At 32.0% G+C, this 61,186-nt stretch overlaps 1 protein-coding gene across 2 annotated transcripts; it reads left to right on the top strand.

Annotated features, from left to right (window-relative positions):
- The first annotated feature begins 4,648 nt into the window (after positions 1-4,648).
- LOC134715273 (MFS-type transporter SLC18B1-like) lies at positions 4,649-36,276 on the top strand. 2 transcript variants are annotated; one of them, XM_063577354.1, is made up of 14 exons: positions 4,649-4,765; positions 13,643-13,868; positions 14,834-14,929; positions 20,555-20,628; positions 21,334-21,481; positions 22,341-22,409; positions 23,765-23,855; positions 24,439-24,575; positions 27,609-27,707; positions 28,628-28,722; positions 29,247-29,342; positions 30,941-31,015; positions 32,586-32,679; positions 33,091-36,276. In XM_063577354.1, exons 2-14 carry the CDS (start codon positions 13,656-13,658, stop codon positions 33,238-33,240), a joined length of 1,437 nt encoding a protein of 478 aa, XP_063433424.1. In that variant the 5' UTR covers positions 4,649-4,765; positions 13,643-13,655; the 3' UTR covers positions 33,241-36,276. The 2 variants fall into 2 exon arrangements, with proteins under 2 accessions (XP_063433424.1, XP_063433423.1); XM_063577353.1 differs by lacking the exon at positions 4,649-4,765 and adding an exon at positions 4,937-5,008.
- Positions 36,277-61,186: the final 24,910 nt, after the last annotated feature.

The raw sequence follows: 61,186 nt of genomic DNA, 5'->3' as shown, positions 1-61,186 counted from the left end.
TTAGGGTTAGGGTTAAAGACAGAATAAGGGATAGAGTTATATACTTCATAAGGGTTAGGATTACAGACAGCTTAAGGGTTAGGTTAACAAACAGCATTAGGGTTAGGTTTACAAACATTATTAGGGTTAGGGTTAATCATATCATTATGGTTAGGTTTATAGACATCATTATGGTTAGAGTTACATACATCATTAGGGTTAGGGTTTCAGACAGCATTATGGTTAGGGTTATAGACAGCATAAGGGATATGTATACACACATTATTAGGGCAAGAATTACAGAGAACATTAGGGTTAGGGTAACAGAGATCATTAGGGTTAGGGTTAGAGAGAACATTATGATTAGGGTTACAAAGAACATAAGGGTTAGGTTTACAAACAACATATATAATGCTTAGGTTTACAGACAGCATAAGGGTAAGGGTTATAGACAGCATTAGGGTAAGGGTTACATAATGCATTAGGGTTAGGGTTACAGAGAAGATAAGGGTTAGGGTCACAGAGAACATAACGGTTAGGGTTACAGAGAACATAAGGGTTAGAGTTACTGACAGAATTATGGTTAGGGTTACAGAGAGCATTAGGGTTAGGGTTACAGAGAGCGTTAGGGTTAGGGTTACTGACAAAATTATGGTTAGGGTTACAGAGAGCATTAGGGTTAGGGTTACAGAGAGCATTAGGGTTAGGGTTACAGACAGCATTATGGTTAGGGTTACAGACAGCATTAGGGATAGGGTTATCCCTGCTGGTGGACGTTTCGTCCCCGAAGGTATCACCAGCCCAGTAGTCAGCACTTCGGTGTTGACATGGATATCAATTATATGGTCATTTTTATAAATTTTCTGTTTACAAAACTTTGAATTATTCGAAAAACTAAGGATTTTCTTACCCCAGGAGTAGATTACCTTAGCCGTATTTGGCACAACTTTTTGGAATTTTGGGTCCTCAATGCTCTTCAACTTTGTATTTGTTTGGCATTAAACTATTTTGATCTGAGCGTCACTGATGAGTCTTATGTAGACGAAACGCGCGTCTGGCGTATAAAATTATAATCCTGGTACTTTTGATAACTATTATAGACTTCATAATGGTTATCGTAACAGACAGGATTAGGGTATGGGTTACATACATCATTAGGGTTAGGGTTGTATAAATCATTAGGGTTAGGATTGAAGACAGCATTAGGGTTAGGGTTATAAACAGTATAAGTTAAAGGATTATAGACTCCATTATGGTTAGGGATACAGACAGCTTTTGTGTTACATAGTAGTACATCATAAGGGTTAGGGTAACATACATCATTAGGGTTAGGGTTGCAGACAGCATTAGGGTTAGAGTTACACACAACATTAGGGTTTAGATTACAGAGATCAATAGGGTTACGGTTACAGACATCATTAGGGTTAGAGTTACAGACAGCAACAGCAACAGGATAGGGTTAAAGACAGCATTAGGAACAAGGTTACAGACAACGTTATGATTTTGATTACAAACGTCTTTAGAGTTAGGGTTACAGACATAAAAAGGGTCAGGGTTGCATACATCATTAGGGTTACGGTTACATACATCATTAGGGATAGGATTACAAATAACACTAGGGTTAGGGTTACACACATCTTTAGGGATAGGTTTACAGACAACATTATGGTAAGGGTTACGTACATCATTAGGTTTAGGGTTACAGACAACATTAAGGTTCGGGTTATAGACAACATTAGGGTTAGGGATACAGAAAAAATTAAGGTTATGGTTATAGACAGCATTAGGGTTAGGGTTACATACAGCATATGGGTTAGGGTTATAGACAAAATTATGGTTAGGGTTACAGATAGCATTAGGGTTAGGGTTACATACGTCATTAGGGTTAGGGAGACATAAAACATTAGGCTATTTCTAAATTTGCTTGATGTTCATATTGCATTCCCAGTTTCCGGCATCCAGCAAGAGGACCATTATGATGAGTTTGTATTTACAGTGAGCTTGTTTAGAATAATGTTTTGATAAGATTTGTTCATTTTCGTCTACGCATAAGAACCACAAATAGGATTGTTAAGTTGATTATCCAAAGATCTTGCATTATGTTTTAAAAGCTTACTCTTTAAGTTTTCATACGACGGCAAAATACAAATTGATAATGAAAATGGGGAATATGTCCAAAATTTGTTTTCTAGTAATACTATCATGTCACTGTTGTTGTCAGAAGACACATTTGGTTTCCAGGCACTAACTTAAGTATAAGTGAATGGATCTCTATGACAATGTATGAAATTGTACAAGAAGGTTAAAAACACAAAAGGAAGGCTTGAATTGATTTTGGGGGTTATGCTACCAACAGTTTAGGAGTCAGTGGTCAAAAAGAACATTTTTTAGTTTATTCCATACTTTTGTTTTTTTTCTAAAAACAATCACCTTTTTACATTGATTATTCCTACATAAATGCAAATAATACTGAAATGGCACGTCTCTCCTGTATGCAAAAAAAAGGCAAAAAATACTAGCCTGAAAACTACCGCCCTATATCTCTCACATGCATTTGTTCCAAACTTTTAGAACACATAGTAGTTAAATTAAACACATCATGAAATATACAGATAACCACCACATCTAATATCCCATACAGCATGGATTTCGCAGAGGTCAACCTGCGAAACACAACGACTTGAATTTATAAATAATGTCTCACTTAACATGGAAAACGGTAAACAAACAGATATTTTGTTTATGGATATAGGGGAATTAAATTACTGGATACAAAATTTTCTAAGCAATCGTAAATGTTATGTCTAATTGAAACTGACAATACAAACTATTAAAGTTACAACGAATTGTTATCAAATGAACTGTAATCTCTAAAGTGATGAAAACCATATGGCACCGCCTATACCGTTATACCTACCACAGTTGTCGCGATATATAATATGTAACTTGCTTGATTATTTTAGTGTAGAATAAAATGCTAATCTAAACAGATGCCTTCTACCTCAATGTTATACTTAGTAATACATAACAGTAAACAAGCAAAAGTTCTAGAAGGGGTGAAAATCTGAGTATGTTACAGTATGTTGCAGTTAAGTCAGGGGTTCCACATGTGTTAGTTCTTGGACCAAGTGCCTTCCAATATTACATAAACGACACTCCAGCAAATTTAACATCTACAGTACGTTCATTTGCAGACAACACAAAAGTTTATTTGGCAATGAAATATAATAATGAATCAGATGCATCCACATTGCAACTAGATCTTGAGAAATTTGCATCATGGGAAACAACGTGGAAAATAGCATTCCACCCGGATAAGTGTAGTGTAATTTCAGTCACCAGAATCAAATTAAACTATTAACACATTACACAATCACTCTTTAGAACATATAACAACATCAAAATGTCTGGGGTTAACCATCAACTCAAATCTTAAATGGGATATACACATTAATAGCATATGCAAGATAGCCAATAGCACCCTATTATTTCTAAGAAGGAACCTGAATATCTGCTCAGCATCCATTAAAGAACAAGCATACATTTTCGTTCATAGTGTCAGCTATGAAATATTCCAACATAAAATTATGAAACATTCCAACTCAGAAAAAATAACGGCCTAATTTGTAACAAAGCAATTTTTGAAAAACAAATTTGACACTGACATGAACCAATGACAATCATTGAACTATACAGGCTCCTGACTTTGGAGAGGAAAATACATGTTGTCGCGGTATTTCTTAAGGCGCAACCACACTCCTTACCTGGAACAGTTGTGTTCAAGTTGCAGTACAACCTCACTGGTGTTAAATCCCAACATGGCGGAGCAGAAAACAAGAAAACGCTACAAACTAAAAAGAGAAATTAACCAATAGACAAGGAAAAATAGTTTCGTTAATCATATATTCTTTTCCCGTATTAAAAGCTTTATATAAAGTCACTGTCAGTCGGCAGGAAACGTATCTCTTTAGTATAACGGCATACTGAACTGATTCGTCATTATTGAAAGCTATAATGTCTCATCCAAATATCTTAAAGTTTTATTAATTTGTTTAATCAAATGTTCTATCGATGGGTCTTTGTTGATTTTAGTCAGAAATTGCAACTTATAGCAAATACAGAAACAGATCCGTAATGAGTGGTGCACAGTTAAATTAGTCCCCATTGGAATTCCGATAATTCCCGATAGCGAACACAAATGTTATTTAGTAAAAAAAAAATTGGCAGTTATAGTATCAAAGCAGGTCTTTTGTTTGTTGTTACTTAAAAATGACCTAACAGAGTATATATTTGTATTCTGACTTTTATAAATGCCCATGTTCAGTAATGAGGTGTGTGAATTTATTCTTAATACTGAAGATGATGAGGCAAAGTGGTATTAATTTACAAATCAGAACTTTAAACTTATTCCAAATCACCAATATAAGGATGCAATTCATCATGTACCTCCAACGAATATTTTACACTCCAGTCCAATAGTATAATTAATTTTCATGATTTTCAAAAGCCTAGCTTATTTAATATTTAAACAATTTAATACCAAGGTTTTTTTTTTATTGCAGTTGGGTGTACTACTGAATGTACTAGTAAGAACTTCTTAACCTATTTTTTTTTAAAACCTGATGTGAATTGAAATATGGGAAGGACGATGTGTGTTGCACAACATAATGTAAGTTTAGGCTAGTGACCTATATAATTATACAAAAACAATGTTACTTCGTAACAAGGATTATTATAGAGAGATCATTGTTCGTAAACGGTAAACATGATCGATACTAAATTTGAGGTAAGTCATAGTTTTAAAACGTCTTACTCTAATTGTTTTTTACAAGAATTAAAGATTTGAGGATATCATAGAGTCAGACATAATACATTGTAATATAGATAACTGATTCGCGTATTCCTACAGAGTTGTTCCGCAATTGATTCAGTAATTTATTTTAACAGGGAGGATAACTCTTTTTGCAGCCGGTAATTGCGTGCAAAACTATATTTATCTGCAGGATGCTACCTTTTATCGAAATAGCAGGTAACTGTTCTTAGCACACTCATTAGCGTTTTGAATTGTGCAAATGTTGACTTCCTCGCTAAGGGATTCCACACTCCTTCTTCACACACGTTCTAATTTGGCTCCCTCACAATCCCGTATCAATCCCCATCATTTAGGTCTATTCAGAATTATTTTGGCTAACTACCTCACTTCAAATTGGTGCCTCTTACAACTACAGCACATTTCCATACACATCAAGCAGGTAAGGATTGCATTGAATTTGACTGTTTCAATAATTATGATGTCTTGTATGACTATTTAAGGGGGAAGAAGAGGGGGTACTTGTAGGTAGGAGGGGTCCTGATCCCGAAATACCAGGCTTAAAAACGTGAAATCAATTTCAATCCTGACATCCAGTAATTCTAAAAAAGAATTCCCTATGAAAAATTAGAAAATTTGACTATTTTCAAGGCTACTAACTTTTTTAAAACCCATAATAAAAATATTCGTCTTTGGTTGGAAGTTGTTTCACTTTCTATAAATTTGTGCCATTTTTAGAAAATTTAGTTTTTAGCGCTATGAAAGGATTACTTGTTTAATGTTTAATTTCTGCTTATAAAATACATGTAACTCAGCCCCTGTCAACAATGGTTAATGTAATTAAAGAAAAAGTGGATAATTAATTGGTTTCATTGATTGGTTGATTGTTTAACATCACTTTTGGGTTAAGTCATGGCAGCCATATTTTATTGGTGGAGGAAGCTGGAGTGCCAGGAGAAAATCACAACCTTGGACAGGAAAACTGCCAGTCCAATTGTGAATTGAGATTGGAGTCTAGGGCATCCACATGGAGGGGATCATTATTTACATGATTTAGTTCCCCTTGATAGTAGATGTTGTTGTGTCCTGTTAAATTGTTATACGATGATGACTGATGTTCCCATATTTTGACTATTTTATTGATTGTGACTGTTTATTTAACGCATCATGTAAATGTAACGGAATTTGATGAGACTGTTATTAAAGTGAGAGGGTTAGCGCTATAGAACCAGGTTTAATCCACCATTTTCTACATTTGAAAATGCCTGTACCAAGTCAGGAATATGACAGTTCTTGTCCATTCGTTTTTGATGCGTTTTGTTTTTTGATTTTGCCATGTGATTATGGACTTTCCAAATTGAATTTCCTCTGAGTTCAGTATTTGTGTAATTTTACTTTTTGATAGCTTAAGGCCACAGACCACAATTAATTCCTCTATTAGTTCTTTATAACTTTTTGTCACATTAAAAAATTTGCACCATGCACTTTTGTCCAATCTTTTGTGTGTGTAATGTATAGTACCTGTCCAAAAGTATATCCAAAATTCAGAAAGATTGAAGCAATCACTTTTACAAAATTAGCCAATACACATCCCTACCCCTATTGACAAGTCAAGAGATGTTCCGAAAACTGTAAATATCACCTTTTTGCACTTAACCACTCTTTCCATATCAAAATAAGTTAAAATACAACAACCAAAAGTTTATTTCACCTATCTTTTTTCATTTCCAACCCATAAAAACTAAATAATCAATGAGAAAGGCAAAGAAAAAAAATAAAGAAAGAATACACCTTAATTAAAGGGAACTATATTCGTGAACAACGAAAAGTAGGGTCATTAATTGTGGTCTTGGGCCTATTAGACCCTTATTCTTCAATTAAATGCCAAAAAAATTAGCATGCATTAAGTTTATAAATTCTATATCGAACCAGCATACAAAATTTCAAATCAATCCGACAAGTTTTATGGTAGTCCTGATTCTTTTAATAACACTACCCTCATGTTAAAATTTACAGGAATTTTATGGCAGGAAATTTACAAAACATGTATCTACTAGAAAAAGTTAAAGTTTAATAACTTTCTTGTTAAACAAGATATTTTAAAAAAGTAAGGTGTCTGTAGCAGCTAAATGGCTAAATTTCAAGAATTTGAAAGAAAATTTTAAAAAAATCATGTTTTTTAAAATAAAAATTGGTTTTTTTCAAAAATTCTTGTATTTTTAGCTAAATTAAATTAAATAAAATTCCTTTAAAAATACTTAAATGCAAAACTCACTTTCAAAACTTATCTTAAAAATAAGCTTATCTTATCTTTAATAAGTAAAATATAACTCAAACAATAATTAGATAAAAAATTCACAGGTACTTGACTTGTTTACCTGCGGTACCAATATTCATGTGAAACACCAGGTCATGTTACATGTAATAAAAATTTCAAACTAGTGTAATTTCTTTATTCCTTGAAATATCACATTCAAATAAACTTTTTATTGAAGTTTAACTATTTGTTTATTTTTATCAATAAAGAGATTTAAATATTTTAAAAGATTTTTGTAAGAATTTTTTTTTATTAAAAAATACATCCACATGATCAAATTTGACAACAAAAATTATTTAAAAAGTTAATTGAAAACATCCAATATGCTTTCTTGTTAAATTGATTACTTAATAAATTATTAAGAAACATATTTTCATAGATTTGATCAAACAATCTTAATCTGGACCCCTGAAAATGAAATAATTGGCTCAACTGGATACTGTTAAGAAAACACTTAATTTAGAGTTGCCTCAGAAGGTGGTCTCTGTAACACCATACCACATATTGCATCAAAGAACAAATATGTACATCAAAGCAGATATTGTACATCACTTTATTATAAATATCAGGGTGTCCAAATTTTATGCCATTAGTCCAAGTTGGGTTATAACTGATCCAGTTTAATTTTTCAAAATGTTCACTAAAGGTCATACCAAGAAATGGTCAAAGAAAGACAACTCTCCAAGAAATCCTGGATGCTTCCAAGCAGGCAAACCCAGTGGTAGAAGCAGAACCCAGACGTCAATACAGATCCCTGAATCAGCTAGTGCAAGTACTTCCTATGTGCGGCAAACTTTTAAATCGTCTGACTGCAAAATGGAGACGACTGGTAACATCTGTACACTTCGACCGCTCGATAATGCTGACCTAAAAAGAGAAGAAAATAAAGAATTACATTCTGGCATGAGGTGTATAGACAGTCAACTAAATATAAGCTTGATCAACACTAATATTTATAAGCACCAAGTGGACTCACCATCCTGTCCTATGTTTATTGCTGACTATTATGAACAGAAAAAGTGGGGAACTTGCTGGCAGTTTACCTTAAAATGCATAGCCTGTGGTTTTATTGGAGACAGAATGAAGATGTACAAGGAAATAGCAAATGGCAAACCAGGACCTAACCCAGGACAACCAAATGTAGCCCTAGCATCTGCTTTGCAGGACTGTCCAATTGGAAATACAACAGTGCAGCAACTACTTGCAGGAATAGACACACCACCACCATGTAGAAGCAGTATGCAACGCACATCCAGCAGAGTAGCAGCTGAAATGGTCAAGCTGAACAAAACAGACATGGCACAGAAACTGGAACTTGTAAAAGAAGTGAATAGGAGGTGAGGTGTCCCAGAAAATGAAATTGACATAACTGTGGATGCACGATACAACAGCAACACAATAGTTAGTAAAAAGAAGCCTGGTCAGAATGCGACTCAAGTTTTTGCATTGGGAATAGAAACAATAACAGATAGAAAGTTTATTGTAGCTGCTGTTGTACAGAATAAGATGTGTTGGAAAGGGGCATGGCTTAGAGGGAAAGGCTTTCCAATAGAATGTCCTGGTCATGAAGAATGTACAGCAAATTTATACAGAGCTGCTGCCCTGTCAGAGTATGAGCTGGGAAAAGAGATGGGGAAACCAGATAGGACTCCAGAAATGTCTGGTACGGTATGTGACCACAGATGGAGATGGACGTTCAGCTAAAGGTATTGAAGAAGCCCTTGGGTGCTATAATCAGTTTCGTATAAAAAACTAGGGGTTATTCCCTGACTAAAAATAACCATGGAGGGAAACCCCCTGTTTATTAACTCAATTGGTGCAAAAGTATCATGTTTTTTGTGTTTGATTGTAAAAAATAGTTAATTAGCTTTCAATTAAAACAGGTTGAATGATTGAAATATTTTTAAAAATTAAATTAACTTTACATGTTTTGAGGGGAGACAACTTTGTTAACATCCTGTTTTTTTGGCAGTGAAAATTGAAAACTTATTTGCAGCCACTGTAGCTCTTTTCGGAGCAGGAAACCGTACCCTGAAACAAGATTTTTTTGAAAGGCCAGGTAAAAACCTACAAATTTCATACAGTTTTGATTATGAAAAATGTGCATGGATCATGTCTTCATGTCTGTGCACATGACCTGGTTTCAAGTTTTTTCTGTCAAAATTAGAGCTTTTTTCCCCCATGTTCATTGGATGGAATGTTTTTAATATATTAAAAGTACACATTATTTTTATTTCATTATAAACTAGAGAACATTCTGATTCCAGTGATATCAAGTTTTATACAAGTATCTTTATTAATCAGTCCACCACTAAGGGTCACTTATGCATGGTCCCTAAAAATGTGACGTCATAGAAAAAAACTGTTGATTGCACCCTTAAAGGGACAAATATATATTATAGTGATGTTTTAGCATAGAAAAGTGCATGCGAATGGAGTAAAATAATTCTGAAAAATATTGTACGGCATGTATACTTTAATTTAAAAGCATCAGTTTGGTTTATTTAATGCAAATATTACAGATTTGTACATAGCAACCAGAAATAAGAAAACCAGACTCTGCGCGAATATTGAAGTTTTTTGCATCATTTTGCGACGTCATGATATTTTATTTAATCTCTCATATATTTGAAACCATAGGTTGCACATTTAAAGTGTAGATATTTTCTACTTTGACCTTTACTACTGATCAGTGTGACATAAATCTTAATTCATTATATTATATATTTGTTACTTTTTATAGTCTTAAAGGTACATGTGCCATTCCTAAGAAAAACACTTTTTCCATATTTTTCTCAACTCAGCTATAACTTAGTTCACATAATACTAGGGACAAAATATATTTCAAGTAACTTTAGTCATGCTTATTTCATAGTTTTTATTCTATTTATTCAAAAGAAACCCTATTTTATGAATTATTTTCTTTGTAAAACTGATGAAAATGAGATACAGGAAATGTTTGGAATTAGCTGGTTTAACTGTTTGCCACTGGCCAATATGTCAGTACTAGGCGACATGAGAAAAGAGCTGTATTATCACTATTCGTGGTCACAATCCTTAAAGTAAGACATCATTTTAATCGGTATAGTGTACAGATTCAGAAAAGCTAAGAAATTTTAACATATTGAATATAAAGTTTTGCCTTAAGGGTGCTATAATCAGTTTCGTATAAAAAACTAGGGGTTATTCCCTGACTAAAAATAACCATGGAGGGAAACCCCCTGTTTATTAACTCAATTGGTGCAAAAGTATCATGTTTTTTGTGTTTGATTGTAAAAAATAGTTAATTAGCTTTCAATTAAAACAGGTTGAATGATTGAAATATTTTTAAAAATTAAATTAACTTTACATGTTTTGAGGGGAGACAACTTTGTTAACATCCTGTTTTTTTGGCAGTGAAAATTGAAAACTTATTTGCAGCCACTGTAGCTCTTTTCGGAGCAGGAAACCGTACCCTGAAACAAGATTTTTTTGAAAGGCCAGGTAAAAACCTACAAATTTCATACAGTTTTGATTATGAAAAATGTGCATGGATCATGTCTTCATGTCTGTGCACATGACCTGGTTTCAAGTTTTTTCTGTCAAAATTAGAGCTTTTTTCCCCCATGTTCATTGGATGGAATGTTTTTAATATATTAAAAGTACACATTATTTTTATTTCATTATAAACTAGAGAACATTCTGATTCCAGTGATATCAAGTTTTATACAAGTATCTTTATTAATCAGTCCACCACTAAGGGTCACTTATGCATGGTCCCTAAAAATGTGACGTCATAGAAAAAAACTGTTGATTGCACCCCTTGCAGCTGTGGAACCAATGTGGAAAGTAGAAAGACTGGCAGACCATGTACATTTGGGACAGTCTCAATTCAGGGCCTCTTTGCGAGCTCAATACAGCCCGGGAATGTTCCATGGTAAAACCAAAGAGGAAAATAAACAACTTAAGACGGTGTTTAGCAAAGATCTAAAGTGCAGATGCTCCATGATACTAAAGAAGCTGATGGAGAAATATGACAAAAACATTAATGAAATAAGCAAAGACTTACCAAAAGTGCTCGATGCTACCCTCCGCTGCTATGATGGTGATTGCACCCAGTGTCCTGAATATTCCATTGTCTGCAAAGGTGATGATGCACTCAACTGGTGGAGTCGTTCACATTACTTGTCAACATACCAGATCACTGCCCTGCAAATGGATAAAACACATAAATTTTTACTTCAAGAAATCCTGAAAATGAAATTAACTACAGCAGCTGTTGAAAGCATGAAACTTTATGACAATACCAACAAAAATGAAGGAGTTCATAGAGCACTGAGTGTAAATTTGCCCAAAAATGTTATTTACTCCAAAAATATGGAAGGACGACTTGCTTCAGGAGTACATAGAAACAACAACATGCCGGGAACCTCAACACAACTTAAATGTACGAATCTAGGAGTAGAACTTTCAGAACGAAGTAAACGTTACCTCAAGAAAATGGACACTGACTTTACATATAACCAAGATTATATACTAAGACCAGAAGTTCAAAAAAGGAGATTGCAGCAGAATGCAGAAAGGCTTGCAGAGCACAAGACATGGAGAGAACTGAATAAAAAGCATGACTATTACTGCAAAGGTCAACTAGATCCACAGCCTGCCTTACAGTTCCAGGACCATGACAGCTACTGCAAACCAAAACTTCCAAGACCTGCTGCAGACTGAGATACCAGAGCCACCAGCCAACAGAATCATAAAAGGTCCTTTTAAGGGCCACCCAAATATTAAAAAAAGAATCTAAAGTTGTTGTACAGTAGTTTCCAAATTTCTTTTCCTTTTTTCCTCCCATTCTGATAACAAAATATATTTTTTTTGCCCGCCCCAGAAAAAAAAAAGAAGTAAAATTAAAAATATAGAAGTACCCGATAATCATTTTACCCAAATTATTATTGTCCATTTTCAACTCCACTCTGCATGGAGGGAGGGGATCTGGGTGGCCCAAGCAGGAACTGGTTGAAACGCATGACTGCCGGCTGTTGTTGAAACCATGAGGTTCCAACGACAGATGTTCGACAGCAATGCATTTCGAATTGTGGCACAGGTGCGAAACATCATCAGTTTTATCAATAATGATATTCTGATGATGCACCATGTAGGCAAGCCTGTGCACATGCATTTGTCTCCACCCCCTGGCATCTGGAAATTTACAATTAATGACTCCATATTTGCCATTAGGTGTACATAAACCTGTCCAAATTTGACACTGCCCATTATAGCCAGGGGCAGAGCTTTCTGTTAATTTCTGACTATATTTCAAATAAAATGCATCCATTTTGAAGATGTGATGTTTTGTAAGACAATAGAGTAGTAATATATTATTAAAATATAACAAGGGTCCAACATTATTGACAGAAAGGGCTGAACCTGGGGTCAAAGGGCTTTCAGTGCATCAAAATGGCCAAAAATGCCTTAAATTGCATAATATTGCCAGTTTAAAAATTAAAATTGATTAAAATTACAATAAAACAATAATATTTATCATTTGAAGTGACTTTCTGCCAAAAAAGTTGGCCCTTTCTTCATTTTCAAGAATTTGGGTATCAGCCTCTTAGGCCACAGACCACAATTAATTCCTCTATTAGTTCTTTATAACTTTTTGTCACATTAAAAAATTTGCACCATGCACTTTTGTCCAATCTTTTGTGTGTGTAATGTATAGTACCTGTCCAAAAGTATATCCAAAATTCAGAAAGATTGAAGCAATCACTTTTACAAAATTAGCCAATACACATCCCTACCCCTATTGACAAGTCAAGAGATGTTCCGAAAACTGTAAATATCACCTTTTTGCACTTAACCTAATCACTCTTTCCATATCAAAATAAGTTAAAATACAACAACCAAAAGTTTATTTCACCTATCTTTTTTCATTTCCAACCCATAAAAACTAAATAATCAATGAGAAAGGCAAAGAAAAAAAATAAAGAAAGAATACACCTTAATTAAAGGGAACTATATTCGTGAACAACGAAAAGTAGGGTCATTAATTGTGGTCTTGGGCCTTAAGGGTCAACAAACATGCTATAATTAACATCTATTTCTTCAGGCTAGCTGCCTAAGGACTAAGAAAATTAATTTAGGTTTCAATAGAAGTTAACATAAATAATCTGAGTTATTTCCCTTGTCATGCTTGTGTACCTTTTTTTTTTCGTGTGGAAAAGGGGGGGGGGGGCAATAATTGATTTTCCCTTGTGACTTACAAATGAAACATGAGGTACAATGTACTGACAAGTTTTGAAACAAGCAAGTTTAAAATAAATTAGAATTATTCAGAAAATAACTTTTTCTTAAGTCTAGTGCTTAGTATAACATTTAGTTGAATTTGGCTGATTTATGTGCAGCTTCGAATTAAACTTTCGTAGGACAAATAAAACCATAATACATTTTATTATTATTTGTGCTTCCCCTAATACAAGTACATGTTTGTACATGTATATCATGTATATATAGGTCTTTATTGGTCTTTATTTGTAATATATGCTTCTTTTTTTCAGAAAAAATAACAAAATGACAGATTCATCAGAAAAGACTCCTTTAATTAACTCTGATAGAGTTCTTCAAGATGCTGAAGAAAAAGAAAAATCAATTGATACTAACAAAGAAGAATTTTCATTTTCCAGAATCACACGTCGAGAAAAATTGCTGCTTTTATCTATGGGACTTATGAACTTTTTTGCGTGCACATGTTTTTCACTTTTAGCACCATTTTTCCCTGCTGAGGTTAGTTTCGTAGTTAATTTTTTTGTTTAAAGTGTAAAATGTTAAATAAATTTTGGTGAAAACGTGTTCATTTTGTACATTTGTACATAGTATACAATGTATATTTTCACTGTCTTCTAAAGTTTTGATATAGGCATAAATGGGATATTACATGCACATGACAATGCGCTTTGTACAATACTAGTCTAGTATTATATATTTGTGATTATTTTTATTTAAATGCAAAACTATTGAAAAACATTATACTGCTGTGCTGATTGCTGAAATTAATATTACATTAGTTTAACATAACAGAACACATTGTGATTAACATGATTAAAAGGACATTAACATACATGTAGATTAAGACAAATGAATTTTGATGTTTCAAACATTTATAAAAGAAGAAAGACAGGCTTATGTTCAAGACAGTAGTGACTGTACTTTGACCTTTATTGGTTTACTTTTACAAATTGTGACTTGGGTGGAGAGTTGTATCATTGGCACTCATACTACATCTTCTTAAATCTATTTGTACAAACCCATTGATAAGTATCCGAAATGATGTTTGTAAACACCATAAAAGATACAGCAAAAGTGAAATGATCGAGTTGTTTAACATTAACCGAAATTTTAATTTGATAAATTGATAAAAAGATTACCGGTATATACTACTACCATATAAAAAAAGAAGATATGGTATGATTGCCAATGAGACAACTATCCACAAAAGACCAAAATGACACAAACATTAACAACTATAGGTCACTGTACGGCCTTCAACAATGAGCAAAGTCCATACCACATACTCAGCTATAAAAGGCCCCGATAAAAAATGTAAAACATGTCTACTATGAGGATACTGTGGATACATAATGACCTTGACTGAATGTGGAGCCCTTGTATATACAGGATATATAATACAATTTATATTTGATTACTTGAACACAATATCCAATCAAATGTTCTTATTTCTACATTTTTAGGCTGCAAGGAAAGGAGTATCAACAACAGTAACAGGATTCATATTTGGTGTGTTTGAATTTGTTATTTTTATATCATCACCAATATTTGGTAATTATGTAAGTATGATGTCAGATTTTAATGTTTCTTATTTTTAGCTCACAGGGCCTGAAGGGCCAAGTGAGCTTTTCTCATCACTTTGCGTCCGTCGTCCAGCGTTAACTTTTACAAAAATCTTCTCTTCTGAAACAACCGGGCCAAATTTAACCAAACTTGGCCACAATCATCATTGATGTATCTAGTTTAAAATTTGTGTTTTTTGACCCGGCCAACCAACCAAGATGGCTGCCACGGCTAAAAATGGAACATGGAGGTTAAATGCAGTTTTTGGTTATTACTCAAAAACCAAAGCATTTAGAGCAAATCTGACAAGGGGTAAAATTGTTTATCTGGTCAAGATCTATCTGCCCTGAAATTTTTAGATGAATCTGACAACTAGTTGTTAGGTTGCTGCCCCTAAATTGGTAATTTTAAGGAAATTTTGCTGTTTTGGGTTATTATCTTGACTATTATTATATATAGAGATAAACTGTTAACAGCAATAATGTACAGCAATTTAAGACTCAAAAATAAGTCAAAGTGACCAAAATGGTCAATTGACCCCCTAAGAAGTTATTGTCCTTTATAATCAATTTTTAACAATTTTCATAAAATTTGTAAATTTTTACTAACATTTTTCACTGAAACTACACGGACAAGTTCATTACAGATAGAGATAATTGTAGCAAGAATGTTCAGTAAAATAAGATGTACAAACACATCATAATCACCTAAACACAATTTTGTCATGAACTGTCCGCTTCCCTTGTTTAATTCACATATACCAAGGTGAGCGACATAGGCTCTTTAGAGCCTCTAGTTTTGTTTGTTTGCATTTTAGACTTCACTCCATAAGGAATTTTTTGTTTGTTTGCATTTTAGACTTCTGTTCATAAGGCATTGTGTGTGTTTGCCATTTAGACTTCTCTCCATAAGGAATTTTTATACGACCGCAAATTTTGAAAAAATTTGCGTTGTATATTGCTATCACGTTTGCGTCGTTGTCGTCGTCGTCGTCCGAATACTTTTAGTTTTCGCACTCTAACTTTAGTAAAAGTGAATAGAAATCTATGAAATTTTAACACAAGGTTTATGACCATAAAAGGAAGGCTGGTATTGATTTTGGGAGTTTTGGTCCCAACATTTTAGGAATAAGGGGCCAAAAAGGCCCAAATAAGCATTTTCTTGGTTTTCGCACTATAACTTTAGTTTAAGTTAATAGAAATCTATGAAATTTTGACACAAGGTTTATGACCACAAAAGAAAGGTTGGGATTGATTTTGGGAGTTTTGGTTTCAACAGTTTAGGAATTAGGGGCCAAAAAAGGGCCCAAATAAGCATTATTCTTGGTTTTCGCACAATAACTTTAGTTAAAGTAAATAGAAATCAATGAAATTTAAACACAATGTTTATGACCACAAAAGGAAGGTTGGTATTGATTTTGGGGCTTTCGGTCCCAACAGTTTAGGAATTAGGGGCCAAAAAGGGACCCAAATAAGCATTTTTCTTGGTTTTCGCACCATAGCGTTAGTATAAGTAAATAGAAATCTATGAAATTTAAACACAAGGTTTATGACTATTAAAGGAAGGTTGGTATTGATTTTGGGAGTTTTGGTCCCAACAGTTAAGGAAAAAGGGGCCCAAAGGGTCCAAAATTAAATTTTGTTTGATTTCATCAAAATTGAATAATTGGGGTTCTTTAATATGCCGAATCTAACTGTGTATGTAGATTCTTAAATTTTTGGTCCTGCTTTCAAATTGGTCTACATTAAGGTCCAAAGGGTCCAAAATTAAACTTAGTTTGATTTTAACAAAAATTGAAACCTTTGGGTTCTCTGATATGCTGAATCTAAAAATGTACTTAGATTTTCGATAATGGCCCAGTTTTCAAGTTGGCCCAAATCGAGGTCCAAAATTAAACATTGTTTGATTTCATCAAAAATTGAATAATTGGGGTTCTTTGATATGCCAAATCTAACTGTGTATGTAGATTCTTAATTTTTGGTCCAGTTTTAAAATTGGTCTAAATTAAAGTGCAAAGGGGCCAAAATTAAACTAAGTTTGATTTTAACAAAAATTAAATTCTTGGGCCTCTTTGATATGCTGAATCTAAACATGTACTTAGATTTTTGATTATGGGCCCAGTTTTCAAGTTGGTCCAAATCAGGATCTAAAATTATTATATTAAGTATTGTGCAATAGCAAGTCTTTTCAATTGCACAGTATTGTGCAATGGCAAGAAATATCTAATTTCACAATATTGTGAAATAGCAATTTTTTTTTAATTAAGAGTTTTCTTTCTTTGTCCAGTATAGTAAGCAAGAAATATCTGCAATAAATTTTTTTTAATTGGAGTTATCTTTCTTTGTCCAGAATCAACTTAAATCTTTGTTTTTACTACCAACTGATAAATTTAAATAATCTTTACCATTCAGTGATAACAAGCAGTTTTTTTTACATCTTAATATTTTATGATGTATTTAAATGAGTAGTAATTGTTGCAAACTCCATTAGAATATTTTAATTGAAATTAGTTTTGGAATAAGGGAAAGGGGGATGTGATTAAAAAATTGGGTTCAATTTTTCTCATTTGAAATTTCATAAATAAAAAGAAAATTTCTTCAAACATTTTTTTGAGAGGATTAATATTCAACAGCATAGTGAATTGCTCTAAGAGAAAACAAAAATTTTAAGTTCATTTGAATACATTCATTCTGTGTCAGAAACCTATGCTGTGTCAACTATTTAATCACAATCCAAATTTAGAGCGGAATCCAGCTTGAATGTTGTGTCCATACTTGCCGCAACCGTTCAGGGTTCAACCTCTGCGGTCGTATAAAGCTACGCCCTGCGGAGCATCTGGTTTGTATTTGCATTTTAGACTTCTCTTCATAAGGCACCTGTATCTTGTATTGTTAACTGCCATAGTTGTCTCAGGGGTGCATGTTTTTGGGTTGATCCTAGTCAAGGTCAAACCAATCACTTGAAAATTGGTATTTGAAGCATTAGAGCATTGTCTGGTCTTCTCCTGGTAAAAAAAGTTACTACATGCCTCTCCCTCTGAAAACTGGTTCTTCCCTCATACAGAAATTTCCAAGATGCTTTGTATTCAAAACAATGGTCATTTAAACTTATAAAAACTTGCCACCCTTTTAAACTGGATACTGGCTTTTGGTTAATCAAAATCAGTTAAATTTTGTCTCATAAGACGACTTGACCTTGGTAACTTAAATCACCTATCAGTATATAATTGTTTAAATAAACAAAGAAGATAATTCCGTTCAATCACACACCTGCATGTGACTGACCACTTTTTACCTGACAAAACTAACTCAAACTGTATGAACAAGCTGGGAATAGTATATCAAACAGGAAATCTGATATGTTTCTCGGTATGAAATGACAAATCTTTTAACTTAATACATAGATTGATTTTGGATAGGTTTGACTGAAAAACCTTTGAAACTGTTGTGAATGGTAGTAATATTGACCACATAATTCCAAGCATTCAACAAATACCAAGTTTTATCGTAAAGAAGTTATATATTGTCATATAAAATTATGAAAAAATTCATGGGGCATGAATCTATACTGATTTTATGACCAGTTTTCCCTTTATGCATACTACTTTACTGCAAGTTTACAGCATTTTTACCTATTATTCCTGCAAAACAGACAAACTCAATTTTCGGCTCTCCCTTGACACCATTTGCGAGTATGGTCTTGAGGAAACGATGAAAGTCCGTCGGACGGGGACGATAAATGGCTGGCCCATGTTAAGAGAGAGCCATATCTCTTGCACGTTAAAGACACCCTTGTAGATTTCGAAAAAGAGTAGGCTAATGCCGCTACAAGGCAGCACTCGCACCCGCAAAGTGGAAAGGGATTAATATAAGTTGTAAAACTTGTTTCCCAATCCACTATAAATAAATATGTTTAGAATAAAACAGACAAAATGAAATAGAACTTGTAGCTATATTTACAATACATATAATATACAGAACTAAATTTCACACTAAAATACAAGTATTGTGAGTAAGATAAAAAAAACAACAAAAAAAACACCCCACATTTTAAAATACAAATGTATTCTCAAAGACACATGCTGAAGGGGAGAAACTCTTGATCATTTAAATTTTGAAACAATTGGCTAAAATGTTTAAATTATAGAATGTATAAGTCTGAGTTTGGTTTTGAAGATTATTTAACTACATTGCCTTTTGATCTAAGAATTTGTTTGTGTAAATATAGATGCAGTAGTCATAGGTTACCTATTGAATGTGGTAGATTTTATAGCATTGATAGATCAGAAAGAATATGTGATTTATATGTAACAGCAATGTGCTAGGAGATGAATTTCATTATATATATGGTGGTACTTTCTTTAATGCTGAAAGGCTGAAATGTTTGCCTGCAGATATTTGTAAAGTTAAAAATGCTACGAGTTTCTCTAATTTAATGAATAGCAAAGATAAATTTGTTATCGTTGGCTTAATAGCCAAGTTTTGTAAAATTGTAATGTCAATTTACAAATGATATTTACCTTCCTATTTATTCATGCATTTGTAAATATATTTGTTCATGCATTATTTGTATATTTTGTGGGTAACAATTTTGATGGGTACTAGATTTCCTGTTTTTTACAAGTTCTGAATAAAAGTCTGAATCAAAATGAAATTTGTAATTTTGTCAAATATTTAAATTTGTGGTTCACCTATTTCCATATCATGAAATCCCCAAATTAAATTTAGGAATATTTATACTGCATATATAACCGAATTAAGGTCAAGTTACAGTAAATGGGCTATGTCGCAGATTTCAGTAAAATTTGGCATACAACTCTGGCTCGATGAACTTCAACTGAAAATCGAAAAAATATTGCATTTATCTCAATTTTCATTTGAAATATTACTGATTGAATTCTTACAAAATGGGTGAACATTTGTATAGAAAGCACATAAAATCGGCGAAAACCCTTCTAAAATTTGTCTTAAAATCGCCAAATCTCTAATTCTACTCCATAGATTTTTCTTAAAAAACTATATGTTGTTGAAACATAAATTTTCGTTAAAATGATGCAAAATAAAGATAGGGTCACCGACTTCGTTTTATGGTATACTTCTTTAAAGTTGCGTTCTTTGTGAAAAAATCTGATAAAACGTCGAAACAATCGTAACATTATCGTGTTGCAGGCCATTAAACGTTGATTTTTGACGTTTTTCACTACCAACAAGGTAACAAATTGATTATAAGACAAAAAACGAAGTCGGTGACCCTATGATTATTTTATATCATTAAAACAGAAATTAATGTGTCAACAAAATATAGTTTTTTAAGAAAAATCTATGGAGTGGAATTAGTGATTTGGCGATTTTAAGACAAATTTTAGAAGGTTTTTCGCCGATTTCATGTGCTTTCTATACAAATGTTCACCCATATGAAAAGAAATCAATCTGCAATTTTTCAGATAATAAAAAAGATAAATGTATTATTTTTTCAATTTTCAGTTGTAGTTCAACGAGCCAAGGTTGTATGCAAATTTTTAGCAAAATCTGCGACATAGCCCATTTACTGTTCCTTGACCTTAACAGCATGAAAATATGAATCTAAAATTTTGAATGTTTCTTTTATGTCTTTTTGAACAGATCACAAGAATAGGCTCAAAGTTTATGTTTTCATGTGGTACATTTGTAACTGGAACATGTGCAATTCTTTTTGGGTAAGTTTATAAAATAATTTTTTACAATGTTTTTTATTTGCTGGACATGCTAGAATTGCAATTTATATAAGAAATATGTCAGAACTATGTATATTGGGATTTTCTTCCTTCTTTTCAATATTAGTTTCATGATTTTGTCACAGCAAATTTCTTTTAAACAATATGTTTTTCATGTCAGGCATTTAAAAAAAAACTGATAATCCAACCATTAAACAGTTTCATTTTCTATTCACAAGATGAAAAATTCAACAAATTATGCCTCTTGATGACAAGTAATAACTCTTTTGAGTGAATAATAAGAAAAAAAACCCTACATAGATAATTAAAAATACTAACTTGATCAAGTAAATCCCCTGATATAGCTCTATTTTGTAAAATACATGTATGACCTACATTTTATACTTTGGTCAATTTGTACCTTTTCATCAATGTTCACAGAAAGGAAGTTTGATACATGTATGGGGCCCTTTATAGCTTGTTGTTGGGTGTGAGCCAAGGATCCGTGTTGAAGGCTGTTCAATGATCTATAATGGTTTACTTTTTTAAAATTGTTATTTGGATGGAGAGTTGTCTAATTGGCACTCACACCACATCTTCCTATATTTATATCAATTAATTTCAACACTTTAAAAGAGGCGTTTGGTTGCGTAAAATCATCAGTCTTCATATAAAAATAAATTTTGTAAATGATTTTTTATTTTTCAGAGTTTTAGATAGATGTCCTGATGGGATAGTTTACATTGTGATGTGCTTTTGCTGTCGTGTAGTGGAAGCCTTAGGGTGTTCTGCATATGTTACAGCTTTGTTTGCCATAACAGCCAGTGTGTTCCCTGATAATGTATCCACTGTTTTTGTAAGTGAAAATAGTAAAGAAAGAGGCATTGGTCTATCTATATTCTATACTGGTCTTTCACACTCCAAAAGGACATAAGCAATTTTTATGCCCCATTTATGGGCATTATGTTTTCTGGTCTGAGTGTCTGGTTAGTTAGTTTGTTCATTCATCTGTCTGTCCCGTTGCTGGTTAAAGTTTTGCTCAAGGTAGTCTTTTATCGAGTTGAAGTCCTATCAACTTGAAACTTAGTTCACATGTTCCTTATTATTGGAACTTTCTAATTTTAATGCCAGATTAGAGTGAGACTACAATTTCACAGTCCACTGAACATAGAAAGTGATAGTGGGATTGGGGCATCCCTGTACTATGGACACATTCTTGTTATCATTTGACTTCTGTGTCCCATCCTTGGTATTTTATCCATCTTTTTGTTCTTTGATTTAACTAACTCTGGGATTTTCTTACCACTTCACATTTTCATCAGTTGTGTTTCATTGAATTATTTCCAGATAAATTACCTCAATCACCATTAAAGGGTCAGAATCCAAATTGAACATGACTACCCTCCAATTTTCAAGAAGTACAAATATTAATTAGGCTGTTACTGGTATGCAGACTTTGGTTAAACCAAGAAATAAAATATTGTTAAGTCTGAAATCACTGCAATGCCAATGTTGCATTAACTTCAGCTATATCAGGATTGCAATAACAAAAACTCACATTCCTAATTACAGTAGTAGGTAACAGCTTTATTATGAATTTAAACTGTTATATTGACTTATTGTTAATCAGGCTACTTCATGTACTTGAAAATGAACAATGTTTAACAATTTTTTAACCCCAGATCATTGCAACTCTTTTTGTATGTGTATTTCAGGGAGCATTAGAAACATTTAGTGGAATAGGTATGATGGTAGGTCCAGCAATAGGTGGAGCTTTATATACAGTAAGTTCATTATGTTAATCTGCTGGTCTCTTTTGGTGTTTTGACCCTTTAACCCTCATACAAATAATTTGGAGCTGGCTTGTATTTACAGAAAAATCTAAATTGCATTGAATTTTTACCAATTGACAATTAAGAAGAAAACAGGAAGCTCGGTGAAATAAGGACAGGTGTTATGATTGCCAATTCACAATGAGACAACTATCCACCAAAGTTCAAATGAAGTGGATATAAGCAGGATTCATTAACACCGAAATACATTTAATCGCTCGATCAAATTACATTTATTGAAATCTATTGTAAAACTTATATGGCATAAAACTCTTTAAAAGCAGAAACAGTTCATGATCTAATGTAGTTTAATTAAAGAATATTCAGAACAGTTTGTGATTGAAAAGGAATTTCAAAAGAGAGCAAATCTTTCATGACAAATTCATGTGAAATAAGTAAAAAAAATAGCTGATTGTTTCCCTTTATCTTCTTACCTACATATATAGATTTCCTCTATTCTTAAAGGTTTTGCTAAATTTGAAAAACTTGAGAGAATTGTTTTTTACTGATGTTCAAAGAAGATGATGATTGTTCACCTACTCCCAATATAAGTTTTTCTTACATACTCAAAGGCCTGAAAACTACGTTTACCAAGATATTAATACTGAGCTATTTGACAAAATTTTATTTCATGTTAAAACAGACAAATAATTATAGATTATCAATTGTTCTTCAAATGAGAAGTACCGGTACTTCCTCATCAACAGCCCCCTGCAATGAGATGTATCCAGGAAACATCCTCCATTTTGATCGAAAGACCATTGATAATTAGATATAGGAAGATGTGGTGTGAGTGCCAATGAGACACTTATTCATCCAAATAATAATTTAAAAAGGTAAACCATTATAGGTCAATGTACGGCCTTCAACACGGAACCTTGGCTCACACCGAACAGCAAGCTATAAAGAGCCCCAAAATTGCTAGTGTAAAACCATTCAAACAGGTAAACCAACATAATATCTTTATTGCTATTTTTCTAGGCAAACTCAATGCATGGGCTTATGATTTCATTGTATTATTTTTCTTTGTATACTCAACTGAGAAAAAACAATTTCACTCTTGTTATGTGATACCGAAAAGATAAAATAAATTGTGGAGACACAAATGATTATTTGTAATTCAAATTCTGGCTTGATAAAGACTAAAGAACAGGCGTCTTCTGATAGAGTTCTTGATTGATGCGAAATGTTAGATTATGTAGTGGTCTATCTGTTGTGTGATATTATTCGCGCAATCAGAAAACATTTGTCCATATATTTTTTTTATTGAAATTTTCTTCTCTTACATAAAAAATTTATATTTTCAGGCTGGTGGCTTTGGTTTACCATTTTTTGTTATGGGTTCCGTAGTTATACTGTATGGAATGTTTTGTCTCTATCTCATGCCTGAAGTTAAAGGTAAGATGAAAAAAGAAGGAGGGATTAAAATACACACACAAAAAGAATGAGCAATTTGTACTTTTGGCTGTGTAAGTAAATAAGGATGTCTCATTAGGCAGGGTCTAAGTATCTGCAAAAATGATTAAAGATTAAAGGTTCTTTTCTCATTATTTGCCATAAATCAGTTCGGTACCTCAGCAATCATAAGAAATTCAAAATTGTTTATGACTTTAAATGAAATTAGAAATGTGATTGAATGATACATTTACAAACATAAAATAAAGAAAATACACTATCTTCAAAATACAAAGATCTAAAAAAAAATCAGCAATAGTTTTTGAATTGTTTTTTTTTAAGACTACCAGCTACCAGATTTTAGATTTTGCTGTCTTTTAACATTTAATTTTTAAAACCCTACACAAGTTTTCAATTAAACATCATAATAAAGCGATACCAATTTAAATTAAGAAATCACTGCCATATTTATTGTTGCAAATCTCTTATTAACCATGCTATTTGTTTTGAAACCAGTGATGTTAGTGTTTTTGTTAATTGCTGTAAAATTCATAATGTTATATTTTATTTTACCTTTTTTTTACAGATCATCATAGCAAGTTATCAAAACCTTTCTATTACCTCCTGAAGAGTCCATTAGCTTTAGTATCTGGATTCTCCATTCTTGTAGGAGCATTTTCACTAGGATTTATGGATCCTACATTAGCTCAACATTTGTCAAAGGTAATTTACTTTAATTTTGTAGTCACATGGATTCAGGATATACTAAGACAGATTGAGGCTCATATTTATTCTGATAGGACAATGCCATTAAATGAATAGGGGGGAGGGGGGAGGGGGGCTTAGAATTCTAATATGACTATGTTATTAAAGAATATTGGGGGATGTAGAAAGAGAGGCTTGATTTCATTTATTATTGTATATTGTAGGTGTAATACCACCAAATCATGGTACGCCACATCCGGTTGCATACGAAAGTAGGTCTAAAAAAATATTCCCTTGAATTTGACCGTTGTAGGTAATTAATCCTACATTTTATTGCAGTAAAACTATTTCTGTGTCATAAACATATTTCTTGGGTATTTGAAAACACCATTATTTTTTATTTGTGATTTCTATAGAAAATTTTGTAATCTTGAAGTTACATGGTGACTAAACCTTGTACACAGATAGAATAAGGAGAGAAATTTGATTCGTTAACTTCCAATGATGGTTATTTTCTTATATGCAATGAAATGTTTATGAAACTTTCTCTATAGAACTGGACAGGTTAAAACTTTACTCATTCCAAGTATTTCTTTATTTGAAACAAAGATAAATTCTGCACAACCAATTTTTTGAAAAGTGCAAATTTAACAAAAACTAATAGGGGAAAATCAATGGTGGTATTACACCTGTACATCTTTTTGATGTAAGCACAATCATTTTGTTGGGGAAGGGGATTAGGAACCTTCCACTTGACCACATCCATTGTAATGAGCTAGATTTTAGCTTTTATGATTAAATTCTCCTTCATTATACAATAACCTTCCATTGTATATCTTACCCTAATAGTTCAGTTCTTATATTGTTGGGGAGGGGGATTAGGAACCTTCCACTTTACCACATCCATTGTAATGACCTAGATTTTAGCTTTTATGATTGAATTCTCCTTCATTATACAAGAACCTTCCATTGTATATCTTACCCTAATAGTTCAGTTGTTATATATTCCGCTGATTTACTAGTACTTCATTAACACCTGTATGCATAGACAATAAAAAATGTCAATCAATCATTCAGAATTGACTCAGCATTTACCTACCTCAACAAAACTGAACTGATTACTGATTGGTCACCTCTTCTACTGGATACTAATTAAAATCAAGGATTCCTGAAGAGTTTTTACATTGTTAAGAACTCAGGCCCTCACTAGTAGAAGGGACCAATTATGACGAGGGACTGGATTGTTTGACATATGTATCTAGATCCTGATCAGAGTATTTACCAATAACAAATGATAGTCAAAGTGCTTGTGATCACTGAATGGGAAAGATTGCTTTCATTTTACAGTGTGAACAGAAAATTAAACATTGCATTGTTTTAAGCAATGGAAGGTACTTCTATATTAACTCATATGAACCACATGACCTTCCATTTCTATTTTAAGATCAGATATATGGATAAAAAAAGTTTTCTTGACAAGTATGATTATTTCTTAACAAAATAGAAATGGAAGGTCATGTCGTTCATATGAGAAAATATAGAAGTACCTTCCATTGCTTATATTTTATTTAATAATAGAAATAATCTTAGAGCTCAGATGAGATGTACTTGTATTATATTTTGCCATGAGAAATTGACAGGGATGTACATGTCAGGGGCGTAGCTGCCGTTAGGCACTTTAGGCACGTGCCTACACATAATTTTTCACAAATATTTTTTTTTCTTCCAAAAAAATAAAAAAATGATAAACAACGTTATCTGTAGATGAACGCCAGTTAAGTTCTCAAAACTCTTTGATTATCGAATGTCAAGTGCACACTAGTCTCTCGTCCTTAGTGAATGGAATGTTGGAAAGAAATGAATGTTATTATGTTTTTACCTTATATAGAATCTATAAACTAGAACTTAGTTGGTTCAGATCATTTCACTTCTATCAACAAAAACTTGAATGAACCTCAACTTAGACACATGCATGAGTGTTTTACTTTAATTAGTTGTTAGTTTTCAACTAGCTTTCCAGTTTGCCCTCACCCGACTTGCCAATGTTGGTTGTCCGTTTGGCTGTGCAGGATGTATAAATACGCAGTCACGTTAGGTCAAAATGGGGACATTAAATCCGATGCCTAGTTGTAGAGAGAATGCCACTCTTTGGGGAGTTCGTAGTTGGTCTACTCAAAGGCAGAATTTCTGCTCTTTTCCAATAATCCCTCATTTTCAAATTTCCAGACCTTCGTTCTGGACGATACCTATTACAGGACCTAGCTCCCTGTTGTATGTATTTATTGTAAAAAAAAAATTGTCCAAATTCCTAACCCGGTAGGGATTTTACAGTAGAGGATACTAGTAAAGAAATATGCATTTCTTGAATTTTGTTACGATGGTATGAACAGAACAGAACTGTGTGTATGTGTTTGTGTGGCTAGGGTGTAGGTTTATAAGAATAAAAAAAAAGATTAATGATTATTTTCCAGCCAAACGGATCGTTTTATTATATAGAAATATTAGTGTTTACGTGGATTCCTATTTTTTTTAATGAAGGATCGTCACAATATTTACTATTAATTAAGTTATACGTATATATCAATCAGAATGGAATAGATATGAAAATACCAAACAGGGTGTACTGCTTCATTAAATGGATACGCTGATCTACGCTGGGCAGTGCATAATGTGAGTTTTTTATCCATATTTCCGATTGTACTGCGTTACCTAATTCACTAGTCAGATTACTCATAATTCTTCGAACTTTCATCATGTATATAATAATTATCATGAATAAATAACCAGTAAATTTAATATTTTTTAACATAAAATTATACAGCTAAAATGCTTAAAACCGTTTTCCGTCGGGGGGCTTAGCCCCCCTGAACCCCCTACCAGGGGAGCCCTGGACCTACTGGGGGCCTTTAGCGGCCCCCAGACCCCCTGCCTATTGGTGCCTACAGTTGGCTGAATACCTAGCTACGCCCCTGCATGTGTAACTCATAATCTTATGAGAGATGTTTTGTGTTATAAAATGTTTTACAAAGAATATGTTTTCGTATTTTTCAGTTAGATTTAAATACATGGCAGATAGGATTGATGTTTTTAATTGCTCCAGGAATTTATGCTTTCACAGCGCCATTATGGGGCTGGATTACTGATAGTAAGGTAAGGGGGAGATAATTTGTTAAATGCCACAATGTTAAATGAATGCTTTTCTTACAAAAGTGGTTTGAATCAAGACCTTCCATCTGATGCTCCTTTTAAAGATTAGTGCCAGGTTTGCATGCTAAAGAAGCATTGCAACAATATTAAGGAGCTTAAATTAACCATATAGTAAACTTTATCTCAAAAAAGTGGAGATTAAAGTTCTTATTTTGCAAAATGTTATCTGATTTCATGCCAGTTCAAAATTACAGACTGCTGAGAAGACAACATGTCAATACATACCCAGGGACTAGCAATTTAATTTGTTTATATTACTTTAATACATTGAACTTTACTCTCTTTGCATTAGGCAAAATGATGTTTATTTGCATGCAGCTTAAGAAATATGAAAAAAAAATGTTTTTATGAAAGCAAGTATTCATTTCTTGGACCTTTCCCTATATAAATACATAATATCAATAAGAAAATTTTGTGAAATAAATCATCCTGAAGTCAGTTAGAAAGGCTAAACAAGAAATAAAGTATGATGGAATGTTTGTTTACATTAAAAAAAATAGCCTACAATATGTTTGACAGTATATACTGAGGCACTGTAAAAAGAGCCAATGATATAGTGTCTAGCAACTTGACTTCTACTATGACATAGTCCATTTTAAACAAAGTTTACCGATAAGACAAAATAGTGATTTTTTTTTCTTTCTGCATTTATTATTGCGATTTTGTCATTTTAGATTAGAATGCAGTTTTAATATTTTACAATATTGAGAATAATTCTGTTTAATTTTCATATAAAAATTTCAAAATGCAAAGTTTAAAAAATTATTGCGAGCATAATCCTGTCACATTTTTTACAATAATAAAAAACATGACAGTAATTTCTGAATTTACAGTATGTGAATTAATTATTTATTTGATTTCAGGGTTATGTAAAGACAATGATATTCATAGGAAATCTTTTAAGTGTTTTAGCTTTCCTGATGTTAGGCCCAACATCTTTAATACCTTTCTTTCCATTGTAAGTATTAATAGTAATAATTAATTATTTTATGGGTAGAACTAATATCTTATGTCGTAATTGTGTGATAATGAAAACTTTGGGTGGATGATAAGGTATTGACATATGTTTAAACTGCTTAGGTGGTCACATTGGATAGTGTTCTCCCTAAAGGTGTGAGGTTGTGGGTTTGAACCCAAGCAGGGTCAAAGCAAAGACTTTAAAATTGTTATTAACTGCTTCTCCTCTAAGAAAGCTGCTTTATGGATCAACTTTAAAAAATTGAGTTATCTTCCATTGTCCTGAATTGTAGTTCAATCAAATGCAACTAATGCTTTATACAATGCAATATTTACTGATAAACAAAAAAATATCTTGACCCATCAGTGCCAACAAGTACTTTGTTGCTGAAGGTGACTGATGTGTCAGATTCAACAGTATTTTTGAGAGAAAGGTTTAAAGAGAAAAATGAGTACCTTGAAAAACTATGTATGTTTTAAAAGATAGGGTTACAAACATAAAAAATAGATTACTTTTTCTTTCAGTAATATATGGTTTATGATCATATCATTGATTATACTTGGTTTAATGGTAGGATGTGCCCTTATTCCAACATTCAAGGGTGTTCTACAAGGTGCTTTGTAAGTATTGTGTATGGGTAAAAGGGATTGTTTTATAAATGGCTAGAGACTACAAGCCAATTATTCAAATAAGTGTACATCCAAAATGGACAATATACAGTCATGACAGTTGTTTCTGTAATTTTCATCAATTTTGTTACAGCTTTGCTCTTTTAATAAAAAATCAAGAAAACCCTGAAGTAAAATTTTTAACTTCAATAATTGTTTGGTAAGTAATAGAATCATGAATTTAAATATTCTTAGAACAGCCAGTTTTGACTATGCTGTTTAAGATAGGTATTCTTGTTTTGTTTAAGGAACTCCTTCTTCAGTTTTCAATTAATAACCTTGGGGCTCCACAGAATGTCTGCATCCAATTTAAATTTTGTTCCTTTTATACAATGAAGTATTGAAAGTTTGAAGATATGTACAAAGCATGCAAAGAGACACTATTGAAATTTCGAATCTTCCAAAAAGTTAAAGGAAAAAAAAAAAAAAGAATTTAAAGTTCATTTAGATGTATGATCTTTTTGATGTTATCCAGTACTTTGGCAATACCGGATAATTGCAAAAAAAAATGAAGTTGTCTTTATATTTTGTCTATAAGTCATTGGAGAAACAAAATGTAACACTGTACTTAAGCAATACAATGTTTCATCACTCAGACATAATTTTTTGAACTCTGAAGTTTTGAACTCTGTGCAAGCTTTATTTTTAATAGGAGTGGAGCCAGGAACCCCAATTAAGGGCCCTGTAAAGGTGCATTTTAAAAACTGTTGTCTGAGATTTGCTTGGAATGTATCGTTAAATGTAATTTTTGAAAGTATAATAGAATAAGAATACATATATACATCATAGATTATAAATATATGAGCCTGAAATGGGATAAGATTTCTTTTTCAGTTCATTTTTCTAGAAATTTATCATCTTTTTCTACCTTATTTCATGATTTCATATATGGTGCAATCCCTGAAGCTTGCACATTGAATTTTTCATTGGAATTTAAAATGATTATGGTACATTTAAATTTTTCAGCAAATTATATCGGGTTGTTGTCTCTTTGACACATTCCCCATTTCCATTCTCAATTTTATATGTGGGCATTGGGTAATATAACTGACATAAATGTTCACCGAATTATGTAAAAAATCATGTGTTTTCAAATTACTTTACATTTATGAAGTCACAAATATATCACTTATGGCATAATTGGTGAAAAATATTGTATAACTGAAACAATTAGTCATTTTTTAACATATACTTTCATGAAATCATGACATCATCACAGTTTAAAAAAAATCAGGTTTTAGGGCCAAAATACTGTCAACCGACTCCTATGTAAATTTAACTCTTTTGAGTGGAGGGGCATACTTTATTTCACTTCATGCAGTGAAAAAATCTTTAGTTCTTAAATTAAAAAAAATATGTATCATTCGAGCATCTAAAGGTTTTGAGTCTTTTTATTCTTATTTCTGTTTTTAATCTTTTATTTAGTCAATTCATTCCTCATTGACTTTTTATTGTATAGCATTTTAAATGTTTTGTGTATACATTGTATGTACTCCTATTTTATAAAAATACCTGTAAAATCAAATGGTTTTTCTTTTATTCTATTTCAGACAAATTGGAATGCCAGAAAACATGGACACCCATGGTATAGTTTCGGGATACTTTAATTCTTTGTTTTCATTAGGGTATGTTAATACATGCATTTTTAACCGTTTTTTTTGTGACAAAAATGTCGGTTATTGATTTGGGAATGTATGGCAGGCGGTCGGGCGACCAGGGGGCGGGCGGGCAGCAATAAAATGTTGTCCATGCATTTACTCATGAACCGTTCAACCAAAGCTTTTAAAATTTTAATATGTTGTTACTGATGTCAAAATAAAGATCAAGTTCAATAATGGTGATTTTGACTTTTACTGTTCAGGAGTTATGGTTCTTGAAAGATTGTTAAATGGCGTTTCCAGTCGTGTCCGTGCATTTTCTCATGAACCATTCAACCAAAGCTTTTCAAATTTTAATATGTTGTTACTGATGACAAAATAAAGATCAAGTTCAATAATGGTGATTTTGACTTTTACTGTTCAGGAGTTATGGTTCTTGAAAGATTGTTAAATGGTGTTTCCAGTCGTGTCTGTGCATTTAGGCATGAACTGTTCTACCAAAACTTCCCAAATTTTTAAATGTAGTTACTGATGACAAAATGAAGGTCAAGTTCAATAATGACGATTTTGACTTTTACTGTTCAGGAGTTATGGTTCTTGAAAGATTGAAAAATTCTGTTTCCAGTCTGTCCCTGCATTTTCTCATGAACCATTCAACCAAAGCTTTTCAAATTTTAATATGTTGTTACTGATGACAAAATAAAGGTCAAGTTCAATAATGCCATTTTGACCTTTACCGTTCTGGAGTTATGGTTCTTGAAAGATCGTAAAATGACGTTTCCATTCAAGTTGTTGCATTTATTCATGAACCATTCAATCTAAGCTTTTCAAATTTTAATATGTTGATACTGATGACAAAATGGAGGTCAAATTTGATATTGACGATTTTCGCTTTCACCAATCATCAGTAATGGTTCTTGTGATATTGCCAGGACACAAATAAATGTTAATAAATCTGGTTTGCTGTTGTTGTGACAGCCTCTTGTTAATAAATCTTTCACTATTCAACATCTATATGTATCTTTATCTTAGCCTCAATTAATTTCTCTTTCAATTGATAATTGCTAACCAAATGAAACTTTTCCACAGATCATTGGCGTGTTAAGAACTTTTTATAAGGAAGCCCACTGACTGCCATAAGAAGGGTCCTGCTACAGTCATTCTTCAGTGTTTCCCTATATAATCTACCAAATTTTTCACATGAAAGAGGGGAGGTCCCCTGGATCCTCCTATGTATATTTATCTTCTTTTTTTCAATCTATATATATATATATATTGTGAACCAACTTTTCCACAGATTCATCTAATATTGTTCAATCTAATTAAACTTTTGTTAGTTCTTTTGTTCGGTTCAATAAACACGTAGTTGTTGTTCTCTGTTTGGTTTATTTACTCTGACCTTTACATTTCTTCATAAAGAACTCTATCACTCATTGATTAATTTACCTAATTAAAAATGCATCTTTCAAATAGATGAAAAAACATGTTTTTACTATAAAAAGTAATGCCTGTAATGTTGTATGTATTCAATATTAGTTATATAATTTCAATCTGTTCAATATCAACATAGATTAGTAACAGTTGTCATCTTTTACAGGGCATGTTTAGGACCAACTGTAGGTGGTGCTTTTGTTGATAAATTTGGATTCAACTGGGGATCCACAGGGGTGGCTTGTTTGTTTTTATTGGCTGTAAGTATAAGTTTACCTTAAATATATTATACTTCTAGGTGAAGGTATCAATTTCTTTGGCTACTTTAATTTCAGAAATTTAGCATTGTGTGTTATTTTGTCAAATTGCATTAAAATACTTAAAAAAATAAACACTCACATTCTAAAATTGCATGGTATTTTTTATCATGTTTATGTAGATTTGCTGAATGCATGGTAATTACTCTTAAATTTTTGTCCATTTTTCCAATATTGTAATACGTGTAATAAAACTTTCTGTGTTTATAATACCTTGGCTTTCTAATATAACTTATTTGACTTTAAAGCTCTTTAAAATTGTATTCCTTTGGCTTTCAAACGCATTTAACTTTGATATGGGCACATAATAAATCTTAGTTTTACAAGCAATTAAACATTTATATATTATTTCAGGCTTTTCTAACTTTCCTTTATGGACTTCCATCATCAATGTCTAGTAAATCCCTTACATACACGGTCTCACAAACTGATTATCTCAAGATTGAAGGAGAAAACAGCTCTGTAGAGATTATGACCAATGGAGAAGCACAGAATACTGTATGATCTGTACAATTAATTCATGTACATGTGATAGCTAAAAGTAGCATATTGTCTGTGATATGGGTTGATGTCGAAAAATTGTGATAGAATTCAATCATAGAAGATTATATACATGGAGTCAGTATTGGTAATTAAGAGAGCTTCATTTTCTGAGCTCATGCACTGGTATAGCTACCTCAATAAATTTTTTTTTTAAAGATTTCTTCTCTCTATTTGATGAAATCCAATAACAGCAATCAACATAGTTATCAGCAAGTGTGAGTACAGTTCTATAATCTAATATTCTGAAGATAAGATGGGAAGCCATTCAGCCAAGTTGTTAAAAATAAATTGTTAGAAGAATAGAATGCAAGGCCTAATAATCTAAAGGTCTGATAAACAGTTCAAAGACTTGATAGTCTTCAGGCCACAGATGGACCAATCAGAGTTGATGTGAAGCTTAGTAGTCAAATATTTAAACAGTTTAAAGCAATATAGAAGTTATGTTTTTATTGTTTTGTAGTAATATATTTAATGTATTTTTTATCAATTAGACATAAAACTGCAATGGTCAAAAGTTCTTTTCATAAATTGTTGGATTGATTTTGAAAGAAATTAAATTGTTTTAAATATTAAAAGAAAATATGATGGAATAAGTTAAATATGAGGGCTGAACACATATACTTCTATAGTTTCTAAATACCTGATGAAATTACTTGTACTTATACTTACTGTTACATAGTATAGTAAGTAACCTTTTGGACAACATTTTGTCATCTAACTGTGGATTCATTAATATTTGTTGGATATCAATTTTTGTCGATTTTCGTGGGTACAGGGGAACCACAAATTTAAATGTTCAAAGAATTACAAATTTTCTTAAGAATGTATGCACACTCTTCCAAAACCATGAAATGTCATATCCACGAAAATGAAAGTGATCATAAATCCATAAATTGGTACCAATGAAAATAAATAAGAAAATTCTTTATAATCTATTAGTTGTGCAATACTCTTTTTGTAGTTTAATCTACTTAACTTAACACGTTTATAATCATAATTACTGAGAGATGACAAATATTTATTTGTGTTTAGTTTCAACTGTTCTTAAATGTACATTCTGATATTAGTAAAAAGTCTTTAAAATATTTTTCTTTTACATACCTCAGCTGAATTTCCCATCCTTTCAATAATACTCTAACAGATGTGTGTCCTCTAGACATTCTTTTTGTACTATATATATGTACATGTTCTTTTGTGATAAAACTTCCTTGTGTCATGATTTTCTATTATATTAGCATTGCTCAAACTCTACGCAAACAGACTTTTGTGTTTAAAAGCTTTGTCAGTGATAGTGTTAGCACATGCATTAACTAATTTTTTTCTTCAATAGTGACTGTAGGCTTATTCTGCTCATTATTGGAATTTTTGAATTCAACAATAACATAAATGGGCCATTTTACAATTTTTACGATAGTAGAGGGGCATTATGTTTTCTGGCCTGTGCCTCCGTTCGTCCGTACGTGTGTCCGTTCGTCCTGCTAAGGTTAAAGTTTTTAGTCGAGGTAGTTTTTGATGAAGTTGAAGTTCAATCAACTTGAAACTTACTACGCATGTTCCCCATGATATGATCTTTCTAATTTTAATGCCAAATTATAGTTTTGACCCCAATTTCATGGTCCACTGAACATACATAGAAAATGATAGTGCGAAGCTCAGGTTTAAGTTTTTGGTCAAGGTAGTTTTTGATGAAGTTAAAGTCCAATCAACTCGAAACTAAGTATACATGTTCCCTATGATATGATCTTTCTAAATTTAATTCCAAATTAAAGTATTGACCCCAATTTCACGGTCCACTGAACATGGAAAGTTATAGTGCGAGTGGGGCATCCGTGTACTATGGACACATTTTTGTTTTTTATGATAAGCAAAAATTTAATGTTGTTTTGTATCATTCAAAAAGTGCTATAAGTCAAGATTTATTGATCTCGTGCCAATTGTTGTTTGTGTATTTTTCTAACTGTATTTCTTTATGAAATTTTGTAAATCAACTCAGCCATATCTATGCAATGTTATAATTTTATAGTAATGTAACATATAAATATGACTTAGATGGAGTGAATAGTTAAAATTTTAAGAAATTGTCCACATCTTTTAATTATGGGCATTATGTTTTTTGGTTTGTGTCCATTTGTTCGTTTCTTTGTCTGTTCCGGTTTCATCTGTCCCTGTTCAGGTTAAAATTTTTAGGTTAATGTTTTTGGTCAAGGTAGTTTTGGATGAAGTTGGAAGTCCAACCAACTTGAAACTGAGCACACATGTTCCTTATGATATGATATTTCTAATTTTAATGTTGAATAAGAGTTTTGATCACAATTTCTGAACATAAAAAATGATTGTGTGAGTTGGGCATCTATTTACTATGGACAAATTCTTGTTATTCATACTTAATGTAGCCATGGATATACTCAAAACTGTAGTTAATTGCATAGTACACAATTTTGAAGAAGTTTTATTGAATAATTCAATATATATATATATTTTTTATTTACAATTTTGCTGAGAAATAAAAGATGCAGTTTGCGTTTGGAGATAAAAAAAAATAATAATAACTACATTATTATATTTGATTTTAAAATTCTGGCTTACTAAATGCCCTCCCTCAACATTTTGACAGAAAACTTGAAGCTGTGCATTTTATTCTCCAACTAAACCAAATGACTTTTGTTAGAATTATTATGATTTGTACTACCAATTTTATGCTATACAGCAAGATTGTAAGTGCCTTGGCATTTTTTTTGCAACTTGTTAAAAATGAAAAATAAAGTTTAACCTTTGTATTTTATATCTTTCAATATGCTTAGGTGATATATTTTGTGTATTCAGCTATATGCCATATTACCATCTATGAGAGGTTACACTTAAGGGATATAATATATGATTGTTATATTGAGGAATATTGATTATTCCAGTTATTTTTTTGTTGTTATTTTTTTATATACAGTTTTGCTTTTTTGTATTTTGTAAATTCATGTATTTTTATTGAAAGAAAATATGCCATATAATTGCTAGTCTTTTTTCTCTCTAAAAATTCTTGTTTACATATTTAGCTTAACAATATTTATACCGAAGTTGGCTTTCCTTTTGATATTAAGTGATTGAATTGTTTGCATCCATCAAAGTTTATGCTGTACATAAAAAATAAGTCAATGTGTAGAAAATATACTTGTCAACTTGCTAGAATTTGGTTTCTATAGCTTTTTGTTTTGAGGATATGGATGGAGGTTGTTATTTAAGAATTAAATACTTTTTGTTTTGTTTTATTGGGGTGTAAAGGCATTGACCAAAGTACATTTTATATTAAGCATGGAAGCACTTCATTCTAAAAATGTGTGCATGGTCAATGCTTTTACAACCCTATAAAATAACTTAAAGAATCATTCAAGACTTATGATTAAATGTTTGTACATGTACTACATGTAGTATTATGAAAACCTGATTTCTATCTAGTTTTTCTTTAAGTTTCCTCTGCACTTGATTGTGGAAGCTTGTGTCATCATGAATGTTACATTTCATTTTGAAATTAAGATAAATTTAAGACTGATCCTAGCATGCTGTAAGCCAATCAAAATAACATAATATAATGAAACATGCATGTTATTATTCCAGACACAATTGTGCCAAGAGAACAGTGTCATACATGAATACTGTATTTAAATTGAAAGTTAATTTACATCCATTGCAACAGTCATTCCATATGTATGTCTTGTTTTTAAATCTTAAACAATAAATGAGCAGTTAAGGTGGTACCCAACACCTTGACAAAAATAAATTTGGCTTGTTTAATTTTCATAAAATTTTGACAAAATATTTACTTTGACCCTATGAAAAAAATATAAAAATTTCAGAAAACTTGAACCAATCACTTTCTCGGAAAAAAATGGTTGGATGGATAGCAGTTTGTCAAACACTTATTTTGATCATGGAGAAGCTTAACATTTCCTTAAAAATACAACGTTATTAAAAGGTTGAGCTGATTTTACAGAGTTATCTCCCTGTAGTGTTAGGTACCACTTTAAAGGAAAAATGAAATTTTATACTATATTTTTATATTAGATATTTACATTTACCATAAGGGTCATTGAGTGGTCTAAGTGTCTTTCCTACTCTCTCACTAGCCTATCAATATTGAGGTTGTAAGTTTGAACCTGGCATATTGCAGGTGCACTTGACCTGAAACTAAATTGAAAAAGATATCAGTTTTCCTGCAAAATGTCTCTTGAACATGCAGGCTTTTTCCACAAAAAAACTGACCACCACAAAATAGACAAGAGTTCTGAATAAGGATTTATTTTGCCACGAGACATCTAATTTTCATCATACCACATCTTTTTACTTTTATATGAGTTCAATAGAAATACAGATCTAATTTTTATATGACCGCAAAAAAAAATTGTGTTTGTAAAATGCTTTAATGTCATCGTCATTGTCGTGCAAAGACATATTTGGTTTCAGACAACAAATTTAGTTTTAGAGTATGGATCTCTATGAAATTTTATAAGAAGGTCAAACACATGAAAATAAAGATTGGGATTGATTGTGTTGGTTACAACAGCAGTTCAGGTATTAGGGACCAAACAAAGGCCAAAAAAAAGCATTTTTGTTGTTTCCAGACACTAACTTGTGTTTAAGTGTAGGGATCTTTCTAAAATGTACTACAAAAGATGGACGAAAGATGCAAGAGAGACAGTCAAACTCATAAATCGAAAATAAACTGATAAAGCCGTGGCTAATAATGAAAAGGACAAACAGACAAACAAAAGTACACATAACACAACATAGAAAACTAAAGAATAAACAACACGAACCCCACCAAAAACTAGGGGTGATAAAAAAGGTTGGGGATATTTTTTATAAGGGGTTCATATATTTTTTTTCAAAAGTTTTTGAGAAAGTTTTCAGAAGAAATCTTCAAATGCACAGTATTCAGTTATAGATTTTTTTAGATCTTTGACCACATTTATTTTGTGTGACAGAAATCAACATTATGTTAAAAATTTGATCACAATCCAAATTCAGAAAATATCAAGGTTAAATATTGTGTCCAAATTTTGCTCTAACTGTTCAATGGTTCAACCTCTGCAGTAGTATCAGGCTGCACTCGGAGAAGCATATTATTAGATAATATTGTAATTACTTAAATACTCTTTTTTTTGGTTGATTCTTCCAATATTGAGCTTATATTTTACTAAAGTATAAAATAAAAAAGGAAAGAAACTTTGCAATTAGAACTTTCATGTTGTATGTTCAATTTCACTCTGCAATAATATTAAATGACACTCTAAAGTATTAATTTTTTTTTAAGTTGAACCTTTAGACAGAAATTTTCTATTTTAACATGATTGCCTAATGCTTTTGCTTGCAAAGTAAATGACTTTGAATAAGATATAGAAATTAAATGCCTCAAAGTTTGTAAAACAATTTACAAACACAAAGACAACTTCAATATCATGCTTTGAAGTTTGTTAAAGCATTTAGGAAATATGTGGACAATTACTTTTTTTCAGAGGTTTGTACATCGCTTGTGGTTAGGCTATACATATTTCCTTTCAGTGATGGTGAAACTTGTCTGCCTGTTCTCCTGATTGACAAAAACATCAGAACATTCCCCTTGGCGTATTTGCAAACTACTAGTATTCATGTAGTATTTTCCTTTAATAAATGTTAAGCAGACAGCCAAAATGAAATCATAATTTTTGTGCTGAATATTTCTATTAAGAAATAATCAGTTATGAGACAGTAAAAAAGTAGTTTTTGCATCAAAGACTGTGCTATATTTATTTAAAAGTTAATGCTTTTTGGGGATTTATATTGTTTCAGTTTATAATTTATTTATTCATAATGTTGTTAATTAGATATGTTTATAATAAACTTTCTGAACTACTGCATTTTTATTTTATTATTTACTGCTTGAATGTAGTATTAACTATTTCTGCCATTTTACCTACTGGATTAGCAATTTTCAACTTAAGTGTCAATAAGTATTGTTATTACCTACATTTTAGTGATGGAGGATGTATATATATAATAAAACTAGTCTGCCTGTTTAGCCCTTTTGTTGACAAATCTGTAAAAACAGATTGAAATATAAATAATGTGTTCATCTCATGCAATAAAAAGTAAAATAACAAATACTTCAGAACTCCGAAGAAAAAGTCGAAACAGAAAGTCCCTTATTAAATGGAAAATCAAAAGCCCAAACACAGCAAACTAATGGAATACAACTGTCATATTTTTCTTGTGTTGAAAATGGTGGATTTAACCTAGTTTTATAACTAGCTTAACATGTCATGTGTATGACAGTCAAAATTTTAGCTGAGGTCTTTAGAAATAGTGTAAGATAGTAATGTCAATACAATGCAAACATAATCAGCACAACTAATTTGTGTATAGTATGTCAACTTGCGTAATATACAAGACAAAGGATCGACTTGGGTATATAAATCTATGTCCATGCCAATTTAGCAAACTTCTTATTTTCACTCGATGGTAAATATTACGCAATCTGATAAATTCAACCTAAACTTTTCTAAAAACAATGCCATTTGAACTGAACAGTGACTTGTCTTCATATTGCAGTTAACTTGTATATGATGTCACATTTGGTTACATGACTTTTATTTGTAACTCCGTTTCAATTAAAACAAATGTTAAATTTTGGAAATTTGTTTTCAGTACCCCAAAAATTAATGTGTTAGTACTGACAGCATTTAGGAATGAGAATATATGTTTGGGAAGAATGTCAGGTTCTCCTGTTGACTATATCCTTGTGTTTTTGCACATTTTAATTCTACTCACCATGTAAGTATTACACAACAGGGTTCATATTCACATTACACTAAGTTAACATGGTTTCCTTCTGAATATGCATTTTATTTGCCACAATCATCATCCTCGTCCTTGTGATCATCAAATGTCAAAAGTTTCTGGTAAACTTAAGGATACTGGTGCTATAGAGGAAGTGTTATGTTCATAAATAATAAATTGGACAATTGCAAAGGGATGAAGTCATGAAGATAGATTAATTCAAAAATTGTGAAATGATTGTAGGACTGTACTGTGGATGACGTCGGTATATAAACCCATCATAGATACCAGAATTGAATTTGTATATGTGCCTGACGCGCGCTTCGTCCACAAAAGACTCACCAGGGATTCTCGAATAAAAAAAAGTTAAAAAGGTCAAATAAAGTACGATGTTGAATAGCATTGTGGACCACAAATTCCTTAATGTTGTGCCAAACACAGCTCAGGTGATCTATTCCTGAAGTAAAAAGTAAAATCACAAAAATACGGAACTTAGAAGAAAATCAAATCGAAAAGTCCTTAATCATGGAAAAATTCAGATGACATATTCCTGACTTGTTACAGGCATTTTCAAATGTAGAAAATGGTGATTACACCTGGTTTTATAGCGCTAAAGTAAACCTCTCACTTTGTATGAGTCTCATCAAATTCTGTTATAATTACAGCAATGCGTGAACTGAACAGACATAATAAATAAAATAGTCAAAACAGAAAAGCCTTAGTATTTCGAAAATTCAAAGTTTTTTTCACAGTTAATATAATTATAATTTATACTGAGCTGGTGATACCCTCGGGAATAAGTACTCCACCAGCAGTGGCAACGACACAGTGGTTGTAGATGAACGATGTTTGAAGGTATGAATTCAAGTTCACCACTTTGAACTCTTGATGATTAGCTTCCTGATGAGCAGCAACCCTCTACCAAGGAAAGCATCTTAGGAAATAAAAGCTCTAGATCAGAATATCATATCAACTGAGAGATATATTTTGTTGTGAAAAATCAGTCTAACAGTTTGTATTGATATTTTACAACTCGGAAAAGACATTTATTTGCCATCTGATGCACTAAAATTACTATCGTTATCATTTTAATACCACTGGGTTGATATCTCGGTTTATGTACTCTAAGTCCCCGAGTGTATCACCTATCCAGTAGAAAATACCTCGGTTCTGAAGGACTCCTCTGGGTACGGGTGTTTCTCGCTGCATTGAAGACCTATTGGTGGCCTTCGGCTGTTGTCTGTTTTAGGTCGGGTTGTTGTTTCTTTGACACATTCCCAATTTCCAATAACTGTTTCATTTCTTTATTTTAAGTGTATATTTCAAAGTATTAATATTTAGGTGGTCTGCAGTACCTTGTGAAACTGATGGTTATTCGGCCAGTAACTCGAGTGTTATAAAAATGAAACCATTATTTGGGTTTTTACGTGAGTACATCATTTTTTTGTGAAACGGTTTAATTTCTCTCACTTATAACTATTTCTCCACAAAAAAAACATAGGAACACGGCATAGATTTAGACTACAAAGATTCAATGGTATTCTTACGAGAATTTTTACAAAATCTGTTAGTATAGGCGTGTTATTAGAATACTAGTATACATTTCAATTTGAAACGTTTTGAAATAAAAGGTATACACTTAATTTTGACATAAAAATTTCGCTAACTTCAATAATATTTGCACATTTTGACTTTTGATATTTTGTTTAAAGTCATAGTGTACAGTAGTTATTGAATAAAACACATACATTCCATTTATATCTTAGCATTTTATTTGGATCAGTTGTTTAATCTTTAAAAAATAACGCATATTTCTTTCAATTGTGGAATTCAGTTACTTCTTATATTGTTTTTTTCTTCTATCATTTCTTTTGATATTGTGAAATAATGTGATTATGCCGCTGATAATTGTATTTCTTTAATTCTTTGACAATCAATACATGCACTTTTAACTTTAATCAACGTGTAGATAAGATGCCGGTAATCTTAGAAGATGGTTGGGTGAGAATAAGGGCCAAAAGCTTAATTGTGCATTTTCCTTTGATCTTTTTTGTGATATTTTTTCATATCAGGCTACTCGCTTTAGATTGAAAATTATCACTAAAAACTAAGGAGGCGCGTGGTGTTGCTAACGAAATTGACAACGTCGTCATCGGTAAAATAGCCATAAACAGATTACTATTGGTCATCTCAACTCGATTGCATTTCTCACTTTCGCCGTCCTGGCTCAAGCGAAAAAAAACTACTAAGTAATCTCGTTGAGATGATCAACGATAATCAATAAGTATCAATGTAAGAATCTATGTCTATTGCTATTTTACAAAATTTTCCTTTGATCTTGCTGACTGATAATTTCCTTTCTCAGAGGAGTCGAATGATATGAAAAAAAGTCGCTAGAAACTAACGGGCGCGTGGCGTTGTCAAAGGTAAAATAGCGACAAACAGACTATCATTGGTCATCTCCCGTTGCGGCTCAGGCCAAAAATTCAATCTCGTTGGGATGATCATTGGCTTCTCGATAATCTATAATTATAGATTAATTTCTCTGCTGTTTAAGAACAGGTCAATTATATAGAGTCAAATGTGTAAGTACACTAACATGTACAAAGATACCATAATGTCACGCTCTTTTTGGGGATAAAGTGAAGGTTGGGCGCTGTACGAAATGTTCAACCACACAAAGTGCCAAAGTGTCAATGTGGTCCTTCCAAGTCGGTAACTTCAACAGTAATTGTATTCAGTGAAAACTTAATATTGTGTTTCTTCCTTTTAGAAATATTTCAGTTCATGACTGATTCTTCATAGTCTCAGCTGTTATGCATGAACTTTACAAAAGCTTGAAGTTGTGTAATTTCTCTCATTTCTTAAAGGAAATCCTCGATAAATATAAGAAAATTTCTTTGTCTTTTCAAAATCGCATAATACATCTCAAAACAGTCGTTTTTGATGACAATCCTTTCCGCATTTTAGAAATATAAGAATATAATAATTGAATAAACATTCAAGTATTTATTGAAAAGAAAATCTGATTTAGATATAAATATGTTTTTTTTATTTCTTTGTTTCTTTTATATGTTCAATGAATGTCTAAACGTCTTCCAGTCAGTTGTTCACATCTGTGTAGACATTAACTATCATTGATTTGTTCATATTTATGAATTAACTGTTTACAAAACGTTTGATTTTTGAAATACTAAGACGTTTCTACCTCAGGGATAGATTACCTTAGCTGTATTTGGCAAAACTTTTAGGAATTGTGGTTCTCAATGCTCTTCAACTTCGTACTTTTTTTGGACTTTTTAACTTTTTGGGATTCGAGCGTCACTGATGAGTCTTCTGTTGACGAAACGCGCGTCTGGCGTTAATATAAATCTAATCCTGGTATCTATCATACGATGAGTTTAGTCACATTAAAAGAGAGAGAAAAAAATTGACTCGCTCCGCTCGGCAAAATATGCTTCACAATACTTTTGAAAGAGGCTAGGTAAAACCAAACTTTAATACTATGTATGTGTGCAATACATGTATATTATTGATTCATTTTGTGAAGAAAAGTATAAAATACTTAATATAATTATACCAATTGTCTTTTAATATCAGTGATGTTTGCCTTATATTAATAAAGACTTTTTCCCCTGAAAAAGAATCCCAATTTGAAAAAAATAGCTTTAAATTATTCCCAAAAAGACAACTTTTTTCCCAACCAGTGCAGTCTTAGTAGTAATTGTGCATGAATACAAACTGAAGCTGCAGCACGTTGTTATACGAAGATGGAATACACATTTACCCTACTGACTACAATTTGAGGACAATTGGACACGTAGTTTCATATAACTTGCCTGTGGGTTTTTTTCAATAACAATATTTAAACCCAATTGTTTAGAGGCCAGTCCGAAATGTCACTCCAGTATATGACACGAAAATCAGGCGTAAAATCATACTTTATCCGGTTTCTGTACTATTGCTTTAATATATCATTGTTTGACATCATACTTGAAATATTAATAATTGAAGAAGCTAATATGTAAATTAATACATTTTAGACAGACACTCAGGCTCAAATAAATTTCAAGTTTAAATAAGAATTATATATATATATAACACTTATTTTTTCTTAAAATAAACCTAGAATGATAACTAAGTTTTGTTGAAAATTAATGCCCTTTGATAGTAATGCAATTTAACTGAATGTAAGAGATTTAAAGGTTTCAAATATCCAAGAATAAATATTTTGTGATTTCAAAATTACTCTCAGAACTTAAAACTTAAAACTCACATAATTATTTCACAATTTTTATTAATCAATTTGATTCCCTAATTCCACTTTCGTATTCTTCCAAAAAGCACGAAACAAGCTTATTATCCCTGAATATACGCTGTCATAAGTCAAACTTTTGCAAACTAAAACCAGAGAGCCAAATCAGTTTGTTTTGCTTATTTCAATTTACACCAGATTTACCACCAAAGCAGGTAAAGACTACAAATTTACGTTTCCTGCGTCTTTATGCCTGAATCTAATTTCGTACGGGGAACAACTGAAAGTCTTTGATATATTTGATATAAAAATAATGCAATCTAATTTAACATGTCATTTCTAATTCCAAATTTTAGAATAGTGTATAATAATTCCAATAATATAATTACTAAGGGTGCAATCAACAGGTCTATTACTATGACGTCATATTTTGAGGGACGATGCATATATGACCCTTACTGGTGGACTGATTAATAAAGATACTTGTATAAAACTACTACTTGGATATCACTGGAATCAGAATGTTCTCTCGTTTATAATGAAATAAAAGTAATGTGTACTTTTAATATATTATACAAATTTCATCCAATGAACATTGGGGGGGGGGGGGGGGGGGGAGGTATAATTTTAACATAAAAAACTTGTAATCAGGTCATGTGCACACCCATGAAGACATGAGCCATGCACATTTGTTCATAATCAAAAATGTATGAATTTTGTAGGTTTTTGCCTGGCCTTTCAAAAAAATCTTGTTTCAGGGTACGGTCACCTGCTCCGAAAAGAGCTACAGTGGCTGCAAATAAGTTTTCAATTTTCATTTTCGTTGTCTCCCCTTGAAACATGTTTATTGGATATAATTTTTTAAATTATTTCAATCATTCAACCTGTTTTAATTGAAAGCTAATTAACTAATTTTTACAATCAAATACAAAAAACATGATATTTTTTCACCAAGTAAGTAAATAAACAGGGGTTATTTTTAGTCGGGTAAAACCCCTATTTTTTTATTCCTCAACCCTTTTTTCAACAATAAAGAAGATAATTTGTTTTTTCCGGTTTGAAAAATTCATTTCCAGTATAATAGTTTACATGGCACTGATTTAAAAAATATATGGTTTCATAGACTTTGACATTAAAACATGCACTAAATATAGCTACTTCCGGTTAACACAAGGTCTCTTACGTTGACGTTTTTAAGGTAATATGGGTCGCAACCTAATGCAAAAAGTCTCATTGCTATCATATATATACATTTAAGAAAAAGCATGGGTCAAAATCTAGAACGTCAAATTTACCTATGACCGTGATTAATTTCAGTCATAAACAAAGAACCTTAAATCAAAATTGCCTAGGTCTTTATTATATAACGTTAATTAGTATTTATATCACCATACACGTATTTTTAAATATAAGAGGGGAGAAAACTCCAATTTTATGTCAATTTTCCCTTTCAAATAATGTTTTTGTGTTACGTGTCACAACTAACAATTTGATAAAAATATGTTGTCGATATCTTTAAAGGTTTTTAAAAAATAAAAGAGAAAATACGCCAATATCAGAATTTAGAATATGACCGTGACCTTTCACCTAGACCTTATGTACACTTTCTTCCCAAGGACCTCAAATCTAAAGACTCTAAAGGTCTCTATCACTTATTTTTTACCTCTTTCAAAGATATATCACTTATTTCAGAAACATAAGGGGGGATAACTCCAATAAACATGTAGTTTTCGTAACTTTTCAGTCAAAATAAAACGTAACATTCTGAAGATATAACGAGCAATTTGGAAAAAAAAAATTGTCGCTATCTATTACCTTTGCGAAAGAGATGTCATAACACTATAACAGTGTTCAGGGAGATAAATCTTACAAAGAAAAGCGTTTGGTTAACAGGGTCATTTTCAAAAGCGTATTTACTGTACGAAACATATACAAAACTGTTAAACATCTTTGAAACAACAGTACAAAACAAATATGCGGAAGAAAAACAATTTTCAGAACAAAAGCAATAGGTCTTTCCATATCTAATAATGTGTCTCCGTTTATACAATACAAGATTCGGTTATCCATAATTTTATCAAAATGAATTTTGTATCGATGTGCATTCCATGAGGTGTTTTAAATCATTGTTATTTTATAATGAAGATAAAAAAAGATTTATTAATCAGAAAACCAAAAATATCAAAGAAGCGATAAATAAAACATTTATCATATTTTAAATACATAAAAATTAAAAACTAATAGACCACTTTCGAGTTCATCCGTCACCGGCAAAAACTCGTCAATTATACACGCCTTTATGACGTCATTTACCAGATAGAGGGGCTCGCCTGTATCCCTGCACTATTAACATTCATCAAGCGTCTTAGTGATCGTCTTTGTGCAGGATAAACTAGAAATAATGGTTGCTCTGTAGGTACTTACTGACAATTCCCTAATGACAGCAGTGTTGATTGTCAATTTTGAGAATTCAATTTGCCGAATAATTCGTACAAGATAGAATTATAGTTTTCCAACCACTCGCTCAACATTGGAAGGGAAGTGAAGACGCCCCTAAACGCACAAATGACGATGATAAAGGCGCGTATAATTGACGAGTTTTTTCCGGTGACGGATGAACTCGAAAGTGGTCTATTGTTCAGAGAACAATTTAAGGTCTTTCCATCAAAAACAATGTATTTTAATATGAAAGTTTTAAAACTAAGTTTAAAATGTCATTTTAATTGTCAAATGATAGGTTAATGTACGCTGATTCCAAAAATATATGGTTTCTAAATAATATTTTTTGAATAAAGGAGATAATTTGTTACTTCCGGTTTGAAAAATATTACTTCCGATATAATTTGAATATTTAATTGACACTGATTCTAAAAATATCTGGTTCTATATACTTTTATATAATAAAGTACAAAAAATATCTACTTCCACAAGGTCACTTCAGGTTGGTTTTTTTCAAGGTTAAATGGTTTGATACCTTTTGCCAAAAGTCTCATGGCTTTATCATGTATACATATGAGGTAACAGCCAAGGTCAAAATCTAGAACGTCAAATTAAGCTATGACCTTCAGATCAATTTCAAGGTCATAAACCAAGGACCTCAAATCAAAATACCAAAGGTCTTAATTATATTTGGTTAATGAGTTATAACACAATACGTGTATTTTTAAATACAAGAGGGGAGAAAACTCCCTTTTACATTCAACGTACCCTTGTAATCAAAATTTACGTGTTACGACATGTCGTAACTGACAATTTAGAGGGGAAAAAATTGTCGTATTATGGTGTCTGGAACAGAATATTACCTTGACCTTTGCCCTTGACCTAATTTTCATTTTTTGGACCAAGGACCTTAAATCAAAAGGTCCTAGGTCCTATATTGTTTCCATTTTCACATGGCCTGGGTCATTAGAATTTGAAATTTTTATTCCAAGCGTATATATGGTAAAATTGACGAATTTAACCACCTAGGCCATTTGAAAATGGAAACAAATCTATGGAAAGCATGCATTATTTTGATTCGGATGTGATAAAGTGTCCAAATGGAAATATTGACGCCATTTCAGCAAAGTTTATCATTTTTGTGCACAAACCGCATTGTGACGTCGTCGATTTATAGTGGTAGGGGGTTTATTGAGAATTCTATTAAGGCTTTATCATCGAAACTTGATTTCATACATGTGTTTGGTACCTGATAAATAAAGGCAACAGTAGTATACTGATGTTCAAATCGATAGAAAATTTTGGGTCACAAACCAAAAACGAGAGAAAGTAATTAAATAGAAGAGAATGACGACACAACATGAAAATGTAACACACACAAAAACGGTCTAAGCTAGACAAAATCCGATGAGAATAACAAAAATAACATCAAAACTTAACATGAATTTGGGACAGAAAAGTTCCGTGACACGTCTTATAATGATGTGAATTCACACTCAAATATAAGAGGAAACAAACGACACAAAAGAAACACAACGTTAAAATGTAACACACACAGAAACGAACTATAATATGACAATGACCATATTCCTGACTTGGTACAGGACATTTTTTAAAGAAAAAAATGGTGGGTACATTGAACCTGGTTTTGTGGCATGCCAAACCTCCCTCTTTTATGGCCATTTTAAATATAACATTAAAATGACAACACAACATTACAGGACTACAATAAAAATAGATAAGAACACAATTGACGAGAAAACAAACGAATAACAAGTGAAACTGCGAGCTACTGCTCACTGATGATACCCCCGCCGCAAGTGGATAAAGTTTTCGAGTGATGAATCTGAAAACGCATCATCCGGTAAAGCTGACTTATATAAATCCTGAAACCAAATTTTAGAAATCCTCGTATTGTAGTTCCTGAGAAAAATGTGACGAAAATTTTCAACTTGGCTATCATGTGTAAAATCATACAAGTGTTCGGCAAACAGGAAGTTGATGAATGATGAATCTGAAAACGCATCACACGGTATTGCTGGCATATATAAATGTTGATACCAAATTACAGAAAGGGTGGATGTGTAGTTCCTGAGAAAAATGTGACGAAAGCTTCATGGGACGGACTGACTGACGGACGGACGGACGGACTGATAGACAGAGGTAAAACAGTATACCCCCTTTTTTTGAAAGCGGGGGTATAATAACTAACAAACGGCACCATGTTTAAAATTTAATACGCAAGAAGTGCGTTTTGTCCACACAAGACGTACTAGTGACGCCCAGATAAAACAGTTTGAAAGACAAAACAAATACAAAGTTGAACAGCATCGAGGACCAAGAGTTCCAAAAAGTTATGCCAAAAACGACCAGGGTTTTCTGTTAGGTACCAGAACATCCCTATTATTTAGAATAATTTATACTTTTGCAAACAGTAAATTTTATAAAATCACATTTTATAAAAGATATACATGAAAAACAAGTATTAACTGATTATAGAAAACAACCGGAAAATTGCATAACCCGACAAAATCCAAAACAAAAAAAAGACACACCCGAATTAGGCAAGGCCTCAATGCCAAGTGACGTCACATTTGAAATTGTAAATCAGCACACCCAAAAATGAAAAATGACGTCACATTTGAATGAATAAAACTAATTGTCAAAAATAAGATAGAATTAGGATTGATTTAATATTATATTTGTACTAAATACTGATATTACATTTAATAACAATGAAAATTGCAATACTGAGGTAGCAATTAGACAATTACCTTTATTCTATGTCCGGTAAATTCAGAATCAAACTGCAACCATAATACATCGTACAACAAGCTACAAGAACCGGTAGTAAACATTCCTTCACCTAATATTTTAAGGGTAGCATTGTAAAATTGAATTCATTTAAATGCAGTCACAATTTTTCGCTTTTGGACTGTCGTCGTCATCTGTCAACAACTTATGCCCGCAGTTTTCCCTCTTTTTTCAATCTCACGCATTTTCACATTAAACACAATATTAATTCTTTAGACACCTTCCATAGCCCTCCAATTTTTACATGATGAGGTTCATAACCAAATCCTAAGTCTACTGAAGAAAAATCAATACGTTATATTGATATCAGTTCATGTTTGAGATACCTTTCATATCTTTTCGGAAATTTTCCTGTAATAAAATCTTTTAAAAACATTCGTCCTACAGCAGTTTACATACTTTCATCCACGTCCTTAATGTCCGCGTTTCACAGGTCTGTTCTAGTACTCTTTGATCCACATTGGAAATCTGCTTAGATGTAAACCAGCTGTGTTTCCTTCAGTTATATATCAATATACTAAATAAATAAATGATTGGGAATATGTTAAAGTAATAAAAAGTCAAGAGAATTTCAGAACGCAATTTGGTTCCGAACAATATCTATCACGCTTTGTGCATGCAGAGTACTCCACGCGGCCTTCACGTGATTTTACTATTTTTAGAATAATTGCATAGTAACCAAGTGCACTTGATTCAACCTTTACTAATTATGCAACATTTTTGACCTGGTCGTGATTAATGTCCTATAATAAGAACCCATGCAGCTTTCACCTGATTCTCTATTTATAGAAAAATGTCCGAGTAACCTGTCCATATGAACTTGATTGATTCTTATCATGCTATTTATATGGAGCGCCTAAATAAATATCTTATTAACAGAATTTATAGTGTCAGAAATTATATTAATTTATTTATGGCATCTTAAACTGTAACTGCATACTATACGCTTTTATACCCCAATATAAGAAATAAAGGCTAATAGGGTGGTAAAGTATAAAGAAATTTTAACAAAACAATTAAACAAAAATAAAGAATATAGACCAATGACATCATAATGGGAAGAATACAGAAATTCGCGACTTCCATTGAAACACTCTTTAGGCAACAGTTGCTATTAGCCTATTGGTGAAGGTCGAAAATGCTTCATTTTACATATTTTTTAAAGCAACTTCTAAATATAATGCATTTGGTTTCGCTCATTGTTGAAGCCCGTAAATGCTTCACTTTTCATATTTTTTCAACAAATTCTAACTAAATATAATGCATTTGATTTTCTCATTGTTGAAGGCCGTAAATGGTTCACTTTTCAAATTTTGCTGTGTCCATATCAACGGCAGCCATTTTGACCTTTTTCAAAAGAGATGTCAAAAACATTTAACTTAAGTCTAATATTCTGTCAGAACATGCTACTTTTACGTTGTTCCCCCAAAGGTTTCACTTTTTTTGCTGCATGCAAACTCCAAGCAGCCTTCACTTGATTTTCAGAATTTAGAGATTGAAAAATCCCGATGCATCCGAGTATTTAAGAACAATCCCGAAACAACAGAATGAACTTTCGTCAGGCTTTATTATATATCAATATACTAAATAAATAAATGATTGGGAATATGTTAAAGTAATAAAAAGTCAAGAGAATTTCAGAACGCAATTTGGTTCCGAACAATATCTATCACGCTTTGTGCATGCAGACTCCACGCGGCCTTCACGTGATTTTACTATTTTTAGAATAATTGCATAGTAACCAAATGCACTTGATTCAACCTTTACTAATTATGCAACATTTTCGAATAATTCACTAGAAAATATTTCAATAGATTCTAAAATTTTTATTGTAAATATACACACTGCAGTTATTAATAGATAAATAAAAAAATAACTTGTACCCTTTAATACATCCAATCTCAGCGTTTTTAAGTTGACTTCCTTCGCCCTGTCTTGGGTACACAAAAGGCCAACCCAATGCTGGGAAAATGAAATATTTCCGTTTTACCCTATACATCAAGCATCATGAAATTGAATATTATGTCCAGAACTATACGAATGAAAATTATAATAGATCCAAATTTTATTCAGATTGTACTATAAAGAAACCAAAGTTTTTTTTCGATTTATTTACATAAACTTATTAAATCAGCTGCAGCATTACTATTATATGTAGACCTTCATTGCATAAAACAATGGAAATAACATTGTATATTGATATAAACGATCAAACTTGTAAACAAGTGAATAAATGTTCTTTTAGAAGTCTGTTATTAATGAATCATAATAACTTCATTCTTCCTGTGGTTTAATACTTCTGTAACAGTCACAGTTTTTATCAATTATTTGTCAAGTTCATTTTAGAAATATAAAAAGAGATGGTAGATTTTTTATTTGCTCTTTCTCTTTCTCTCAATTTATCCCTCTTTCAGCGTATATTTTGTAATATCATATTGCTAACAGAAAATTTGTCCCTATAATTTCTTTTTTAACTCTTTCCACTTTTCGGTGAAAAAAACCAATTGCTGTTGTTTTTATTATCTAAGTCTTTCCAATTTTCGTGGAAAGACGTTTTGATTTTGTTCAGATTACTAGGTCTTTCCACTTTTCCGTGGAATCACCAATTGCTGTTGTTTTTATTTTTTATTCATATTTTGTGAAGAATCACACTGAATCTTCCAGAAAATCCAATGGTGACTAATTGTGCACCCCTGCTGGCTGATTTGTTTTTATACTCGTATGCAGCAGAATTTATTCAGAACCTTCTAAAAGACAAAAAGAAAAAGCACCTTGCGAAATTCTTTAATTTTACTTTCCGATATATTGACGATGTTCTATCATTGAATAACACATACTTCAGCCAATACTTACATCTCATATATCCCAGTGAAGTTGAAATTAAGGATACTACTGATACGAGAAGGACTGCTTTATACCTTGATCTTTTCCTCAATATTGACGTAGATGGACGACTTCACACGAACATCTATGATAAACGGGACGATTTTAACTTCCCAATTATCAATTTCCCATTTCTCAGCAGTACCATACCCTCTGCCCCTTCGTATGGTGTTTACATATCACAATTGATACGTTATTCACGTGCTTGTTCACACTATACGGACTTCATATACAGGAGTGTGCTACTTACGCAGACACTGCTCCAACAAAGTTATGAGGACAGATTAAAATTGACACTCCGTAAATTTTATGGACACCATCATGAATGACGATGTGTCTTTAACCAAACTAGCTAAGGACATTTTTACCACATGGTAGATTGTGGTTTGTCATTATGTCATCTAATCTTTTAATTACCAAACGTGACTTATTCCCGATTGTGACTGTTTTTGCTGAATGTGAATTCGCATTACTATAAGACGTGTTACGGTACTTGTCTATCCCAAATTCATGTATTTAGTTTAAATGTTTAATGTTATATTTGTAATTCTCATCGGATTTTGTCAAATGTGTTGACTTCTTTTTTAATATATTTAGGTGTTACGGAAAGAAAAATTAATCGCCGCCCTTATTAATTATATTTAATTTGTACGATAATTTACGTTTAAAGTTGGATTCATAACAAACTGGACATATATATACAACTCGTCTAAACATCAACCCAACAATGTATATATATATATTATAGTTAATTGCTATTAATAAGTATTGCAATATGCATTGTGTTTAAATGTAATATCAGTATTTAGTTCTAATATAATCTTATATCAATCCTAATTCTATCTTACTTTTGAATTATAGTTTTTCATATGTGACGTCATGCTGTTTCTAAATTTCATAAATTTAAATGTGGCGTAATGTTTGTGCCTTTTCGCCGTCGTATGTGACGTCATTTTAAAATTTATGATTTACTGCGTTTAGGCCTGAACTGAGTTGGGTGTGTCTATTCTGTGTTGGTTTTAGCATTATGTATTCGGGTTTAGTTTTCAGTAATTAGTTAATACTTCAGTTTCATCATGTATATATTTTCACTTTCGATCTTTTATATCTGGGCGTCACTGGTGAGTCTTGTGTTGACGAGGCGCGTTTTTGACGTATTGAATTTTAAACCTAATTCTTTTTGTTATCTATTAATCGTGTTTTTCTTTGAATAATATGTTCTCCTATTTATTTGTATTGTAGTCCTGTAATATTATGTTGACATTTCAATGTTATATTTAACTTTGCCATTAAAGTGCGAGGATTGGCATGCCACAAAACCAGGTTCAACCCACCATTTTTATTCCCCTTTAAAAATGTCATGTACCAAGTCATGAAGATGGCCATTGTTATATTATTGTTCGTTTCTGTGTGTGTTGCATTTTAATGTTGTGTCGTTTGTTTTCTTTAATTTTTGAGATATTAAGATAAGACGTGGTACGGTACTTGTTTGTCCCAAATTCATGTATTTGGTTTAGATGTTATATTTGTTATTCTCGTGGGATTTTGTCTAATGCTTGGTCCGTTTCTGTGTGTGTTGCGTTTCGGTGTTGTGTCGTTGTTCTCCTCTTATATTTAATGCGTTTCCCTCAGTTTTAGTTTGTTACCCCGATTTAGTTTTTTGTCCATGGATTTATGAGTTTTGAACAGCGGTATACTACTTTATTTTATTATCCAATTTTCGTGGAAAGACGTTTTGATTTTGTTCTGATTATTTTTTGTTTCTTATGACAACTGAGATGTTTATTTATTGTTTCATGACGCATTGAAGGATTTTTGGCCTATGGTGGTTCTTTTTGTTATCTTTAGTTCTTTGAAAACGTAAAAGATATCAACAACATTGTTTTCCAAATTGTCTACTCTTAAGAATGTTTTGGTTAAGATTGACCAAAGTGACCAAATGACATCTCATGGGAGTTATTTCCCTTCAAAAATTTAAAATAGGCGATATGTTGAATAAATTCATACTATATCAGGGGGAAAAGCCCTTAAGTCTTTATATAAGAAGTCATTGGTTCTTTTGGACGAAATTGAGGTCAAGATCAAATGGGGAGGTCATGTTCTCAATTTTGAAATCAGCTTGTTATCTTGATTCCAGAGTAACCGTAACAGTAAATGATACAATGCGTTTGCCATAAAAATTTCACGACTTGGTGCAACTTCAACCCGTTTCAGTCACCCTTTATATGAGTTTTCTCCCCTTATGTATTTGGAATCAGAATAAATCGTCAACTATAAAAGTCAATGACATGAGATCTTCGATTTGCGATCACTGACCTATGATCTTGAAATTGATGTCTAAGTCAAACAGAGTTAACGTTCTAGATTCTGACCTTTGCTAAAATTCAAACTTGTTCGTTATAAAACGGTAAGTCTTTTGCGTTAGGTTGGTAGACATATGACATAAAAAAGGTAAACCGAAAGTGACATTTTTTATTCGGAAGTTACATTATTCTATCTGAAAGTACCCATTTGCAAACTTACTTTATGAAAAAACAATAGAAGCCTTTATTTTTAGAATCAGTTTGAATTTAAAACAACTCATATGTATCAAAAGTGACATCCCTTACAAAACTGAAATGTTTGCAGCAGGTCTGCAGCATACTTGCTGCAGGTCTGCTGCAAACAAAAAGCTTGCAGGAACCCTTTGAATAATGTTTGCAGAAGTTTGCAGCTAGCTGCGAACCTCTTGCAAACATTGCAGCTTTTTGCTGCAAGCTTGCAGCAAGTTTGCAGAAACTTTTATGTTTGCAGTAAGATTGCAGGAAACTCTAGAAATTAAGGGATGTTCGCAGCTAGATTGCAGGAATCTTTGATAATTCTAGATGTTCGCAAGAACATTGCAAGAATTACATAAAACGAATGAGCATGCCCATTGATAACTTCCTGGAAGATACAGATTTGAAATTTGAAAATGTTGAAGTTGTTTGAGTCATGTTTTCTTTCATACAATGGATTAGTATTCAGGGAGTATTTTAGATTGGAAATTAAAAGAAAATTTGTCAAAGACATTTGTTGTAAGTATTGATTCTTTATAGACGTGTAAATATATGAAATTCGTCCCCTCATACCTGCATGAAGTTTGAAAAACATTTTCAAACACGTATCAACTATACAGTACATGAGTCAAGAATGTTTGGAGATTATAACTTATTTTAAAATATTGTGTTTTTATAATTCAAGTTGAATTATGTTAAAATGTTAATAAAAAAGCAGTATTTATGCACAACATAAATTTCAAATAAACCTTTTTTTCCTATTTTAGACATGCATTTAACTCATTTTAGCAGGTACTTCAACAACAAGAAATCTTAAAATTAATTTTTAAAGGAATAAACCTTTACTATGATAATTATGCAAATGATTAATTATTCGAAATATTGTATGTATGTATGTTACCAAACTTTCAGAATTTACTGTGTAATAAAGATAATGTGATGTGTATACACAACATGACTTAATTGGTTAGTATTGTATAATCATTTATGTAGTTCCTGTAAGTTTGCAGCAAGCACGCAGGAGAAAAACTAATTTGAATATAAATGTTTGCAGCAGGTCTGCAGCAAACACGCAGCAGGTCTGCTGCAAACACGCAGGAGAAAGATTAATTTGCATAGAAATGTTTGCAGCAGGTCTGCAGCAAACACGCAGCAGGTCTGCTGCAAACACGCAGGAGAAAGATTAATTTGCATAAAAATGTTTGCAGCAGGTCTGCCGCAAACACTCATTTGCATATAAATGTTTGCAGCAGGTCTGCAGCAAACACTCATTTGCATGGTAAATTGTTTGCAGCAGACCTGCAGCGTATTTGCAGCAAACACGCTGCAAACACAGACTCTGTGTTCGCTGCAAGTCTGCAGCAAGTTCGCAGCAGACCTGCAGCAACTATGTGCAGGAGGCTGATTTTTTCGGTAAGGGGTCTCCTACACATTTTTCTTTAATTCAAACCTTCTTTATCGAAGTTCAGATGAAAACAACCGCCATTATTCTCTGAACAATTGGTTTTTAACCATTTTTTTATGTTGCGTTAAACTTTTGCTTTGCAATATGTTGCTTTGATATTTTTGATATTGTTCAATTTATGCGCAGAATGACGTAAGTAATACAAAACAGACATATTTGGAAGTAATTCATTCTACATTCGTTCTTCAATTAATAAAATTTGATAAGCAATTGAATTTTTGTGTGCCTATATTATAAAATTTGTATATAGACTTTTTAGAAGACTTTTCTATTAGTCATTTTTATCCGATATCTAAATTACCACTCATATGTAACGTTTTGCGTGTATCAGTAAACAAAGACTTTAAAAGTGTCACAATCCTTTTTTATCTGTAGTAATCAATACCCACTGTCAGACTAGAACTAACAATAAAATAAGACCAACGGACTGCAAAGTATAATACATGATCATTCATCGGTATTCTTCTTTTTGACATAAATACTTTGGTTCTCTATGTTTGACGAAAAAGAATTCTATAAGAATGATCAAATGTTTATAGTCAAGTACCACAAAGTATTGATTTTATACCAATTTCATAAAAGAAAAGAAGTAGAGAAAAACTTTGTACCCAGTTTAAAATGTTTGTTTGAACTAAATTTGAAAAAATGAAAGAAATAAAAACAAACCGTGCTTGACAGCAGGTGCTACTAAATGAATGTAAATACACGGAAGCATACACTTTTTTTTTCAACGGTTGTTTCAACTAAGAATGAAAAAATAGATGTTTACAGCGTAGACAATGTTATAACATTTGCTAATTTGTAATGGTTGTGATTAAAGATTTTTTGATAGATTTTTAGATCCTCTTTGGGTACCATCTGTATTAAACACATTTCTCCAGATTTTTTGTTTTTATCTCCGGGCACTCTGTCTTCTTCCATCAATTAAATATGACCGCAACGAAATAGCCCAAAAGCGGTGCTTAAATGTGGCATTAAAACACCAAAAATCAAATCAAATCTGTTTTTCAGAGGTAATACGCATGGAAAACTCAATGAAAGACGTTTCAAATGAAATCAATTCCTTGTTTACTTACTGCTCTGTGTTGTAACGCGTGATGTATAGCAAAGGATGTTTTTGTCGTCGTTGTACCTTATTCAAATTCAACTAAATCTCAATTGACTCCGTTGATTAGTCAATGTTTGGTGTTTTCTATTTGGTTGCTATTGCATAAAACTTTATGAGTCTGAAATTTCCTAATGTAGCTATTTCACTTAATTTGTTTTCATTCAATGTTTGACAGAATAGTTTTGTACAGTGTAATATGGATGGAGATTTCGTGATATTCATGGTTTTTAAATAAATTTGATCACCACACAAACTGTTCTTAATGCGAAACTACTGACATATACTCAAAATTATTTATTTTGCCTGTTAAATTCTTGAGGTACATGGCAACTGTTGACATTCGTTTATTAAAGACATACTTATAGGTGAAACGTCAGATATACCGATTTAAACGGTCTCATAATGACATTGCAAACGACAATTGAAAAGAAATAATGAAAACTCTAATTTTTAATTCATTCCCTAAAAATTTAAGCTTTGTACGATAAATTAATTATTTATGGTGCCTGCTAAATTCTTGAGGTACAGGGCAACTGTTGACATTCGTTTATTAAAGACATACTTATAGGTAAAAACGTCAGATATACCGATTTAAACGGTCTCATTGCAAACGACAATTGCAAAAAATAAAGAAAACTCTAACGTTTTTTTACTTCATTTTCCCTAAACATTTAAGCTATGTACGATAAATTAATTAACTGTTTAAAAAAATAAACTTAGATTTTGATGCTTGCCAACTTTAAAGATGATTTTGATTTTTTAAGAGATATATATAAATTAATACAACATTTTTTATCTATTCGTAGCGTTTTGTACCAGCATTCATCATTTGTAGTAAAACTGATGACTTTATGAATCGCTGCTACGTATACTTAATTTCTTTTGTGTCATAAACGTGATGTTTCAATTAATCTAAATTTTCTTTGGGCCTAATCCATTGCTAATTGATGTGTACTGATTGATAGATCATATACTAGTTTGAACATACGTACTGTCCCTATCAGATCTGTATATTATGTCTTGTGTTTGTGTTAAGGGTTTTATGTGATTTGCATCAATCTGATAGTTGATATGGGAATAGGGAGAAATGGTACGATTGCCAATTATACATCTCTTTACAAGAGACCAAATGACTAAAAAATTAAAAACTATAGGTCACCGTACGGCCTTCATCAATAAGAAAAGCAATATAGCATAGTCATAATTAAAAGTCCCCAATATGTGCCTGTCCAAAGTCCGAAGTTTGCAATTCAATTGTTGTCGTGTTTTGCTGTAAATCATTTTTTTTCTGTTCATAGTTATTTACATGAATCAGTCCGCTAGTTTGGTCTTTTGAAATCGTTTACATTTGTCATTTCGAACATTTTTATAACTTACTATTCGGGATAGGTTTTGCAAATTATTGAATGCCGTACAGTGATTTATAGTTGTTTTCTTCTATGTTATTATTTTTGTATGAAGATTTGTTTTAATGCGCAATCTTACGAAACTATGAACAAATAATAACAAAATTGAGCAACACGAACATCGCCAAAACACGGTGATAAGTCTCATTCGGTTATGTAACAATCGATGAAAAAAGGACGAAATCACATTGAAGATAATTGAAACAAATCTGTGGTCATGTCTGTGTTAATGGTTTTATGTGGTTTGCACCAATCTGATAGTTGGTATAGGAATAGGGAGATGTAGTACGACTGCCAACTATACAACTTTTCACAAGAGACCAAATGAAACAGAAATTAACAACATTCAAGATATGAAACAGCGCGCACTAAGTATACAGTATCCTTATTCCAAGTTCGATGGAACAATGCTTTCAATATTGTCACCAGACACTGGCCTCTTTATTGCGAGGATATCGTCTTTTTAGCGGAACCTGATGTAAAGGGATTATTTTAGCTTCTTTTCATTTTCAATGGTCCCAAACTGACACAGATATACTATGACGGTCAATCAACTAGTGAATGCGTCCGTAATATTCAATTAGATGCCTTGAACCTCACCATTCAAAACCCTTGTTTGATGGCTTCCATTTAAGTAGCAACCTACTATCAAAGAAATCATGATAAGAAATACAAGCTCTGGAATATCATACCAACTTGGAGATCTGTATTGCATATGCAAACACTGGTTGAATGTTGCCGCCTAGAAATGGAAAGTTAACAATTTGAAAGCTTATATCACTTTGATGTTTCAAGATATGAAACAGCCCTCATTTAGAATATAGTATCCTTTATTTCAAGTCTGATGGAATAATGCTTTCAAAATTGTTACCAAACAATGGACTCTTTATTGAAAGAATATCGTCTTTTTAGCGGAACGTAACATTAAGGGATGATTGTAGCTTCTTTTCATTCTGCTTGATAGAATCCCGTTAACATGCAATCTAATATGACTAAATGAAAATAACGTCATGAAGAGGATTGTTTGTTTCCCTCGGTTTCAGTTTGCAACTCGTATTTGTTTACTCTCAATCGATTAATGATTTTTGAACACCAGTAAACTACTGTTGCCTTTATTTACAATACATATTCAACAAGAGAGGAAACACATGGAAGAACAATCAGTCCAGTTATCATACGTATCATTATCACGATATAGAAAAGAGAAAACCAAAATGAAAAAGACGTAATGCATAGTTTACATAATATTTAATGCAATAGATAATTAATGTAAGAAGAATTAAAAGTTAAACACGTTTCAAAGCGAAAATGTTTTTCTTAAACAAATTTGATACATAATTTGATGCAAGATAAATACGGACAAAGAAGGAATACGAACAACCGATTGAATCATATCTATATCTGAAAATCCCCAAAAACATAATGCTTTTGAAAGACCTTGAATAATTCGTCTTTTTTTAAAAACATATTATTTGTCATTTCTTCAATATGTGAATGTCGAACTAACTAACGCAACATAATTGAACAGTCCTTGACTATATATTAGTTTAAAAAATTTAAAAAGAAGTTATAAGATTATTTGCACAAATTACAACAAATACAGCTTATCTATAATACTAGAATAACGAGGTCCAATTTGTCAGCCGTCATCACGTAAAAACGATTAATCAAAGAATTCAACTTTATATATAACTAATATAGTACAATGTTGATGATTAAAAATTACACCACTCCAGACCCTTTTGTTTTCCACATAATTAATATTGCCAATATTTAAGAAGTTCCGGTTCGAATCCGATACCGATACCAATAGTATATTCACCTGTTACCTATTTCCTGATCTGTACGTTCTGCATCTGACAGGCGTACCACCAAACGGTTTATTTAGGAATTTGCTATATACACGGGTCGTAATCACAGGGTTGATACTACTAAGTTTAATCATTGTCACAATGTTCCCGATTGTAGTATTTTAATCAGTATGACTTTGTAAGATGACTATACGAATAATAAAAATCTGGACTTAAAATAAGGCGTAAACTGAGGTACAGCATGTACAGTTTTCAATTTGTTAGCCGGAATGACGTAAAACAGCGAATCAAAGAATTCAACTCATAAAGGACAATGCTTTTGATTAAAAAATACTCCTTTCCAGGCCCTTTTGTTTTCCAAATAAAATAAATAATACCAATAACT

Source organism: Mytilus trossulus, chromosome 4 (genome assembly GCF_036588685.1).
Source record: "Mytilus trossulus isolate FHL-02 chromosome 4, PNRI_Mtr1.1.1.hap1, whole genome shotgun sequence".
In the NCBI taxonomy this organism is placed as follows: domain Eukaryota; kingdom Metazoa; phylum Mollusca; class Bivalvia; order Mytilida; family Mytilidae; genus Mytilus; species Mytilus trossulus.
This window is presented reverse-complemented; position numbering and strand designations above follow the sequence as displayed.

Bases quoted from the DNA above. Each gene is read 5' to 3' on its own strand.
- LOC134715273 (XM_063577354.1), top strand. From the start codon at position 13,656: ATGACAGATTCATCAGAAAAGACTCCTTTAATTAACTCTGATAGAGTT. The intron at 13,869-14,833 runs GTTAGTTTCGTA...CTACATTTTTAG, and splicing joins CACCATTTTTCCCTGCTGAG to GCTGCAAGGAAAGGAGTATC. The intron at 32,680-33,090 runs GTAAGTATAAGT...ATATTATTTCAG, and splicing joins CTTGTTTGTTTTTATTGGCT to GCTTTTCTAACTTTCCTTTA.